We start from the raw sequence: 72,089 nt of genomic DNA, 5'->3' as shown, positions 1-72,089 counted from the left end.
TTTCTGACCTCTGACCTCACTGGAAGGTCCGCCACACTTTTTTTTACACCTCTCGGGCGTATCCGAGAGTGTGGCGTTGTAGGGGAGGTGTCCCCGCACGCGTGCGTATGTCAGAAGTGTCGGCAGTGTCCGCCGGCGCCGGTCCAGTGTCCACTGTTGTCTGAAAACGGCACTTTTCTGACCTCTGACCTCACTGGACGGTCCGCCACACTTTTTTTTACACCTCTCGGGCTTATCCGAGAGTGTGGCGTTGTAGGGGAGGTGGCCCCGCACGCGTGCGTATGTCAGAAGTGTCGGCAGTGTCCGCCGGCGCCGGTCCAGTGTCCACTGTTGTCTGAAAACGGCACTTTTCTGACCTTTGACCTCACTGGACGGTCCGCCACACTTTTTTTTACACCTCTCGGGCTTATCCGAGAGTGTGGCGTTATAGGGGAGGTGTCCCCGCACGCGTGCGTATGTCAGAAGTGTCGGCAGTGTCCGCCGGCGCCGGTCCAGTGTCCACTGTTGTCTGAAAACGGCACTTTTCTGACCTCTGACCTCACTGGACGGTCCGCCACACTTTTTTTTACACCTCTCGGGCTTATCCGAGAGTCTGGCGTTGTAGGGGAGGTGTCCCCGCACGCGTGCGTATGTCAGAAGTGTCGGCAGTGTCCGCCGGCGCCTGTCCAGTGTCCACTGTTGTCTGAAAACTGCACTTTTCTGACCTCTGACCTCACTGGACGGTCCGCCACACTTTTCTTTACACCTCTCGGGCTTATCCGAGAGTGTGGCGTTGTAAGGGAGGTGTCCCCGCACGCGTGCGTATGTCAGAAGTGTCGGCAGTGTCCACCGGTGCCTGTCCAGTGTCCACTGTTGTCTGAAAACGGCACTTTTCTGACCTCTGACCTCACTGGAAGGTCCGCCACACTTTTTTTTACACCTCTCGGGCTTATCCGAGAGTGTGGCGTTGTAGGGGAGGTGTCCCCGCACGCGTGCGTATGTCAGAAGTGTCGGCAGTGTCCGCCGGCGCCTGTCCAGTGTCCACTGTTGTCTGAAAACGGCACTTTTCTGACCTCTGACCTCACTGGAAGGTCCGCCACACTTTTTTTTACACCTCTCGGGCGTATCCGAGAGTGTGGCGTTGTAGGGGAGGTGTCCCCGCACGCGTGCGTATGTCAGAAGTGTCGGCAGTGTCCGCCGGCGCCGGTCCAGTGTCCACTGTTGTCTGAAAACGGCACTTTTCTGACCTCTGACCTCACTGGACGGTCCGCCACACTTTTTTTTACACCTCTCGGGCTTATCCGAGAGTGTGGCGTTGTAGGGGAGGTGGCCCCGCACGCGTGCGTATGTCAGAAGTGTCGGCAGTGTCCGCCGGCGCCGGTCCAGTGTCCACTGTTGTCTGAAAACGGCACTTTTCTGACCTTTGACCTCACTGGACGGTCCGCCACACTTTTTTTTACACCTCTCGGGCTTATCCGAGAGTGTGGCGTTATAGGGGAGGTGTCCCCGCACGCGTGCGTATGTCAGAAGTGTCGGCAGTGTCCGCCGGCGCCTCTCCAGTGTCCACTGTTGTCTGAAAACGGCACTTTTCTGACCTCTGACCTCACTGGACGGTCCGCCACACTTTTTTTTACACCTCTCGGGCTTATCCGAGAGTCTGGCGTTGTAGGGGAGGTGTCCCCGCACGCGTGCGTATGTCAGAAGTGTCGGCAGTGTCCGCCGGCGCCTGTCCAGTGTCCACTGTTGTCTGAAAACTGCACTTTTCTGACCTCTGACCTCACTGGACGGTCCGCCACACTTTTATTTACACCTCTCGGGCTTATCCGAGAGTGTGGCGTTGTAGGGGAGGTGTCCCCGCACGCGTGCGTATGTCAGAAGTGTCGGCAGTGTCCACCGGTGCCTGTCCAGTGTCCACTGTTGTCTGAAAACGGCACTTTTCTGACCTCTGACCTCACTGGAAGGTCCGCCACACTTTTTTTTACACCTCTCGGGCTTATCCGAGAGTGTGGCGTTGTAGGGGAGGTGTCCCCGCACGCGTGCGTATGTCAAAAGTGTCGGCAGTGTCCGCCGGCGCCTGTCCAGTGTCCACTGTTGTCTGAAAACGGCACTTTTCTGACCTCTGACCTCACTGGAAGGTCCGCCACACTTTTTTTTACACCTCTCGGGCGTATCCGAGAGTGTGGCGTTGTAGGGGAGGTGTCCCCGCACGCGTGCGTATGTCAGAAGTGTCGGCAGTGTCCGCCGGCGCCGGTCCAGTGTCCACTGTTGTCTGAAAACGGCACTTTTCTGACCTCTGACCTCACTGGACGGTCCGCCACACTTTTTTTTACACCTCTCGGGCTTATCCGAGAGTGTGGCGTTGTAGGGGAGGTGGCCCCGCACGCGTGCGTATGTCAGAAGTGTCGGCAGTGTCCGCCGGCGCCGGTCCAGTGTCCACTGTTGTCTGAAAACGGCACTTTTCTGACCTTTGACCTCACTGGACGGTCCGCCACACTTTTTTTTACACCTCTCGGGCTTATCCGAGAGTGTGGCGTTATAGGGGAGGTGTCCCCGCACGCGTGCGTATGTCAGAAGTGTCGGCAGTGTCCGCCGGCGCCTCTCCAGTGTCCACTGTTGTCTGAAAACGGCACTTTTCTGACCTCTGACCTCACTGGACGGTCCGCCACACTTTTTTTTACACCTCTCGGGCTTATCCGAGAGTCTGGCGTTGTAGGGGAGGTGTCCCCGCACGCGTGCGTATGTCAGAAGTGTCGGCAGTGTCCGCCGGCGCCTGTCCAGTGTCCACTGTTGTCTGAAAACTGCACTTTTCTGACCTCTGACCTCACTGGACGGTCCGCCACACTTTTCTTTACACCTCTCGGGCTTATCCGAGAGTGTGGCGTTGTAGGGGAGGTGTCCCCGCACGCGTGCGTATGTCAGAAGTGTCGGCAGTGTCCACCGGTGCCTGTCCAGTGTCCACTGTTGTCTGAAAACGGCACTTTTCTGACCTCTGACCTCACTGGACGGTCCGCCACACTTTTTTTTACTTCAGAAGTGTCGGCAGTGTCCGCCGGCGCCTGTCCAGTGTCCACTTTTGTCTGAAAACGGCACTTTTCTGACCTCTGACCTCACTGGACGGTCCGCCACACTTTTTTTTACACCTCTCGGGCTTATCCGAGAGTTTGGCGTTGTAGGGGAGGTGTCCCCGCACGCGTGCGTATATCAGAAGTGTCGGCAGTGTCCGCCGGCGCCTGTCCAGTGTCCACTGTTGTCTGAAAACGGCACTTTTCTGACCTCTGACCTCACTGGAAGGTCCGCCACACTTTTTCTTACACCTCTCGGGCGTATCCGAGAGTGTGGCGTTGTAGGGGAGGTGTCCCCGCACGCGTGCGTATGTCAGAAGTGTCGGCAGTGTCCGCCGGCGCCGGTCCAGTGTCCACTGTTGTCTGAAAACGGCACTTTTCTGACCTCTGACCTCACTGGACGGTCCGCCACACTTTTTTTTACACCTCTCGGGCTTATCCGAGAGTGTGGCGTTGTAGGGGAGGTGGCCCCGCACGCGTGCGTATGTCAGAAGTGTCGGCAGTGTCCGCCGGCGCCGGTCCAGTGTCCACTGTTGTCTGAAAACGGCACTTTTCTGACCTTTGACCTCACTGGACGGTCCGCCACACTTTTTTTTACACCTCTCGGGCTTATCCGAGAGTGTGGCGTTATAGGGGAGGTGTCCCCGCACGCGTGCGTATGTCAGAAGTGTCGGCAGTGTCCGCCGGCGCCTCTCCAGTGTCCACTGTTGTCTGAAAACGGCACTTTTCAGACCTCTGACCTCACTGGACGGTCCGCCACACTTTTTTTTACACCTCTCGGGCTTATCCGAGAGTCTGGCGTTGTAGGGGAGGTGTCCCCGCACGCGTGCGTATGTCAGAAGTGTCGGCAGTGTCCGCCGGCGCCTGTCCAGTGTCCACTGTTGTCTGAAAACTGCACTTTTCTGACCTCTGACCTCACTGGACGGTCCGCCACACTTTTATTTACACCTCTCGGGCTTATCCGAGAGTGTGGCGTTGTAGGGGAGGTGTCCCCGCACGCGTGCGTATGTCAGAAGTGTCGGCAGTGTCCACCGGTGCCTGTCCAGTGTCCACTGTTGTCTGAAAACGGCACTTTTCTGACCTCTGACCTCACTGGAAGGTCCGCCACACTTTTTTTTACACCTCTCGGGCTTATCCGAGAGTGTGGCGTTGTAGGGGAGGTGTCCCCGCACGCGTGCGTATGTCAGAAGTGTCGGCAGTGTCCGCCGGCGCCTGTCCAGTGTCCACTGTTGTCTGAAAACGGCACTTTTCTGACCTCTGACCTCACTGGAAGGTCCGCCACACTTTTTTTTACACCTCTCGGGCGTATCCGAGAGTGTGGCGTTGTAGGGGAGGTGTCCCCGCACGCGTGCGTATGTCAGAAGTGTCGGCAGTGTCCGCCGGCGCCGGTCCAGTGTCCACTGTTGTCTGAAAACGGCACTTTTCTGACCTCTGACCTCACTGGACGGTCCGCCACACTTTTTTTTACACCTCTCGGGCTTATCCGAGAGTGTGGCGTTGTAGGGGAGGTGGCCCCGCACGCGTGCGTATGTCAGAAGTGTCGGCAGTGTCCGCCGGCGCCGGTCCAGTGTCCACTGTTGTCTGAAAACGGCACTTTTCTGACCTTTGACCTCACTGGACGGTCCGCCACACTTTTTTTTACACCTCTCGGGCTTATCCGAGAGTGTGGCGTTATAGGGGAGGTGTCCCCGCACGCGTGCGTATGTCAGAAGTGTCGGCAGTGTCCGCCGGCGCCTCTCCAGTGTCCACTGTTGTCTGAAAACGGCACTTTTCTGACCTCTGACCTCACTGGACGGTCCGCCACACTTTTTTTTACACCTCTCGGGCTTATCCGAGAGTCTGGCGTTGTAGGGGAGGTGTCCCCGCACGCGTGCGTATGTCAGAAGTGTCGGCAGTGTCCGCCGGCGCCTGTCCAGTGTCCACTGTTGTCTGAAAACTGCACTTTTCTGACCTCTGACCTCACTGGACGGTCCGCCACACTTTTCTTTACACCTCTCGGGCTTATCCGAGAGTGTGGCGTTGTAGGGGAGGTGTCCCCGCACGCGTGCGTATGTCAGAAGTGTCGGCAGTGTCCACCGGTGCCTGTCCAGTGTCCACTGTTGTCTGAAAACGGCACTTTTCTGACCTCTGACCTCACTGGACGGTCCGCCACACTTTTTTTTACTTCAGAAGTGTCGGCAGTGTCCGCCGGCGCCTGTCCAGTGTCCACTTTTGTCTGAAAACGGCACTTTTCTGACCTCTGACCTCACTGGACGGTCCGCCACACTTTTTTTTACACCTCTCGGGCTTATCCGAGAGTGTGGCGTTGTAGGGGAGGTGTCCCCGCACGCGTGCGTATATCAGAAGTGTCGGCAGTGTCCGCCGGCGACTGTCCAGTGTCCACTGTTGTCTGAAAACGGCACTTTTCTGACCTCTGACCTCACAGGACGGTCCGCCACACTTTTTTTTACACCTCTCGGGCTTATCCGAGAGTGTGGCGTTGTAGGGGAGGTGTCCCCGCACGCGTGCGTATGTCAGAAGTGTCGGCAGTGTCCGCCGGCGCCTCTCCAGTGTCCACTGTTGTCTGAAAACGGCACTTTTCTGACCTCTGACCTCACTGGACGGTCCGCCACACTTTTTTTTACAACTCTCGGGCTTATCCGAGAGTGTGGCGTTGTAGGGGAGGTGTCCCCGCACGCGTGCGTATGTCAGAAGTGTCGGCAGTGTCCACCGGTGCCTGTCCAGTCTGAAAACGGCACTTTTCTGACCTCTGACCTCACTGGAGGTGTCTGAAAACGGCACTTTTCTGACCTCTGACCTCACTGGAAGGTCCGCCACACTTTTTTTTACACCTCTCGGGCTTATCCGAGAGTGTGGCGTTGTAGGGGAGGTGTCCCCGCACGCGTGCGTATGTCAGAAGTGTCGGCAGTGTCCGCCGGCGCCGGTCCAGTGTCCACTGTTGTCTGAAAACGGCACTTTTCTGACCTCTGACCTCACTGGACGGTCCGCCACACTTTTCTTTACACCTCTCGGGCTTATCCGAGAGTGTGGCGTTGTAGGGGAGGTGTCCCCGCACGCGTGCGTATGTCAGAAGTGTCGGCAGTGTCCGCCGGCGCCTGTCCAGTGTCCACTGTTGTCTGAAAACGGCACTTTTCTGACCTCTGACCTCACAGGACGGTCCGCCACACTTTATTTTACACCTCTCGGGCTTATCCGAGAGTGTGGCGTTGTAGGGGAGGTGTCCCCGCACGCGTGCGTATGTCAGAAGTGTCGGCAGTGTCCGCCGGCGCCTCTCCAGTGTCCACCGTTGTCTGAAAACGGCACTTTTCTGACCTCTGACCTCACTGGAAGGTCCGCCACACTTTTTTTTACACCTCTCGGGCTTATCCGAGAGTGTGGCGTTGTAGGGGAGGTGTCCCCGCACGCGTGCGTATGTCAGAAGTGTCGGCAGTGTCCGCCGACGCCTGTCCAGTGTCCACTGTTGTCTGAAAACGGCACTTTTCTGACCTCTGACCTCACTGGAAGGTCCGCCACACTTTTTTTTACACCTCTCGGGCTTATCCGAGAGTGTGGCGTTGTAGGGGAGGTGTCCCCGCACGCGTGCGTATGTCAGAAGTGTCGGCAGTGTCCGCCGGCGCCGGTCCAGTGTCCACTGTTGTCTGAAAACGGCACTTTTCTGACCTCTGACCTCACTGGACGGTCCGCCACACTTTTTTTTACACCTCTCGGGCTTATCCGAGAGTGTGGCGTTATAGGGGAGGTGTCCCCGCACGCGTGCGTATGTCAGAAGTGTCGGCAGTGTCCACCGGTGCCTGTCCAGTGTCCACTGTTGTCTGAAAACGGCACTTTTCTGACCTCTGACCTCACTGGAAGGTCCGCCACACTTTTTTTTACACCTCTCGGGCTTATCCGAGAGTGTGGCGTTGTAGAGGAGGTGTCCCCGCACGCGTGCGTATGTCAGAAGTGTCGGCAGTGTCCGCCGGCGCCGGTCCAGTGTCCACTGTTGTCTGAAAACGGCACTTTTCTGACCTCTGACCTCACTGGACGGTCCGCCACACTTTTTTTTACACCTCTCGGGCTTATCCGAGAGTGTGGCGTTGTAGGGGATGTGTCCCCGCACGCGTGCGTATGTCAGAAGTGTCGGCAGTGTCCACCGGTGCCTGTCCAGTGTCCACCGTTGTCTGAAAACGGCACTTTTCTGACCTCTGACCTCACTGGAAGGTCCGCCACACTTTTTTGTACACCTCTCGGGCTTATCCGAGAGTGTGGCATTGTAGGGGAGGTGTCCCCGCACGCGTGCGTATGTCAGAAGTGTCGGCAGTGTCCGCCGGCGCCGGTCCAGTGTCCACTGTTGTCTGAAAACGGCACTTTTCTGACCTCTGACCTCACTGGACGGTCCGCCACACTTTTTTTTACACCTCTCGGGCTTATCCGAGAGTCTGGCGTTGTAGGGGAGGTGTCCCCGCACTCGTGCGTATGTCAGAAGTGTGGTGCAGTGTCCGCCGGCGCCTGGAATGAGGCTGCCGCTGTGTTTGATGCTGTCTGCTAATTTGTCCACCAGAGGGTGCTGAACAGCCTCTATATTGTTTTGAGCTTAGCAAACTGAAATCGTGTTTGAAAAGTCCACTTTCTGATGTCATTGGTAGGCAGGTGTCTGAAATGCCCACAGCCATCTTCTGAGACACAAAGACAGACACTTTGCCATTTTTTAATGAGCATTATTGGGGACCAATTTAATGAACATGAGGTTGAAAATGGGTGAAGTGCCCCTATAAGTCAGCTCTGCAGTCTTCACAGTAAAATCCTCAGTGTTAATTTAGCCGAGTATACAAATGCTTCAAATAGACCCACATGGGTGATTTTTACTGTGTTCTCTAATGCTGCATTCACACCAGCATGAAGCTGAACAATGAGTTGTCTTATATTTTCAATGTTATCTCTATGCAAATTGGCGTTTTAATTTTTTTCATGAGCGTTTAAACGCCTAAATGGAAAAGCGCCCTTTTTTTCTCCCTAGGCCCGAGCTTTGAAGCTTTTTTTTTTTAAAGCTTTGAAACTGTAGGCGTTTTAATGCTCAATTCTAGCCAATCAGAGCACAGCATGATCTGAGTAGGCAATGAGATGAAGCGATTGATAGATCACATAGATTAGAATATAGGCCTATGCATAAGATAGATAGATAGATAGATAGATAGATAGATAGATAGATAGATAGATAGATAGATAGATAGATAGATAGATAGATAGATAGATAGATAGATCGATCGTTTATTATAATAATATAATATATATATATATATATATATATATCGATTATATATCAGATATATATAAGCCTATTATTACGGGGCCAGAGCTCAGCTCTGGACCTGTTTTATTATTGTACGTATTCTTCTGTTTCCGCCACTTTTCGCAGTTCTGGGTGAACTGTGCTGTCGCTTTTTACGAAACTCGGCCATATGGTAGATGGTCATGAAAAACTATCAAGAAATAAATCTCACAATCTTTCGTCAAAAGGTGGCGCTATAGCACTCAATTGAAAATGCCAACTTTGAACAGGTACAACTCATGCCCTGTTTGACCTACAGCCATAAAACTTCAATACACACATGCGTCTACTCATGATGAACAACTTTAACCCTCTGACTTTTGACCTCTGACCTTTAGATCTCCCACCATTTTGAATTATATGAAAAACCTATCTCCTCCTGGGATTTTTGAGTAATCTGCACGAAACGTTTTACACATGAACTTTGGACCTATGCCGACAAACAAGCAGCGAGATTTTTCCATAAGTGAAAAAATGAAGCTTTAATGAGCCAATGAATATTGCAGTTTTATGACAATTATTCATCTGCCCCTAACACATACATGCAGACTCACATTTCTTTGAAACTTTGCGTTAATGTTGAGGGTCATTCCAAATATTACTGAAACCAATCTTACTCCAATTGGTCAAAGGGGGGCGCTATAGCGATTTTTTGAAAGTGCAAACTTTAAACATGCAAAAGTCATGCCTCGTTTGGCCGACAGCCATTAAACCTGCTTACACATGTGCCTTGACTCATGAGGAACACATGTATCACGTTGACCAGTAAGCTCCCCCCTTAGATTGTCCGCAATTTTGAGCAGTTTGAAAAACACTTAAACCCAGGATTGTTCAGCTATTTGCGTGAAACTGTATCATCTGTGTGATCTCCTTTTTCACAGGTTCTTGTCTGTTGGTCCAATGGCTTCTCCCTTAAACGTGTGCCTCACAACCTGAAGGTTGGCAGTTCAAGCCTCACTTAATGCGGACTTCATTAAAGTTGCATTGCACACAACATGATTGTGTCAATTAATACATGTGCAATTGTTAAACATAACCTGAAATACTTATTTGAGAGGGTATGTTTTTGCAATGTATGACATACTTCATTCTGAAAATAGCCGATCTACAATCTCAAAACTTTTCAGATAGCAACGTGTTTCTGAGTTTGTAGATCGGCTGCTTTCACTGGTTCACTTTTATCTTCAACAGACAACCTCAGCCTGGACAAAGCTATAGCACTATAGGTAATGTTGCAGCCCGTCAATCCGAAGGTTGAGGGTTAGATTCCTGTTAATGGCAATAGGTTGACACGTCCAATCAATCCATTCTGCTTCCATCCTTCTCTCTCTTCAATCTATTGTTTCCATGTCTCTCTCTCTTCAATCTATTCCGTTTCCATGTCTCTCTCTCCGCCCTTAGACTGTCTGACCTCCGTTTTCACTGTATCAGGTCTATTGGTCCAATGGCTTCCCGCTTAAGTGAATGTTTCACAACATCAAGGTTGCCGGTTCAAGCCTCACTTGGTGGAGACTTCATTTAAAGTGCATTGCAAACTACAAGACTGTATTAATGAATACATATGCAATTGATAAAGATAACATGAAATGCTTATCTGAGAAGGTCTGTTTTTGCAATGTATGACATACTTCATTCTGAAAATAGCCGATCTACAATCTCAAAACTTTTCAGATAGCAACGTGTTTCTGAGCTTGTAGATCGGCTGCTTTCACTGGTTCAGTTTTATCTTCAACAGACAACCTCAGCCTGGTCAAAGCTATAGCACTATAGGTAGTGTTGCAGCCTGTCAATCCAAAGGTTGAGTGTTCGATTCCTGTTAATGGCAATAGGTTGACACGTCCAATCAATCCATTCTGCTTCCATCTTTCTCTCTCTTCAATCTATTGTTTCCATGTCTCTCTCTCTTCAATCTATTCCGTTTCCATGTCTCTCTCTCCGCCCTTAGATTGTCCGCAATTTTGAGCAGTTTGAAAAACACTTAAACCCAGGATTTTTCAGTTATTTGCGTGAAATGGTATCATCTGTCTGACCTCCGTTTTCACTGGATTAGGTCTGTTGGTCCAATGGCTTCCCGCTTAAGTGAATGTTTCATAACATCAAGGTTGCCAGTTCAAGCCTCACTTGGTGGAGACTTCATTTAAAGTGCATTGCAAACAACAAGACTGTATTAATGAATACATATGCAATTGATAAAGATAACATTAAATGCTTATCTGAGAAGGTATGTTTTTGCAATGTATGACATACTTCATTCTGAAAATAGCCGATCTACAATCTCAAAACTTTTCAGATAGCAACGTGTTTCTGAGCTTGTAGATCGGCTGCTTTCACTGGTTCAGTTTTATCTTCAACAGACAACCTCAGCCTGGTCAAAGCTATAGCACTATAGGTAGTGTTGCAGCCTGGCAATCCGAAGGTTGAGGGTTCGATTCCTGTTAATGGCAATAGGTTGACACGTCCAATCAATCCATTCTGCTTCCATCTTTCTCTCTCTTCAATCTATTGTTTCCATGTCTCTCTCTCTCAATTAATGCATGTGCAACTGTTAAAGGTAACATGAAATGCTTCTTGGAGAGAGTATGTTTTTGCAATGTATGACAAACTTCATTGTGAAAATAGCCGATCTACAATCTCACAACTTTTCAGATAGCAACGTTTTGTGAGCTTGTAGATCGGCTACTTTCACTAGTTTTCGTTCCGAGGAGACACAAAAATGCCTTTATTGGTAAATGGTTTGTGAACCAGTGATCTAGAGTAGTTCGGGACACAGAGGCTTGGTTCATAATGGACGGAAATACTTATAAATATCAACAGACACTACCAGTAATTGTGTCAATTAATACGCAATTGATAAAGATAACCTGAAATGCTTATTTGAGAGGGTATGAAGTATGTATGACATACTTCATTCTGAAAATAGCCGATCTACAATCTCAAAACCTTTCAGATAGCAACGTTCTTTCTGAGCTTGTAGATCGGCTGCTTTCACTGGTTCACTTTTATCTTCAACAGACAACCTCATCCTGGACAAAGCTATAGCACTATAGGTAGTGTTGCAGCCTGTCAATTTGAAGGTTGATGGTTCGATTCCTGTTAATGGCAATAGGTTGAGATGTCCAATCAATCCATTCTGCTTCCATCTCTCTCTCGCTTCAATCTATTATGTTTCCGTGTCACTCTCTCTCTCTTCAATCTATTCCGTTTCCGTGTCTCTCTCTCTCTCTTCAATCTATTCCGTTTCCGTGTCTCTCTCTCTCTCTTCAATCTATTCCGTTTCCGTGTCTCTCTCTCTCTCTTCAATCTATTCCGTTTCCGTGTCTCTCTCTCTCTCTCTTCAATCTATTCCGTTTCCGTGTCTCTCTCTCTCTCTTCAATCTATTCCGTTTCCGTGTCTCTCTCTCTCTCTTCAATCTATTCCGTTTCCGTGTCTCTCTCTCTTTCTTCAATCTATTCCGTTTCCGTGTCTCTCTCTCTCTCTTCAATCTATTCCGTTTCCGTGTCTCTCTCTCTCTCTTCAATCTATTCCGTTTCCGTGTCTCTCTCTCTCTCTTCAATCTATTCCGTTTCCGTGTCTCTCTCTGTCTCTTCAATCTATTCCGTTTCCGTGTCTCTCTCTCTCTCTTCAATCTATTCCGTTTCCGTGTCTCTCTCTCTCTCTTCAATCTATTCCGTTTCCGTGTCTCTCTCTCTCTCTCTCTCTCTCTCTCTCTCTCTCTCTCTCTCTCTCTCTCTCTCTCTGAGCGCATGCGTGAGCGTGGGTGAGCGTGTGGAGTGAGTGGTAAAAGAGTCTAAGTGAGTTTTCTATCTTTGTTTGTTCCTTTTTTTAATTGTTTTTTTTATGTGATTTTTTTTACTGGCTGGTGTTTTTCACGGGTGTTTAAGAGTAGCGGGGCTCACAACCAGCAGGGCATTATGCCCGTGGTTAGTGGTCATGAAGAGTTTGAGAAGCTGACACGCCGACATGCTATCAAAGTCATGGTCAATGTCGGCGTGTCGGTGGAGGAGGTTAGTCTAGCTGTTGGAGAGGTTGTAGGATGTGAGAGTGTGAAATCTGCCTCCCGCATGAATGGCGGTGTTGTTATATTCGTGGACGATGTAGCTAAAGTGGGAGAAGTTGTTGAGAATGGGATTGTTGTCCGCGATACATTCACACCTGTTCTTCCACTGGTGAATCCAGCTAAAAATATCGTAATTTCAAACGCTCCTCCTTTCATTAAAAATGAAGATCTGGCCAAAGAATTGTCACGCTATGGGAAGTTGGTGACCCCAGTTCAAATGGTTTTACTGGGTTGTAAATCGCCACAGTTAAAACATGTTGTGAGTCACAGAAGGCAGGCTTATATGATCTTGAAAGAAAACAATGATCTGAATTTGACATTTAGTTTCAAAGTCGGTGGTTTTAACTACACAGTGTTTGCAACCTCTGATAATCTGAAATGCTTTAATTGTGGAGTTGAAGGGCATTTAATTCGCTCTTGTCCTACTCCTAAAAGAGCCGGCTCTGGTGCGCCACCGCCGGCTGCTGAGAGCAGTGGAGAGGCTGTCGCTGGCACGTCTGGCACGGAGAGCGCACATGACGCTCCGCAGGCTGAGCCAGTTTTACAGAAAGCACCGCAGTTTGGGCCAGACTTGCGGAACGCACCGCAGTCTGAGGCAAACGTACAAAACGCACCGCAGCCTGAGTCAGATTCACAGAATACAGCGCAGGCTGATTCTTTCTCGCCCGGTGCGCAGACAGCAGAGACAGTACCTGAAACGGAGACAGTAGTGCAGGAGGAGCAGAGTGTGCAAAGTGTTCACGCTGAGAATGGAAATAAAAGTGTTAAAGAAAATAATGCAAAAGCACAGACCAGTGAGAAATCGCAGAAAAAAGACAAAAAAACAAATAAAAGTGGAGAAAAAGAAAAAAGCAAGCAGTGTCATGTTGACAATGTGGTTAAAGGGACAGCTGCAGCAGGAACAGAAGCTGCCCAAAACATGGTTTTTGGCCCCCCTGCTTCTTCAGTTTCCGAAAAAATGGAAATTTTTGAGGATTTAAGTTTATCAAATAAGGCCAATAAAAGGAAACTAAATGATAAGGAACAGAGTGGAGGCAAGGTTAAGAGCAAGAAAGCACTGGATAATTTGTCAGATGACTTGTCAGAGTTTGAAGATGATTGTGAGTGGACACCTTCACAAGAGGCTGAAATGGTGTTCTATCCTCTTGAGAGTATTAGGAAATTTCTGTCAGACACTAAAGGGCATAGGGGAGTGAAAATTGAGGATTTCTACCCTGATCTGAAAGGTTTTGTCAGGTCTGTAACACTGCTTATAAAGGAGGAAGGGTCTTTTACTGGCCCAGAAGTCCATAGGCTTAAGAAGATGGTGACAAAAGTTAGAGCCACTTTTATAGATGATTATGAATAAGACAGGTGTGTTTCTCCACACATTGGGTATGTGTGTGGTTCTTGTACTGTCAATTTTTCTCTTTTTGATGGGGGACTTTAAAGTAGGTTCTTTAAACATTAATGGTGCAAGAAGTGACGTGAAAAGGGCTTCTCTCTTTAAGCTGATAGAGTTAAAAAACGTTGATGTTGTTATTCAGGAAACACATAGTGACAGTGAAAATGAAAATGATTGGAAAAAAGAATGGCCTGGAGAGGTTATTTTGAGTCACAATTTGTCTAATAGGGGTGGTGTTGGAGTGCTTTTTTTCAAAGGGCTTTAGTCCCCATTCTTTTGAGGTGGAAGAAGTAATGTGTGGTTATATTCTAAAAGTGAAAGTTCGATATGAAAAGGTGACCATGATTTTTGTTAATGTTTATGCTCCAGTTTTGGCCATTGAAAGAATGACATTTTTGGACAATTTGAGTAATGTTATTCAGAATTGCACCGATGATTTTTTGTTTTTGGCCGGGGACTTTAATTGCACTGAATTGGCAATTGACAGAAACCACTTAGAGCCTCATCCTGCTTCGTCTGTTAGACTTAAGCGTCTAATGGAAACCCATGAATTGAAAGATGTGTGGAGAGGTTTTCATAGGAATGAAAGGCAATATACATGGAGTCATGCTAAGGACAATGTTTTGTCTTTGGCTAGGCTCGATCGTTTTTATTGTTTTGAACAACATTTTGGTATCTTTAAAGACTGTAGAATTTTTCCTGTTGGTTTCTCTGATCATTGTTTTGTTCAGTGTTCTTGTTACATCCAGGATGTTAAGGTACACAGTGCTTATTGGCACTTTAATACTGGTCTCTTACAGGATAACTCTTTTAAACAGGCTTTAGAATTTCTATGGGCCTTACATAGGGAGAATAAATTAATCTATTCTTCTGTGCAGCAATGGTGGGACAATGGTAAGGCCCAGATAAAGCAATTTTGTCAGCAGTATACGCGCAATGTCACCAAGCACATTACCAGGTCTCTTCAGGACTTAGAGATTGAAGTGGTAGAACTACAGAATGTTGTGGATTCTACTGGTAATCGAGAGCATGTTGAAGCTCTGAAATCTAAAAAATCTGCGTTAGCTAACCTGTTGGGCTTCACAGCACAGGGAGCTCTGGTTTGTTCCAGGTTCATGAATGCATCTCATATGGATGCCCCCTCACAGTTTTTCTTTGGACTGGAGCGAAAAAATGGTCAAAAAAAGATCATTCACTCCTTAAGGTCTGAAAATGGATGTATGATCACAGGAACCTCTGAGATTCGAAGATTTGCCACCTCCTTCTACAAAGAGCTGTTTAGAGAGGAGTATGTGGAGGATGAAGAGCTGGCTGAATCTTTTTTCGATGGACTTCCTCAGGTGGGCGATCATGATAATGCTGTGTTGAACAGAGAACTATCGCTGAATGAACTGTATACTGCCCTCATGAGCCTTGGAAATGGCAAAGCACCAGGCATTGATGGACTACCTGTTGACTTTTATAAGTCTTTCTGGCCAGTGATTGGTGAAGATTTGCTGGAGGTGTTTCGGGACAGTTTGGGCAAAGGACAGTTGCCGCTGAGTTGTAGGAGAGCAGTTATAACCCTGCTGCCAAAAAAGGGGGATCTACAAGAACTAAAAAACTGGAGACCGGTCTCTTTGCTGTGTGGGGACTATAAAATCCTTTCCAAGGCTTTAGCCTCTAGACTAAGAGAGGTGATGAGCGAGGTCATTCATGTTGATCAGACTTACTGTGTGCCCGGCAGGTTAATAAGTGACAATATCACTTTAATTAGGCATGTTTTGGACATCTCTAGCTCATTTGGCTTGGATACTGGTCTTATTTCCATAGACCAGCTTAAAGCGTTTGACAGAGTTGAACTAAAGTACCTGTGGCAGACCCTAGGTGCTTTTGGTTTCAATTCTGGATTTATCGCCAAGATCAAGGTTTTGTATGGTGACATTGCGAGTATACTAAAAGTTAATGGTGGTTTGGCTGCGCCTTTTGATGTAAAACGGGGGGTACGGCAAGGTTGCTCACTTTCAGGGATGCTGTATTCTCTCGCCATAGAACCAATGCTTCACAAACTGAGGAAAGAACTTTCAGGTGTTTTTTTCCCTGGTTGTCCTTCACCAGTTAAAATGTCTGCATATGCTGACGATGTAATTGTCACTTTAAACAAACAGAGTGACATTGACTGTTTAGAGAGGAATATAAATCTTTTCAATAAGCTTTCCTCAGCAAAAGTTAACTGGAATAAAAGTGAGGCTGTAATGGTGGGAGGTAAACTGAAAGACAAACTAAGACTACCAGAAGGGCTAACATGGAAAAGAGGAGGCATCAAATATTTGGGTGTTTTTTTGGGTGAGGACTCCATGCTAAATAAGAACTGGGAGAATGTTTTAGAAAAAATAGAAGGTAGGCTCAAAAGGTGGAAATGGCTTTTGCCAAGCATGTCATACAGAGGTAGGACACTTATAATCAATAATCTGGTGTCCTCCTCTTTGTGGCATAGGTTAAGTTGTGTGGACCCCCCTCCAAAATTGCTTTCAAGAATTCAGGCTTTATTAGTAGATTTTTTTTGGGATAAACTGCACTGGATTCCACAGGCTGTTCTTTTCCTGCCAAAGGAAGAGGGAGGACAAGGACTAATACATTTGCCTAGTAGAGGTGCTGCTTTCCGCCTGCAGTTTGTTCAGAGACTGTTGTATGGACCTGAGGACTTGGTATGGAGACCACTTGCTCATGTTATTCTTCAACGTTTCAATGGACTGGGATTGAATGACTCACTTTTTCTAATGGATTTTAAAACTATGATCTTTAAGAGCTTGCCACTTTTCTACCGTGGAATCTTCACCATATGGAGATTGCTGGTGAAGGAGAGGCTGGGAGAAGATAACTCTCTGTTCTGGCTGTTACAGGAACCTGTGGTGCATGGAGAACGTTTAGGCACCCCCTGCTGGGCAGGTTCAGCAGTTGCGGAAGTGTTTCGGAGGGCTGGGATCTTAACCTTGGGATCTGTGGTGAGTATCGCTGGACCTAAGTTGAATAAAGCAGCTGCTTTAGCATCTGAGCTGGGAGTGAGGTCTGTGAGGAACATTAATAAAATGCTCGAACACTGGAAACACTGTCTAACCGGTCATGAAAGCCTAATGCTGGAAGGATATGACAAGGGTCTGTTCAGGCCTCACAGAGATGATTCCTTTCCATGTCTTGGTATCTGCCCAGACTTTGGTAACTGTGCTGGGGTTTTCATTGATGACAAAAGCTTTATTTTTTTAGATTTGTCTGAGGCAAAAGGTAAAGCACTCTATGAAATGATGGTCAAATGTTTAAATAAGGAAAAATTGCACAATAGGGTTGATACACCTTGGAGGGGTCTTCTGCACTTGGGGGAAGATGTCAAACCTGAGTGGAGGGAGTGTTTACAAGCCACCATTAACTAAAAAAGTAGCTGACTTACAGTGGAGAGTTTTACATGGGATAGTTGCTGTCAATGCTTTTATTTCTGTTTTGAATCAGGATGTAACTGATTTATGTCCTTTTTGTCCTTTCAGAGAGACTGTGTTCCACTGTTTTTTGGAGTGTAAACGCCTGGTGCCTTTGTTCATGCTGCTGGAGAGGTTGTTTTGTAGGGTGGGAGAGGTGTTTTCCAAGCATATGTTCATTCTGGGTTTCAAGTATAGATTGATTACAAAATAGAAATCTCAGCTTTCGAATTTTATTCTAGGACAGGCAAAGATGGCCATCTACGTTAGTAGAAAGAGGAAGGTTGATGACTCAGTGGACGTCGATGTAGAGTTGCTGTTTAATAGGATGGTGAAAGCGAGAATAATTATTGACTTTAAGTTTTATAAAGCAATGAAGGAGCTTGACCAATTCAGTATGATTTGGACCTATGATGAGGTGTTGTGTTCTGTAATAGAGGATCAACTTTTTTTCTCATTGGAAATGATGTAATGTTTTGTTTTGTTTTTTTTATTTTTCGAGAACTTTTGTGTTCCTTTTTTTGTAAGATGGCTGTTAAGTTAAGTCTTTGTTAAATAAAGTTTTGGTTAAAAATCAAAATCTTCAATCTATTCCGTTTCCGTCTCTCTCTCTCTCTCTCTCTCTCTCTCTTCTCTCTCTCTCTCTCTCTCTCTCTCTCTCTCTCTCTCTCTCTCTCTCTCTCTCTCCTCTCTCTCTCTCTCTCTCTCTCTCTCTCTCTCTCTCTCTCTCTCTCTCTCTCTCTCTCTCTCTCTCTCTCTCTCTCTCTCTCTCTCTCTCTCTCTCTCTCTCTCTCTCATTCACCAGGTCAGGTCTGTTGTTCCAATGGCTTCTCGCTTAAGTGTGTGCCTTAAAACCTCAAGGTTGCCAGTTCAAGCCTCACTTGATGCAGACTTCATTTAAGTTGCATTGCACACAACATGATTGTTGCGAAAGCGGAAGGAGGCCTCCGACCAAGTGGAGCTTACTATATCACCGTGCTTGGGTTGTGTGTGTGTGTGTCTGTCCCTTATTTATGGTCTTTCCGTGTGTGTTCACGCTCTCATTGGCTCGCGCCCCCATGTGACTCGAAACTCCGTGCTGAAATGCCAGCAGTGCACTGCCTGTATACAGCGTGTGTTCACGCTCTCATTGGCTCGCGCCCCCATGTGACTCGAAACTCCGTGCTGAAATGCCAGCAGCTGCACTGCCTGTATACAGCGTGTGTTCACGCTCTCATTGGCTCGCGCCCCCATGTGACTCGAAACTCCGTGCTGAAATGCCAGCAGCTGCACTGCCTGTATACAGCCGGCAGAGTGCGGCAGAGTGCACTACTACAGTGTGGTTGAAATATAGCAGCCTCAGTCAATCTGCGTTCGCTTCCAGCGTTCGCGCGTCTTACTTGTGTCAATTAATGCAAGTGCAATTGTTAAAGATAACCTGAAATGCTTATTTGAGAGTATGTCTTTTCAATGTATGACATACTTAATTCTGAAAATAGCCGATCTACAATCTCAAAACTTTTCAGATAGCAACGTGTTTCTGAGCTTGTAGATCGGCTGCTTTCACTGGTTCAATTTTATCTTCAACAGACAACCTCAGCCTAGACAAAGCTATAGCACTATGGGTAGTGTTGCAGCCTGTCAATCCGAAGGTTGAGGGATCGATTCCTGTTAATGGCAATAGGTTGAGACGTCCAATCAATCCATTTGGCTTCCATCTTTCTCTCTCTTCAATCTATTATGTTTCCATGTCTCTCTCTCTTCAATCTATTCCTTTTCCATGTCTCTCTCTCCTTCCTTAGATTGTCCGCAATTTTGAGCAGTTTGAAAAACACTTAAACCCAGGATTTTTCAGTTATTTGCGTGAAATGGTATCATCTGTTTGACCTCCGTTTTCACTGGATCAGGTCTGTTGGTCCAGTGGCTTCCCGCTTAAGTGAATGTTTCACAACATCAAGGTTGCCGGTTCAAGCCTCACTTGGTGGAGACTTCATTTAAAGTGCATTGCAAACAACAAGACTGTATTAATAGTAGGGGGTACAAAGCACAAAAAATGGCCAAATCGTTACGCGGCGGATAAAAGCATGAAATTTGATACAGATGTCCCTTGGGTCATCCTAAAACATCCTAGAAGGGGTGCCCAAATAAATCTTAAACAGGAAGTGACTTATGGACAAAATTCAAAATGGCCACCTAAACTGTTGACCGTTGACTCAAAAGACACCAAAAGAATCTCCAAAAAGCATAAAATTTGGCACATATGTCCCTTGGGTCATCCTAAGACATCCTAGAAGGGGTGCCCAAAGGAATCTGAAACAGGAAGTGAGTTATTGACTAAATTGAAAATGGCCGCCTAGTGTTGTCGATTGACTCAAAAGACAACTAAAGAATCTCATAAAAACATACAATTTGGCACACATGTCTTTTTGGTCATCCTAAGACATCCTAGAAGGGGTGCCCAAAGAAATCTTAAGCAGGAACTGAGTTATTGACAAAATTGAAAATGGCCGCCTACAGTGTTATCTATTGACTCAAAAGACAACTAAAGAATCTCATAAAAGCATAACATTTGGCATACATGTCCCTTGGGTCATCCCAAGACATCCCAGAAGGGGTGCCCAAAAAAATCTTAAACAGGAAGTGAGTCATTGACAAAATTGAAAATGACCGCCTACAGTGTTGTCGATTGACTCAAAAGACAACTAAAGAATCTCATAATGGCATACATGTCCCTTGGGTCATCCTAAGACATCCTAGAAGGGGTGCCTGAAATTATCTGAAACAGGAAGTGAGTTATTGACTAAATTGAAAATGGCTGTGTACAGTCTTGACAGATGATGCAAAAGACACTCATAAAAAATAATCTCATAAAAGCATGAAATTTGGTACAAATGTCCCTTGGGTGATCTGAATGCATCCTAAGGGGTGCCAAAAAAAGTTTGAATAGTCTCTCAATGGAAAACACTCCTCCCACACGGGCTGCACTGCTACAATATTCAAATCGAGCAGCCAATCTAGCATTTGGTCCAGAAGCCTGAAAGCTATGCAATCTCTACCATCTCCTGACAAATAAATTAAAGTCGCTGATTCGTGGACACCTTTATGGACACTCTTGCCAGAGGCTGCTTAAGTTTGTAGAGAACTCAAGTGTGGCTGCAAAGCTGAGCCCTTCTGTTCGAGAAAGTGTAGATGCCGGGATGCTGGGTTACCTTGCAGAGCATTATGCCAATGTGCTGGTAATTGCGAAATGGCACACATGAATACATGTAGTTACTAAACACTAATCACAAAAAAACAGTAATGATCAAGAAGAAAATACATGAGAAGATAGAGTGTAAAACAAGCAAGAAGATGTAGAGTGCAAAATAAATAAGATGCAGAGCGTAAAATAAGAATATGCAGAGTAAGATAAGATGCAGAGTAAAATAAATGAGAATATGCAGAGAGTTAGATAAATAAAGAAGATTCAAAGAGTACAATAAAAAAAATATGCAGAAAGTAAAATAAATAAGTGATGTAGAAATGAAAACAGAAGGTAGACTACAAAATACGGCAAGTTATGCACTGCATAACCTGTCGTATTGAGTCTGCATAATATGCAGACTGCCATGGTCAACTGTTTAAACAGCCATTTAGAATTTCTTCAACATGGTCCCTTCCTAAAAAGATTAATAAACAAGCAAACAAATAAATAACCCCTTCTAGGATATATTAAGAAGCACTCAATGTACGTACCAAATTATACACTTTTATGACGTCCCCTTATGTTTTCTTTTGTGTCAACTGCTTTTAGGCGGTCACTTCCTGTTTAAAACTTTTTTGGGCACCCCTTGTAGGATGCGTTCAGATCACCCAAGGGACATTTGTACCACATTTCATGCTTTTATGAGATTCTGTAGGTATCTTGCATCATCTTTCAACACTGTAGGCGGCCATTTTCAATTTAGTCAATAACTCACTTCCTGTTTCAGATTATTTTTGGCACCCCTTCTAGGATGTGTTAGGATGACCCAAGGGACATATGTGCCAAATTGTATACTTTTTGGAGATTCTATAGGCTTTTTGAGTCAATCGCCAACACTGTAGGCGGCCATTTTCAATTTAGTCAATAACTCACTTCCTGTTGAAGACTTTTTTGGGCACCCCTTCTAGGATGTCTTAGGATGACCCAAGGGACATGTGTGACACATTTTATACTTTTTGGAGATTCTTTAGTTGTCTTTTGAGTCAATCGACAACACTAGGCGACAATTTTCAATTTGGTCAATAACTCACTTCCTGTTTCAGATTTTGTTGGGCTCCCCTTCTAGGATGTCTTAGGATGACCCAAAGGACATGTGTGCCACATTTTATGCTTTTTGGAGATTATTTTGGTGTCTTTTGAGTCAACGGTCAACAGTTTAGGTGGCCATTTTGGATTTTGTCCATAACTCACTTCCTGTTTAAGATTTTTTTTGGGCACCCCTTCTAGGATGTTTTAGGATGACCCAAGGGACATCTGTATCAAATTTCATGCTTTTATCCGCCGCGTAACGATTTTTCACTTAGTACCCCCTACTATAATGAATACATATGCAATTGATAAAGATAACATGAAATGCTTATCTGAGAAGTTATGTTTTTGCAATGTATGACATACTTCATTCTGAAAATAGCCGATCTACAATCTCAAAACTTTTCAGATAGCAACGTGTTTCTGAGCTTGTAGATCGGCTGCTTTCACTGGTTCACTTTTATCTTCAACAGACAACCTTAGCCTGGACAAAGCTATAGCACTATAGGTAGTGTTGCAGCCTGTCAATCCGAAGGTTGAGGGTTCGATTCCTGTTAATGGCAATAGGTTGAGATGTCCAATCAATCCATTCTGCTTCCATCTCTCTCTTCAATCTATTATGTTTCCATGTCTCTCTCTTCAATCTATTCTGTTTCCATGTCTCTCTCTCTCTCTCTTCAATCTATTCCGTTTCCATGTCTCCCTCTTCAATCTATTCCGTTTCCATGTCTCTCTCTCTCTCTCTCTCTCTCTCTTGAGGGGCGGCCATAGCTGAGTGGTTAGTGAGCCAGCCTAGGGAGCCAGAGGCCCTATGAGTTCGATTCCTGTTAATGGCAATAGGCTGAGATATCCGTTCTGCTTCCATCTCTCTCTCTCTTCAGTCTATTATGTTTCCATGTCTGTCTCTCTCTCTCTCTTCAATCTATTCCGTTTCCATGTCTCTCTCTCTCTCTTCAATCTATTCCGTTTCCATGTCTCTCTCTCTCTCTTCAATCTATTCCGTTTCCATGTCTCTCTCTCTCTCTTCAATCTATTCCGTTTCCATGTCTCTCTCGCTCTCTCTCTCTTCAATCTATTCCGTTTCCATATCTCTCTCTCTCTTCAATCTATTCCGTTTCCAAGTCTCTCTCTCTCTTTCTCTTCAATCTATTCCGTTTCTCTCTCTCTATTTCTCTTCAATCTATTCCGTTTCTCTCTCTCTCTTTCTCTTCAATCTATTCCGTTTCTCTCTCTCTCTTTCTCTTCAATCTATTCCGTTTCTCTCTCTCTCTTTCTCTTCAATCTATTCCGTTTCTCTCTCTTTCTCTTCAATCTATTCCGTTTCTCTCTCTTTCTCTTTATCTTCAATCTATTCCGTTTATCTCTCTCTCTTCAATCTATTCCGTCTCTCTCTCTCTCTCTTCAATCTATTCCTCTCTCTCTCTCTCTCTCTCTCTCTCTCTCTCTCTCTCTCTCTCTCTCTCTCTCTCTCTCTCTCTCTCTCTCTCTCTCATAATTATGTTCTTTTAGAAAGTGAGCAACAGTCCACCTGGCCTATTCCCATGGATTGGATCTACCCACCTCACCTGCTGTCATTCCCTCTCAATCCATAATCACACCTGCCCTCACTCACTCCTCATTAGTCTCTCTCTCTCTCTCTCTCTCTCTCTCTCTCTCTCTCTCTCTCTCTCTCTCTCTCTCTCTCTCTCTCTCTCTCTCTCTCTCTCTCTCTCTCTCTGGCCTTAAGCAGCTGCAAGCAGCTTATCGCTGCTTGCAGCTATATTTATAATTATTGTTGTTGTTGTTGTTGTTGTTGTTGTTGTTGTGAACATTAAACATTGTGAGCTTAGAGCTGCTATTCTCAAATTACCAAAATGTATATAGGGTTGATGAAGTGGTTTTGTATCAAAATCCACATAGTAACTAGTAACTAAAGTTCTCAAATAATTGTAATGGAGTATAAGTACAATATTTGCGTCTGGGATGTAGCGGAGTAGAAGTAAAAGTATTGAAAATTGGAAATACAGTAAAGTAAAAAATACCTCAAGTACTTAAGTACAGTTCTTGAGTATATGTACTTAGATACTTTAGCTCTGTCACTGTCCCCCTAACCATTGAATGCCGATCGTGGACTAAACACACACCCAAAACAAAATATTAAAGTTTTTAATCTAGCAGATGTACTAGACCTACATCTATAGAGACAGACAACAGAAGTTTAAACACAGCTCCAGTCCGGTGGTCGCGATGCGGTCGTGAGGAGATATGCCGGGCCATTTCCCCACTGGTCACTTGTAGATCTGCTATTTTCAAGCTGGTGCAGGCAGCAGGTTCCCTGGTGCTTTTTCCACACAGCATTCGCAAATTTATATGAATGTTTTTAATTAGCAGCTGTGCATGTTAAAGTATTGAAGATTGTTAAACTTGGGCAATTATATACTTTCATTAATTAAAGGTAAGTGATATTTTTGGGTTAAAACAAAAAGTATTTTGTTAAAAGGTTAAAGCACTATATTCTGATAGTAATCATTGCTATAGAGTGTTTGTTCAGTAACAGGAGTCTCCCTGTCTCTCCAGCTCTTTAATAAACAGAAAATACATTTTCTGGTAGGTGTCAAAATCTCAGCCAATCAGGAGAAAGTACCAATTTTTAAGCTTCATTTTTATAGTGTTCCTGTTCAAATTTTGCCTGCTCATTTCTTAGTGTCATCACTTCCAATTTCACTTGTTTAATCTGTATCCTGATTGAGTTCTCTATCCTGATTGGATAACATTGGAAATGAAACTGAAACTGAAACGAAAATGCATTTTCTGTTTTATAAAGAGCTGGAGAGACATGGAGACTCCTTATATGGACAGGACACTCTATAGTAACGAGCACTATCAGAACATAGACCCATTTTGCAATTATTTGAATAATTGCAAATCACTTACCCTACCTTTAATGAATAACCTTTATCACACGCCGAGTGTGTGAACTATCTGTCTGTCTACGGGCTCCGGCCTTGGAGGGAGCGGGACTCCCGCAGTCACCTCTGCCCCAAGACAGCAGCTGCTGAGCGGCGAGACGAGAGGCGAACGTCTGCTTGATTTTGAAACATGATTTTTTCTTTTAACTTGTTAATTTGTGTATACGAAATATAGATTCCCTGTCGAATCTCATAATTACACCAACATTGTTCTTGTGAAGTAGTTAGTTTGTGCCTTTTGCCAGACCCAGAGGGTCGGCCTACATGAGGCTCTGCCCCCTTTCGTCCATACATGGGCGAAAAAGACCGGCTGTATAAAAGGGACCCTTTCTTCTCCATACATGGGCATAAAAGGGACACAGGCTGACACGTAATACGAAGTACGTCATACGAAGTCCTTATAAAGTACTAGGAATTTATTCTGGGTCTGGCAGAACCAGGTCTCCTGGTCTTGTTTATTGAAATTTGGTTATTTCTAACACAGGGAACCACCGAGATGTGCTCGCCGTGATCGGGCTCCTATGACGGGCTCCACGGAGAGCAGCATGGGGGGGTAGCGACCAGACGGCTCGTTGAGTAATTTAGCAGCTTGTTTATAAACATTCTGTAGATTTTTTATCCATAAATAGGTTATGTAGTAACTAAATATAGACTTATTTCTCATCTACAGCTGCTATTTTTCATTTTTGACTTCATAATGCGCATCTGCTCAAACAGCCCGTTTTTGTCTCGCCTCGAAAAAGCACACTTGAGGAGACTTGAGTGACAGCTCCTTGGACACGCCCAGTTTGATAAAAAAAACGCCAATTCAAATGGATTTCTGCGTTTTTTTTCACAAAGGCGTCCTTTGGTGTGAACGCAGCATTAGAGTCTCAAGTATAGGGCCACACATTTGCCCTATTCAAAGGCATAAACACATTACAAAAGAACCAGACCGGTGTCCATTGGGCACTGGCCTACTCTGGGATGATGCAAGTTGGGAATTTTTTTGTTGGGAATGCATGCCCCTACCCAGTTATGCGGTGCCCATTGTACCCATTGTCAGAGTACCCGTTGTACCCGTCTGTCTGTCTGTCTGTGTCCATACATGCAGATCCACAGGCGATCGCCTGTGTGCCTTTTATGCCCATATACTTTATGAAGATCCCTGATGTCATCAGTATATGCCCATATATGGGTCGGATAGGTAGGATCTCCATATATGCCTATATATGGGCATATTGGTCAGATTCTGGACAACCGCATATCCGACCGACTTGGCGACCATACTCCCTTCCTTGGTTCCTCTGCGGCGCATGCGCCAAGTTTGAAGTCGTCGGTTCTCAAGGTACATGAACTACAGACACACGCATTCAGTGATTTTGTGCATTTATAGTTGGATATCATAACATATCGGGATAATTTAAAAATAGAAAAAGAAAAAAAATTGTTAATTCAAACATCAGTATAACATTCATGTTGACGTCATGTCGTCCTCGTCAACATGCAACGTGACAGTAAAGCCTATCACAGTTCGTTTGGGGCTCATAACGGGCTTCATGGCTTTGTACAGTAAAGGCGACCACCAAAACAAAACAAAAAAGCTGGGTTTGGGAAGGAAATGTAATCATGTGGATCCAGGGTTTCACATGGGAATGATGTTGCTCCATAGTAGATCTCAGCCTTATGTGGCTATCCTTTGATGTCAGTTATCTATGACATATGACAAATTTGGGGCAAGGTTTCAGCCCGATCAAAGCTCCATTGACTTCCATTATACATTCAAGTTAAATATTTCATAAAGTACAACATTTGCCAGCAGAGGCTCAGGAGATAGAGAGGCCGCTTAGGGAACGGAAGGTTCCCAGTTTGATCTGGGGCTCCCCCTGTGTTACTGTCCAGGTGTCCTTGAGCAAGACACTGAACCCCTAACTCACTTACTGCTAAGCAGGTTGGTGCCTTGCATGGCTTCTTCCACATTCGGTGTGTAAATGTAATGCACATGGTAAAGTGCTTTGGATAAAGCCGCTATATAAATGCACCATTTTTATAATATATATTTTTTCATACATTAATGCCATTATTCTCTTAGTTGTATGATTGTCACACAAGAGTAGCACAAATACCAGATCTACTGTACAAGATCTATTTTCGCTAATTACAGTTGAACTCAACTTTTTTGTGTCACTTTTTGCTGGCTCTGGTCGCAACGAATCGCTCCTCGCCATAGCCAATGCATGGAACCACGCCCCTCTCTCAGAATACGGAAGTAGTGATGGTGTGAATTCAGTGTAAGTAGCTCAGAAGCGTTACTGAATCACAACGCGTTGTTAGCTTGTAGATTCCTCTGCCTCGGGACTTTCTCATAGGCTGCATGGAAGCTTTCAGACGATGTCTGCTCAATATCCATGTGAGCAGAGAATCAGACTCAGATTGGAAGCTCCAATACAATAAAACCATAAAACATGATAAAACAACTTAAAAACACTCAATAAAAGTAAACACAGGGTAAGAATATCAGTCAAAGAAAGTACAAGAGCTATTGCACATTCACTTTTCACTGTCATTTAACAGTCTGATAGCCTGTGGGAAAAACTGTTCCTCAGCCTGTTAGTGCGCGCTGAGAGGATCTTGTATCCCTTCACCCTTTTGGACTTGAGCGGGGAAATCGTTTTTTATGGGGGTGGGTGGGGTCTTTTATGATCCTCAGGGATTTACTGAGGCAGCGCTGGGTGTAGAGGTCGTCCAGACTGGGCAGCTCACACCCGGTGATGTTCTCGGCAGTGCGAACGACCCTCCTCAGCACCTTGCAGTCTCTGTCCGTACAGCTGCCGTATACCAGGATGTGAAGCTGCTTGTCAGGAGGCCCTCTATTGTGCTTCTGTAGAAGTCCCTGATGGTGTTGGGTCTCAGGCCGAATTTCTTCAAACGCCTGAGTCCGTACAGGCTCTGTTGGACCGGAGCCGTCACTTCCAATGCTTGTCTTCCAGTTGGTTGATATTGCCTTTGAGGCACCAGGCGCCAGGTGTGTCTCCATGATTTGGTGATCTCTGTGCACCGTCAAAGGAAGTTCAGTCTCCTGTCACTGCAGTTTGAGATCAGTGGTGTGGATATCCAGCCTACTGTTGACTGTTGGTTTGTGGGTGGTTGTATTCTTTTTTTGGGCTACAGGTGAACCCTGTGGATGTCTTCAATGTAAGCAGGGTCCTCTATTAGGTCTTTCTTTAGCATGTGCTTGTCTGCAATTACATCAAGTCTTATTTCACTGTTTGTAGAGTATTTGCCATATCTGCTCTTTCTGGATCATGTTGGATACAGATAGTATCCAGTGGCCTTTTTATCTTTCAGCTTGTGATATTCAAGTTAGCATACTTTGTTGTGCAGTTACAAGTGATCGCTCTATTGCTGTCTCGGATAGATTCACTTCTCACATGGCCCGTCTCATGTCATATCTGTCACCCAAATGGTAAATTGAGATGTCTGTGAGCAGTTTATAACTTTTTTTCATGATGATTCTATACAGACATGATTCACTGTAGGTCGCACTACCAAGGATATGGCAGAGTCAACAGAGAGTTCGATGTAATCCAGGGCTGCTGGGTGGTTTCATTTTTTTAAAATTGTTTTCATATTCTGAGGCTGGGGTTGGTGGTGGGCCGTGTGTCACACCGTTGTCTCCCCAGTTTACAACATGAACTTCCCTAGGAATAATCCGATGTAGATTGCTGATACGACAATTAGGAAGGAGGGCAGCGAGAAAGTGCTGCCTTCTCGTTCGTGATGGGTGATGGAGCTTGATTTCACGTGGTCCAAGTAGGCCACGTTTCTTATTCCAAGACCATCGTCCTTAAGTTGCTGATTCTCCTCAGCCGGTGTGGGGTTCGAGGTCACATGGTCCAAGTAGCCCACGCCTCTCATTGTGAGACCATCATCCTTCAGTTGCCGATTCTCCTCAGCCAGTTTGCTAATCTCAGCCTGCAGCCTCTTGCACTCCTCCAGCAGTTTCTTCACCTCTGCGCCATCCAGTGAGGCACTGAAAGGTTTGGCTGGTTTATTCACCTCTGTGTCATCCAGTGATCCACAGAAAGGTTTGGCTAGTTTATTCACCTCTGTGTCATCCAGTGAGGCACTGAAAGGTTTGGCTAGTTTCTTCACCTCAGTGTCATCCAGTGAGGCGCTGAAAGGTCTGGCTAGTTTCTTCACCTCTGTGTCATCCAGTGAGGCACTGAAAGGTTTGGCTAGTTGCTTCACCTCTGTGTCATCCAGTGAGGCACTGAAAGGTTTGGCTAGTTTCTTCACCTCTGTATCATCCAGGGATGCACCGACAGGTTTGGCAAATTTCTTCACCTCTGTGTCATCTAGGGAGGCACTGATAGGTTTGGCTGCCGTCATGGCCGCAGAGGGCATGTCACCGCTAGTGCAGTTCATCACAAGGGCTGCTTGTTTGGTCACATCCACGTGATTCTCATGCTTCACTCTGTCACTTTCGGAAGGCAGCTCAAAGACATAGCTCAGCTTGGTCTCTGTGAGATCACAAGGCATGTCACCGTTAGTGGAGTTCATCACGGGAACTGCTTTGGTTGCGTCCACATCATTCCCGTGCTTCACTGTGTCGTTTTCAGAAGGCAGCTCAAAGACACATCTCAGCTTGGTCTCCATGACATCGTCGGGGTTTGCATCTTTCCACAGCGATGAATCTGTGTCGGAAACGCCTGGCGGGACAACAATGCTCTGCACCAACAACTTATCTCTATTGCCTTTCTCGTTGGGGATGCCATCGAAGGGCTGTCGCATTATAGAGAGGGTGACAGTGTCTCTGGCCTCGATGACGCCGCTGTTTGGTCGCACGCAGTACCAGTGCGGCGCTGTCGTCTTGACTTTGAAACATAGTCTACTTTCAGAGGGGTTGTTCAGTGTAAGGCGGGTGGTGACTATGTTTGTAACGGGACCTTTAAATCTGAGGATGGAGGCAGGGTCAATAATTAGGATCTGTTCCAACTTGGACATAGCTGTTGGAGGGACGGTTTGCACGTGATAGCAATATGAATGTGTCACACGTAGACTTAGTAATGGAAATGATGTTAATGTATCTACTGCCACTACTGACTGAGTGAGAAACTGACACGGTGAGTAAATATTATAAACATAGTGATGTACCATGACATCACCATGTAGCATGACATCACCAGCCATGCCCACATATGGTGTCTTGGCTTGGATGGCCATTAATCTAGCAGTTGACATAATGTTTACATGACACACGCTGATCTTGTGTAATGTAATTTTGTGTAATGTAAGCTACTGCCGTCACACATCAGTTCTTGTTGACTATTGTACTACTAAGAGCACTTCTGTTTAAGTAACTGGTATTTGTAAAGGAGGAAGTCATTCCAGTCTAGGAGTATGGCAAATTACCACCATAAATAAGACCTTTATTGATCCCGCTAGGGAAATTCAGAAAAAACAGATCACAGGGCAAGGAACACCGAAATTGTGTGGGCAATGTGTGACTCATTACCTACTGAATTAGTGACTGGTTTGAGACACAACCAGCTTTCTGGATATCGAATAATAAACATAATTATATACATAACAAACATAACCTTAAAGGTTATCAGGCTGTTTCAGAGACCACTAGAACTTCTCGAACTCCTCTGTCCCCAGCTCCTCCACAGTTTAAAATCTATTCCTCATGTGTGTCCATGGTTGATTCCTGGTTCAGAGAATGTTAACATTTCAGTTAAATTTTTTGAATGCTTGCACCTAAGCTCTAGTTGAAGTTCAATACATCAGGGAATACACTTGGTATGGTCACAGGTCACATGTACTGTGTCAGGCACGTGCAGAGAGGAGGGCTGAGGGGGTTTGAGCACCTGCACTGTTGCCCCTGATGTCCAAAGTGTCCTCTGTCAAACACTGCACGCACGCACACGCACACACACACACACACACACACGCACACGCACACGCACACGCACACGCACACACACACACACACACACACACACACACACACACACACAGCCTCACACAAGGCCTCCCCTCATCCATAAATGATTGCTTTTACATTTCACTTTTTGTGCAGATAAAACACATGAAGTTGTGGGCTTTTGTTAGAGTTGGGGACTGCCGATCTGACCAATACTGTATGTCTGAGTCATAGTGTTGGGGGCTTTGTTAGAGTACCAGTTGTACCCATCTGTCTGTGTCCCTTTTGTGTCCATATATGGAGATGTATTCTGTCTGACTACCTGTCCCTTTTATGCCCATATATGGAGATCCCATATATGGGCATTTTGGTTGGATCAGTGGTTCTGGAAAACTACTCGATGGCGGGCACCATGCTCCCTCAAGCATAGAGGGATAATATAACTAGAGGGCGGATTGCCCCGCTCCCAGCTATTCATTTCTATTAAAGTGCTCAGTGGCGTTTTGAAGCACCCGGAAGTAAGAATAGGAACCAATATGGAACCAATATGAACCAATGGAATGGATCCATGGGTCGTGACGCGTCGTGAGCATGCGCACAAAACGGGAGACGCACGCGCAGTAGCATTTAAGTGCATTCTCAGATTTGACCACCAGGCTTGGCCGCTTCACTGTTCTACCATAGTTCTGGGGGCTTGCCCTCAAGTCCTTGCCGCTGCGCACGTCGAGTTTGAAGTTGGCTTGTCCCATATATGCACATGACCATGTATGGACATAGCGGTCAGAACTGTGGCTCTGGGCAATTGGATCTCTGTATCTGTCAGTCCTTGACCCCAATACACTCCTTATTTGGGCATAGCTACATTGGGAACTCCTTGATTATGGTTGAGTCAGAGTGACATCAGAGGTTTGCCCGAGAAAAATTGACTCTTATAAATCCTTTAACATGTAAGGTGCCTAGCTTTTTTTTATCACGTGATTTCGGGTGTACTCTTCTTCGTGGTGCTTGGCTCATTCACAGCGCCCATAAATCGTGAATACATTCGTCAAGAGGTCAGATTAAACCTTGACCTGACCTTTAACAGGTGAGATTGACCTGATATTAAAAAAATCACACCCAGTGTGAAGTGAGCGGTGCTATTTATGTGTTATTAATTTCATCATGCATCTCGGTAGCCAATCACAGCACGTCCTGCGAAGTGACGTGCTTACATTTTTTACATTATTATTAATTTCATCATGCGTCTCGCTAGCCAATCACAGCACGTCTGCGAAGTTTGAAGTTAATTTCATCATGCGTCTCGCTAGCCAATCACGGCACGTCCTGCAGAGCTTAGCCTACTCTTGACTGTTGGTCATTTTAGGACAAGCAGATCAAAAGTGTGACATGCAAGGGGTGCACGAGTTGTGCAAGATGTGTGTAGATGTGCAAGCAATGTATTGTCAATGGGGAAGGGATGGTGCCATGTTTCTGTTTTTGTCTTGAAGGTCAACTGAGGTCAATTTACATCTGTTGGCCACCCCTGACAGGAAATGTGTGTTGCCTCTAGTTCTAGTTCTAGTGTGTTTCAATGAGTTCATGGCTAAGTTGTGTGTTCCAGGCAAGCATGTTTTGTAAATGTCCAAATTCAAGCTTTTTAAGTCCATATTGTGTGTCAATATATACAACATTATTGTGTTACATCTTTCATTGAAACAGTACATCTTATAATGTAGTATAGTCACTATGTTGTCACTTTCTGTAATCTATTATTACATTTGGCTTAATTCCCACAAATCTGACCCACAATGATACCGATGACCCCAAATTTTGGTTGTTTTTCATTAGTTGTTGTTCTTTCAAGGAAGAACAAGTGCTGCTCATAAATCAACATGTTTGTGCCAAGGTGAAACAAAAAACAAAATCGGAGGTAAATTAAGGGTAATATTTGATAATTCAAGATTATTCAATCCATATATGTGTGCACTGCATATTATGGGTGTATGAATATCTAGATGCAATTTTTTGGTTTTGTACTTTTATCTGTGCGTATGTTTGTGTGTGCAGTCTTAATTAGCAAAATGTCATGTCATGCCAGTGTGTGGTATGCGCTTAAAAATTGAGGTGTGAGGGTGTGTTATGCGATTGTGTGTAGCTGCCTCTACACACAGGCAGACAGGTAACAGACCCTTGTGTTGATTGTGCATAACCTGATTGCCTGGGGGAATTAGCTTTTCTGGCACTTACTGCTCTTGGTCTTGTTCAAAGACCTGATAATTGCCTGTCGGAAGGCGGAAAACCACCCAATTGAGACGAGATATGAAGTTATTAGTCCGAGACACACAGTAACATATCCTGCACCACACGCCTTCGCCTCCTTGCTCCTCTCCCCACTCCCGCCCCCCTAGCTTCTCTTTCTTTCTCTCTGGGCTGTAAATATCGAACAAATTAAAATTATTGAGAAGAACTTGTTGTAACTTGTGACTATATTGGATTCATTGATTGGAACATGTTATGTTGTTATGTTTTCCATTTCCTGAAAAGTAACAGTTCTGGACATGGCGTCCACCCGACAGCGACAATATGCTGTTTGTTGGTTATTTGTGACTGCATGCATTTTTTTTAGAACAGATGGCCTCTGTTGAAATGGACATTGTTAGCTCCATGTCCTGCCCTGTGAAGCTAGCCAGGACCTGGTGTACTTCAGACAAAAACTGTGCTATTGAATACAAATGAATACAGATAGTCATGATAGTATTGCTACATGATTTAACATGACTGTAGTAGCGCTCAACAAAGGCTCCATCAGAGTATCACAACTTTCCTATTCTATGCTGGATTTGAACCCGGATCTCCTGAGCAAGTGCTGACATTTTTAACCTTGAGTTAATGAGTTAATAGAGCCTGCCTTGCTCACCTTCAGGTCCAAATTAAATAAAAAATACAACCACCTCAATTGTATAAGTAATATTAACATACTTTACCATACAGATTGGACAAACAATAAGTGCACAGGGAAAAAATTAACTTGTTTTATTTGTTTTATTGTTGTTTATCTTACCATTTGTTTTGAATTGACTGTTGCTTTACTGTATTTTCTCTTGTTATTGTAAAGCACTTTGTAACAATGTTATATACATAATAATAATAATATATATATTTTTTGTGACTTTTCTGCCTTTATTGATTGTATACAGTAGATAGACAGGAAATGGGGAGAGAGAGATGGGGAGTGACACGCAGCAAAGGTCGTCTGAATCGGGACTCGAACCCGCAGCACGCTGTCACATTGGAGCCTAGGTGCCCGGACCGCTAAGCCAATTATTATTATTATTATTACATTTATATATAAACTAGTATATGCACATAAGTACATAACAAGAGATAAACGTGGGATAAATCCGTGGAGGAGGACTCATAATGGCTTTTTTATCATTTTATAGGGAATCACTTCTCAGTACATGTTGATGCTGGAGGACTATTATTTACAGTCTGGATCTGTCAATACTACACTTTAATAAGGTAAGCACTCTGAGTGACAGAAGGTTTACTCATCTTTCAGTACATCATGCACATGAAATTCCATATATTTAGTATTTAGCATAGTTGTAATAACTAACCTAATTCAATGTCTCATGAAAAGGCATACAATAATGTTCAAGATCTACTACTACTACTAATAATAATAATAATAACAACAACAATACTAAGTATGATTATTATTATTATTGTTATTAATAATTATTATCATTAAAATATTATTATTATTATGATTACATTTATTATTACACAGAGTTCACACCAACTGTAAAAAAAAAAATACAATGGTGAACGATATAGTTATAGTTCTCGTTTTTTTCTTTACTCTCAGCAACTAGGCCTACTGTACATTTATCATTGCAGGAAAAGCTGTTCCTACCCTCATCATGGGTAACCTGTTTACATGTTTCAAGTGCTGGGGTAAGTCAGATCAAATGTGAGTACTGGGAGTCCGAGTTGTTTTGTTTTACTGTTTTGCTACTGTAGATATATATATATATATATATATATATATATATATATATATATATATATATATATATATATATATATATATATATATATATAGATATATATAGATATAGATATATAGATATTCTGAACTGGGTAGTTTAACCTGACGGCTCCACAGTTGTGCAAGCCGACAGGGATGAACAGTGGTAAGACGAATGCTGTCTTTAAGTCCAGATGGTGTTTCCCCAGACATGTTAAAGGTATTCTGCCCTGCCAAGGTAAAGTGCAGTAACTACGAAAAAAAAATCACTGAAAAATGGGTTTAAAAGTGATTCAACTGGTCAGCCAAATGAGATATCGGCATATAAGTGATATTACACTAATTTTGCATCTGTTCTTGAGGTAATTGTTTATCCCCCAAAATCACAAAGGCTAATTTGACCTTTGGGATACACAAATAAGTCGGTGTGTCCAAAAACCTTGGCAGGGCAGTATAGTTCACCCCCAAAATGACTTTTTTTCTATCGATTACACACCCCATGTAGACTTGAATTCATGATTTCTTTTTAGTTTTTGTCGCATTCCTAAGCCAATGATTTGATGACCGGCGGCGGCTCCGGTAGGAGACTCAAAGTGTCAATTTTGAGTCTGAGACATTAGCATCTTTCCGCTGGTCATCAATAATTGGCTCAGGAATGCGACAAAAACTAAAACATCTCCATGAATTCAAGGCTTCATGGGGTGTGTAATTGATAGAAAATAAGTACTTTTTTTGTGAACTATCCCTTTAAGGCCCTGACACACCAAGCCAACATTGCACAAAAAGTTGAGCATCTGTGGCCAACTATTTCCTGTAGTTTTTTTGTTGTATGCCACACCATTGGGACGCCCTTGAAAAGAGATTTCAAAGGGTTTATCCGAATAGACATTTTAACCCACTAACAGGTTGGAGGTCGTTGATGAGGGAGAGCTCTCTGGTTGGTTGGTCAGCCTGAGCAAATCAGAGCACAAGAAGAACTACAGTAGTTCACTGAGAACTTTCTCAGTATTAACTGAGAGCTCCTTTTGAGCTGGCAGCGTTAGAATGACATGCCTGTGTCGTATAAACCTCACCCAAATTGGTACACCATATCTCTGTAGTCATGTGATCAAGTTGTATCTGTCAGATTTTTTGGATTCCATTCCGATTGACTACGATTGGCTTTATTTTCTCAGTGAGGTCTAACAGAGCCATGTACTGTATTTAGAGTGCTTTTTACGGAAGCCATATCGATGCCTTATGACGCTAACCCAGGCGAAGTCAGGGATCGAACCAGGAACCTTCCAATTCCCAAACGGCTGCCCTACTTCTTGAACCACTGCCAGATTGTAGGCTACATGTTTGGTGATGTGTTGTATATTCTCACTTTTGTAGCTGCCGTTAGATTTAAGTTAAGTTATGAGTGATCTGCTGACCAACAGATTGACAAATTTAGCAGTTCATTTGTTAATTAGCGGTACATTACTTCTACCATTCTGTGGTCAGTTCAGGCAGAATTGTTTGTAAATATTCATACAGTTTAATCCCTGAAACCCGAAATAGTCAAATCAGTGTTAAATTAACTAAGGTTTAGCTTCTGTCTGTCAGGAAGAAAACATCGTCTATCACATGTGAGAGTGATGTTGGTTGGTGGACAACAGAGAGATAAGTGCAGAGTTGGAAATAATATACTGCAGGAGATGGTGTTTACAGAACCTACATTCAAGGTGAGTAATATATTAATTTGATGTCATAATTAATTACCTCAAAGTAATCGGTGAAAAGATCAAATATGTTCTTTTTAAAATTATTTTAAATCTAATCTGCTCTGAGGAAGGCTGCGGGCGAAACGTGTTAGCGTTCACTTCTCGCAATAAAATGAGAAACATCTGAGCCACTGTCTTGCAGTATTTATTTTTGGAGTGCCGCTTTTTCCACTTAGGTGGTTTTGTTTTGAGTTGTATACATAGCTGAGCACCCACTGCCTAAACTAAGAAGGCATCCAGAGGAAGCGCACCGGTTTTTCTTTCTCATGTTCTTTTTTTATTTATAAGAAATTAGAGTAGCCAACTTTTTAGTTCTGGATTGAGTGTATACTGTAGGTTCTGGAGTTCCAGCTAATTATTTTACTAGCCTGGTTAGTTAATTTGTGCTCTTGCCCTTACATACTGTAGTTTGTCCATTATGTATTTCTGATTAGGGGCCAGGCTCATACATGCTCCGGTCCATCTTCTAACTGATACTTCAAGAAGTCTGCCTTCCCATCCATCCATGAATATAAACAAAACTTGGCACACAGGTCGATTCCTATGCCAGAATTACTCAACTGCCATTGTGGGCTAATAGGTCTAATGGTGGGGCAACAGCAATCGTCCAAAGTGTCAAACAATGAAAATTCATAACAAAACAGTTGTACATGTTATCACTTTGCAATGTTCACCAAAATGTAGGCCCAATGGAGCAGAAACATTCATTATGCTTTGAGTCCATTGCTCTCTTTCTCAGAAACTGTTAAACTAATTAAACCTTTCTCCTCCAATATTTCTTGGGTGAACTGGACATATGGTATCTTCAGACTGTCCTCCACAGAAGTTATATAGCCTGATTCTTGAAATATCAAAATAGAGCCCTCAGGGCATCAAAATAAAGCTGAGGTGTTTTGGATTTTTTAAATTAAATGAAAAAGGTTTTCATATCATGGCACAGTAGATGCAGGGTGGTGAATTACAGCATTTTGAATGGTCATGTAACTCATTGCAGTCAATGCAAATAGAGTGCATTTAAACATCAGTTTTCTCACTTCTGGAGCAATCCCCCTTTGTACAAATACATTAGAGAACATCTTTATGTTATATCAGATGAAATAAAAAAAAATGATACCATTTTGTCTTGTTAACAGAAACATTTACACTAGTTTTTAAGGATGTAACGATATCAAAAACTCACTATACGATAATATCACAATAATTATTTAAAAAGGCATAGAAAAATATATTTTTGAATTGGCATGTCATTATAGGCTACATTATAGAAGGTTTATTATAGGACTATTATGTTTAGGCCTACAAGCACAAATATAAAATGTTCAGTAATATCACACACTGATCCTTTGTCTGCCTGCTGATCTCTGCTGTGTCCAAAGCCATTCATTTGATTAAAAAGATCTGGGCTATTTAATTGTTCTGCAATGAAGTAACAAAAATCACCTGAAGGGGGTTATTTCTCAATAATGACCTGATCCCCATTGATTATCCTTCTTATTACACAGCTACTTACCGGTAATAAAGAAATTAATACATTGACCCAAAAGTAACAACAAAGAGGATTTTATTGCTTACGTAATACAAGTATTCCATTAATTTATGCCGGGTGCGTCACCTCGTAAAACAACGGGAAGTGTTGATAAAACAGAATCCATATTCGGTTACTGCATTGTCTAATTGTCGGTTCAAATGTTTTCAAAAACATTCTTGTAAGCAATGTTTAGCTTTAGACCTAAATTACATTGTGTGTTTGTTCACATAGCTGCCATGTTGGATATGTCACAAAATTAGGCGACATAGATTGAGACTTTTATTAGACAGTGGTCTGTTTCTTGAGTTCAGCGGTCATTATTAAACAAGAAATGACAGAGTCATACATATCAGCTTGCAGGAAGCTGAACCCCTTGAAAAGTTCTGGCAACCCATGACTCTTACTAAACAAATATATATATTAAACTTGAGAATACAATTAAGGTGGCTTTCACATGTAAAGCTCACAAGTGGATGTATTCATGCACAGTTGGGCACACGTCATACTGATAATATTCGTGCAGTTTAAACAGAGCCAAGATGACATAAACATGTATTCATCGTTCAAACTTTCATTCATCCTTCCCGTTCCCGTTTACAGTTCAGTCTGGGTTTAGATCTCGCCCACTGAATCCAATCATTCCACTCACACATACATGAACACAAACAGCTGTTTCCGTGTCCGCTCTAGACCGGATATGCAAATTGGAGGTGGAATCGCAATCCTCCATTAGAGAGCTATGGCCATTTGAATGTGGCTTGTTTTTTGAAAAACACTTTGAAAACAATAGAAATCTGAGAAAAATGTGCCCCGCCCCATGGACCTACCTGCGGATTATACCAGTGTCAGTTGCCTTATGTGGACTATGCGGTCGACACGCACTGACACTTTGCACCTTAATCCTATGAACAACGCACTGTTTTTTTGTTCTCGCACCTTAACTAATGTCCATAGCATATACTGTATATTATCTGCTGCTATGCTCATTGCTCATGCACCTTTATGTCTTACCTCAGGTAGCCTACTTGCCGCCCAACAAACTAATTTCAACCACAGTTTTACACCTGTAAACCTGTGATGTGACAATAACGTTGATACTTTAAAATGAAGACAACTAGTAATATGTAATATATTAACATTTTAAAGTAACTTGACAAACACTGATGACTAATATACAGTAAACCTCATATTCCATATTACAGGAGTTTAAACCTCAGACTAAACTGACAGAATATGACAGACAAGAGAGACAAGTTGCTGACAGAAATGTGAGTGTGATGAAGTGTCCCGACTGGTCGACTAGACCTCCATCACAGAAGATCAAAGACGTCCTTCTACAGTGTGTACATATGTGTGAACCCCATGCTGTCCTGTTGACTATTCCTGTCACGTCCAATTTCTATGAAGCTGACAGGAGATCAGTGGAGGAACACATGGAGCTGCTGGGGGACAGAGTCTGGAGACACACACTGGTTCTTTTCACACAGGGATACAGTCCGGATGAGAAAAGTGTTAAGGAGTACATAGAGTCTGAAGGAGAACCTCTGAGGTGGCTCCTGGACAAATGTGGCAAAGGGTGTGGCATTGTATGTTCTAGACATTCAATTCAAAAACACTTCAGAAGTAACAAAACTGATAAAGAAAATAGAAAAGATGGTGACGACAGAGGACACTTCAGAATAGAAGAATGCGAGAACAGAGGAGGAGGAGTTGATTGAGTCAGAAGAACCAGCCCTGTCAGCTGGCAGGAGAGGTAAGACCACAGAAGGCATTCCTTAAAGTAGTGAGTATCATACATATATATATATATATATATATATATATATGAATACGCACAAGACGTGTAACCTTCTCCTTCAGGCGGCTTCTGAGTCCAATTTTGATCCGGTTCTGCAGCGAAAATCCATACTCAGCTGGCACACTTGAGACTGGAACGACACAGCACACAGGCCACCTTTGCCACCTTCACCGAGTCCGGATAAATGTCGTGGAATTCTCGGATCAAAACTTCACATGCCGTTAGCAATCTCAATCCCCCGTAGCCCCGGAGAGCTGTTATCATTGGAACAGCGTCGAATTTTGCGCCATTGATTAGTCCTGAGTCGCCTGTGAAATAATCTGTAATGCGCTCCACAGCTGGTGCAGCATACCAGGACCACCAGCGGACCACCACCACATGCCATTCGACCGGTGTTTTGATGACGTAACGTCGCTCCAAACACAGCAGATCTTCAAGCTCACAACACGTCAGGTGCGAAATGTGTTGTGAGCTTGTAGATCTGCTATTTTCGGCACGTGACAAGTCTACTCTACTACACTAAATCCGGCATAATAGTAAATGGCTGTGTTTTATTTTTTACCGGTCTGGTAAAATATATTTATATATATAATGTAATATATATAAAGTATATAATGACAGACTTCAAGGTGATCGTTGTTGCAGTGACCTTTTTAAATGTACAATTTATTTATCATACATACACTCTGAAATGCTGTTAACATTTAACAAATAACACATTACAATTGTGAATGTCTTGCTGGCTGTTCCAGGGAGAGATGGAACACTGTCTGGAATGGGAAGTATAAACCGCTGGCTAGATGACATTGAACAGGTCTCTGTTTGGCTGCGGAGATCAACAGCGCCCTCTACAGGATAGGGCACCTTGAGTGAAGCTCCCACCCAGGCAGATGCTGATGTGATGAGAGTGAGAGATGAAGATATTTCATAGATGAAACTTTAGTTAGAAATCAGTCTCACACACGTTTAAATTCTTAATTGTAAAAATCGAACCCAACACACGTCTCATAACAACACATTAATGTCACAGTAATTCTGACCATTCCACAATGCAACATATTTTTATTTTTAAAACAATCTGTATGTAGGCTATAGATGTATGTAGGACATTTTAAATGAGTTGAGTGATTTGCCAATAATTATTTGAAAATAATGAAATTTCCCTTGAACTGAGCTGTTGTGCTCTGTAGCAAAATCAAATAATAATATAGCTGCAAGCAGCAATAAGCGGGTTCGAGGGAAAAGGCAGAGGCAGGAAGAGGCAGGCAGAGAGAAAGAGAGTGAGAGAGAGAGAGAGAGAGAGAGAGAGAGAGAGAGAGAGAGAGAGAGAGAGAGAGAGAGAGAGAGAGAGAGAAAGAGAGAGAGAGAGAGGGAGAGAGAGAGAGAGGCAGAGAGAGAGAGAGAGAGAGAGAGAGAGAGAGAGAGAGAGAGAGAGAAAGAGAGGCATTGACAGAGAGAGCGCGAGAGAGAGAGAGAGAGAGAAGAAGTGAACATGCATTAATTAACAAAGTCATGATTTTTGTTCAGTAAATTATATTTGGACTGGTTAAATTGGGGTTTGAAACAGGGACCTACAGACTTGCGGGTAGACAGTGTAAAGGATAAGGATAATTCCTTTAACAGGTCTGTTCATGAAAGTCCTTACGGTCTTGTTTCCAATGAGGGCCTTCACGTTCATCAAATGTCAATGTATATTGTGTCTTGTGTCTGGGTAGCTCAGTTGGAAGAGCTCTTGACTCTGAATCGCAAGGTCATGCGATCGAATCCTGGCAAAGGCAACACTGCATAATGAGTAATCTGGTTCCCTGGTGTATAGAGCATTGTTACAGGTATAGACTCATTTGTTTGTTGATGTTGCTACCCTTTAAATGGCCATGGCCAATAGCGTGGCATTGGGCGCTTAAAGTTAAATATTTGAAAAACTAAACATTATTTCAAAGAAAAAGCCACCAGGCCACTAATGAGTTGTGAGTGAAGACAGGTGTGATTGGTGATGAGTGAGAGCAGGTGAGAGGGGTGGATCCAATCCATGGGAATAGGGGGACGGTTGCTGACTAGATGACTCTTTTCTATACCCACCCTCACTAACCTTAACCTCAGTAAAACAACGACCTAACCTCAAGAAACACTATTTGTAAAACTAAGAATTCCAAATGATGATCACTTCAACACATTGTTGGGGGCAGGGATCGAACCAGTGACCTATGGATTCACAGGCTGCCTCTCTTCTCATTGAGCTAGAGATATGGCCTCCCTGATGGTGTCTGTTGATATCTATAGTTTTTTCCGTCCGTTATGAACCAAGCCTCTGTTTCGCTAACTACTCTAGATCACTGGTTCACAAAACATTTACCAATAAAGTTTTTTTTTTGTCTCCTCGGAATGGAAACTAGTGAAAATAGTCGATCTACAAGCTCACAACGCGTTGCTATCTGAAAAGTTGTAAGATTGTAGATCGGCTATTTTCACAAGAAAGTATGTCATACATAAAAAACAACTACTCTCAAAAAAGCATTTCATGTAAAAATTGCACATGTCTGAATTGACAGGGTCATGTTTTGTACAATGCAATTTAAATGTAAACTGTAACGAGTGGAGTTTGAACCGGGGACCTTCGGCACATGAGGCTCACACTCTACTGATCGAGCTTTGGTCAGTGAAAAAGGAGAATCCAACAAAACAAAACAAAAGGGGGAATGAAGTACGGCATACATTGAAAATAACTACTCTCAAATAAGCTTATCATGTTACATTTGCACATTTATTCATTGATACAGTCATGTTTTGTGCAATGCAATTGAAATGAAGTCTGTATGAGGCAGGACTCGAACCGGCGACCCTGTGGTTTCAAGGCAGATGATTAAGCAATCAAGCCATTGGACCAACAGACCTGAACTGGTGAAAAAGGAGCTCACACATTTGACACAGTTTCACGCAAATTGCTCAGAAATCCTGGGTTTATTTTATTTTTCAAACTGCTCAATATGGCGTAAAATCTAAGGGCGGAGTTTACTGGTCAAAGTGATAGATGTGTTCCTCATGAGTCAAGGCACATGTGTAAGCAAGTTTCACGGCTGTCGGCCAAACGAGGCATGACTTTTGCCTGTTTAAAGTTTGCATTTTCAAAAAAGCGCCCCCCTTTGACCAATTGGAGTAAGATTGGTTTCAGTGATACTTGGAATGACCCTCTACATTATTGCAAAGTTTCAAACAAATGTGAGTCTGCATGTACGTGTTAGGGGCAGACAAATAATTTTCATAAAACTGCAATATTCATTGGCTTATAAAAGCTTAACGTTTTCACTTATAGAAAATCTGCATGCTCACGTTTGTCGGCAGAGGTCCAAAGTTCATGTGTAAAACGTTTCGTGCAGATTGCTCAAAGACCCCAGGATGCTATAGATTTTTACTGTTTTTCATATAATTCAAAATGGTGGGAAATCTAAAGGTCAGAGGTCAAAAGTCAGAGTGTGAAAGTTGTTAGACATGAGGAGATGCATGTGTGTATTGAAGTTTCATGGCTGTAGGTCAAACAGGGCATGAGTTGTACTTGTTCAAAGTTGGCATTTTTCAATTGATTGCTACAGCGCCACCCTTTGGCCAATGGTTGTGAGTTTCGGGTCTTCGCCGTTTGGCATAGCCCTCTACCATATTGCAGAGTTTCGTAAAAAGCGTATGCACGGTTGGGCCAGAACTGCAAAAACGGCGGAAGAAACGGGGCAGTTTCAAAGAGGTTTCGAGCCTGATAGGCCTCGAACCCTCAATAAGCAGATTTAAATCACACATTACCTTGCAGAAACCATAACTGATTCTTGATAGGAATCAGCTTGATAGGAAATTGCCATGTTCTAGTCTACTCAAACAGGGAAAAGAGAGAATAAAAACAATGAAGGAAGAAAGATCAATTAATGTCTTAAAATAGCTAATCTACACTCACTTATTTTTTTGCCAGGTCTGCTTAATGTAAGCGACTTTGGGCTTGTTTTTCTGTAAAAGTTGCTTGCAAATATTCATAGCTGCGGGTTGCTTTTGTTTGGGCTTGTTTCTGAAGTGTAGTTGCTTATTTGGGCTTGCTTTCAAGATGCTTTTTGAAAATAGGGCTCAAGTGGTAAAAGAGCAGATTACTAAAAAGGGGAGAGGCATGCATGAGGAAACATAACAGATCTTCAAGCTAATAACGCGTTGAGCAATAATGTACATCACACAAGTACATTAAGGGTGCGGAAAAGCAGCTATTGTTATAGCCAGAATACAGAGCAAGGGATTCTTTTGTTCAAAAGGGTTTCCTTTTGTGCAAAGTGTGGAGTCATTGTCCCCGCCAGGCTGAAAGGTATGGCGAGAGAGTGTGTTTTGCACCCTGTCCGTCCGTCCGTCCGTCCGTCCGTCCGTCCGTCCGTCCGTCCGTCCGTCCGTCCGTCCGACCGTTGGCTTGATCACAGCCACACTGTGCACACACACTGTGTGTGTGTGTGTGTGTGTGTGTGTGTGTGTGTGTGTGTGTGTGTGTGTGTGTGTGTGTGTGTGTGTGTGTGTGTGTGTGTGTGTGTGTGTGTGTGTGTGTGTGTGTGTGTGTGTGTGTGTGTGTGTGTGTGTGAGAGAGGCTCTTGGTGATCCTACCTAAATTATGTCATACATAAAACACTGCAGGTGGAACACCATGGAGTGGTGCAGGTCTACCAGGATCTGTGGAGTAGTGATGGTCACATTTTCCGCATCTACCTCACCGACAGCCGCAGCCCAGGGCATGAAGTGAGTATGGCACCAATATGGAGACAGAAAGATTACATGTGTGCTTCAACTTTAGCATTGGATTAAACATCAGTATATGTGTACAATGATCACATGCCATAAAAAGATTGTACGCTGTACACATGCATATTATCCCATACATTTTCTCCATAGAGAATAGTATTATTTGCTACTGTTATTGTATAATGTCGTAACAATCCAATGCAGACTCACCACGAGGGTCCTGGTTATAAACCTATGCTATGTTACTGTAGAAGCCACAGGCCTGCAATCATGTTTATTTGGTGATACCTCACTACCCACAATCCTAAAAATGTGGCAGCAACGTCTCTGATTGGTGGAGTATGTGAAATGTTACCACCCCTGCCAGTATGCTACTATCTGCTAGTCAGATCCCATAGCAAAACAATAACTAAGTCAATTACAATATTTTACAATTACAATATTTTACAAAAATATTAAAGGAGTAGCTCACCCAAAACACAACTTATTTTCTATCAATTACACACCCCACGAAACCCTGAATTCATGGAGATTTTGTTGCATTCCTAAGCCAATAATTAAATGACAAAGTTTACGGTAGGAGACTTGCAGAGTCTCATGGGGTGTGTAATTGATAGAAAATAAGTACTTTTTTGTGTGAACTACTCATTTAACAATATAAAATCTATAATAGACCAGTGGTTATTAAACCTTTTTGGCTTTAGCACCCCCTTTCCCTGATTTCTGAATCCAAGTACCCCGTTTATCCGCCTGCTTATGTAATGATATATAAATGAATGATAATCCACCTTTTGAAGAATATAACATTACGGAGAAATGGAGTGAAATTGTTTGAATTAGTGCCTCCTGAGCAGATTGGCTGCTCTCACTGTTCGGTTACCTGCTGCGCTGAAGCCGTGAGCAACTGGGCAGCCAGCAGCCAGATGTAGGCAAATATACAAAGGAATAGTTTCCCATCATCTACCCCAACCCCCAAGGGCTTTAGCCAACGCAAATGTTATTTTGTTTTTCATAACAGATGATAATGGATAATGCCCAAAGTTTCCATTTGCACAACCAAGCTAAGCTTGTTCTAGGTCCCCACATGAATTCAAATGAAACCTTCATAGGAAACAACATTTATAGGTTCATGGAATTTCATATGGACTTTTGTGTGTGGCAGGAAATACAGAGGGAGTTGGAATCGGAGGAGGGGCATTTCAGGAAAGTTAACAAGAATCCCAGATGTGCACTGGTAGCGGGGAAGTATCATCTCACGAGTGAGCCAAGAGGGGAAATTGACCCTGAGGTGTGTTTGTCTCTATGTTAATTCAGCTTATCATTATGCACGTCAACGCCTCGTTTTGTTTGTAAAGGTGGAGATAGCTATTGACATAGCTATTATAGCTATTATAGTTATTGTATTTATTGAGAATGTGTGATAAAAGTTCATTATTAATATTATGTGTCTGTGCAGAACTTGCCATTCACCCTAGAACCAACTAAGATCAAAGGCTACTTTGAAGCATGCTTTAAGCAGCCACCTCCCTTCAAATTTTATCTTAAAAAGAGTGGTGCTGAAGATAATGCATGGACCACGACCATTCGAAAAGCTACCTATGTATACAGTTGTCTACTTGAATGTCATGTCATAATGTTAACTTTCAGTGTATTTCTGAATGATGATGCATATCGTTTTTGTCGTGTCAGGTGACTTGTGTATCACAGAGAAAAAAACAGGCAAAAAGAAAAGAAGGGGTAAGTATGATGAATTTTGTTTGTGTGATATCAGGATTTTTTACATTTATATAACCAAACGGTCATTTCCATTTCTCTTACAGGGAGAAAGTCGAGATGTTCCACCCTTGAGCCAGGTGATTTGATTTACATTTTACACCCTTACTCATGTGATACATTCATTTGGGATAACTGGAACCTTTAAAAAAGAACAATTCATGGCCTTTTAAAGTTTACAAAATGTCACGTTGTTTAGGAGTTGCTACTTGTTTCCATGCCATGTGTTGTGATGGCACTTGGGCTAAAGAAGACGAGCTAAAAATATCAGAGATCTAATTTCCAAAAGCAGGTGTCATTGGTATGGCAGCTCATTCACAAAAATGTTTTGCTCCCCACACAAGTACACTGAGTTATTATTGACACACACATACAATAATGCAGGTAGCAGAGCAAAAGGCAGTGAAATTATTGTAGGCCAAGCCTGTCCAGCAATGTGGATAACAATAAAGAATAGAATACACAAATAGTACCAATAACAATAGCCATACCGTGCAATATAGTATTTGTGTGTGTGCCTGTGCGTGTGCGTGTGCGTGTGCGTGTGCGTGTGCGTGTGCGTGTGCGTGTGAGCGTGCGTGCGCGTGCGTGCGTGCGTGCGTGCGTGTGAGAGAGAGATCACTGATCAACTCTTTCGGGATGTCATGCCATTGTCACTTTGACTTAACTTGAGTTTACGGCCCGCTCAAATTTCATCTCACGTCAGGTATCCAGGACATGTACGCAAATATTTAACATCTAATGCGGTGCAGCATAGTCTAACAATCGGACAGGCATCTGAACACATGCATCCACTCCAAAATGTATATCTAACAGACTAATACATAATCCCTGTGAAAATAATGATACAAAATAATTTTGTAAAGTACATGAACACGCCTAAATATTTTCAAGTGACATAATAACAAGCAATTACAAGCAAAAATTGCCGATGGCATAGAGGTTAAGGCGCATAAAATAGTACAAAATCCAGATCTATCAGCTACAGCTATAGATCAACACATTCAAATTAACCAAGTTTTCAGGTAAGAAGGCCAAACCCCGAAGGATGCTTTGTTGTTTGTTGTGCCTCCAACATGGGTATGGGGTAGGGGTTTATGGGGAGGCTTTCATGTAGGAACTGCTTGGTATAGAATGTGGGGGTTATGGGGTGGTAGGGGGCGTGTGAAGGGGTGAGGGGTATGGAGTGTGGGGGGAAGCTCCTACCTGAAAGCCCCCCCTCCCTCACCCAGCTATCATGGGGCAAGACGTATTACCTGGGTGATAGCCCTTGTTTGTCTCAGTCATCAGTTCCATTTCCATTAAGACCTGAGGCTGATTCTACAAATGCCTGCTAAATCAGTAGTTCTAAAACTTTTTCAAGACAAGGACCCCCAAAATTATATGTATTTATGTATTAATGTATTATTATATGTATTTGACCCCCTCGTCTGAAAATGTTTTGTGCCAGGGACCCCCAGAAGAGATGGCTTAACGCAAACTGGATTTGTAATGATGGGTAATTATCAGCTCTATTTGTCACTGGCGTCATTTCTCATATTTGACTGTAATTGTTCTGTCTCCTGTACTATGTTTACTTGTCTTGTACTGTATTGATATCATATCAATCAACAGACATATCAATGATGTCTGTTTTTGTATGGATAGTTATATCACCACTTTTTAACAGTCTGCTCAGGGACTACAGGCAGATGAAAATGTGCTTTTGGCTAACTCTGGCTCATTTACAGGGATGTGAAAACTGACATGTTGATTAATGTGCACTGTCCCTGGTAAATAAATAAAGAGAAGATTTGAATTTTAAAGATTCAAAATTATCAAAAAACATTCAAACACTTTCAAGATTTTTCAAAAATGCAGTGTGACACGCTGTGAGCATGTAGATCTGCTATTTTTGAGAACCACTGTTCTAAACCAATTCTGTTCTGAAAACAATCTAAAATGACACGGATGCTTTCCCGGTTTTAATGGCTTAACAAGTTCAGTCTATCTATACTTTTATAAGGGCATAAGTCATGTAACATAATAATCTGTGAAGAAGAACCTCCCTAATTCAACGTGTCAGAGAGGTTGTGTGTCTTGCAGATACTCTCCGTGGGGAAGGAATTGTCACAGAAGAAACCTATAACACAATCAGGGAAGCAAAGACCAGTCAAGATCAAATGCGAATACTGTTTGACGTTATACCTCCAAAAGGAACTACAGCAATGTCAGCATTCTATGATGCTCTGAAAAAGTATGATTCGATTATTTTCGAAGACCTGGAGACCACATATACCACTCAGCAACTCTATTCTTACATAAAGTAACTACAAATAAATAACGTAATTTACATGAACTGAATATAAGTTGTAAGATATAGAAGATATAATCAGTACATCCATAATGTTGTGTGTGGATGTATGAGAAAACAAATATCCATCATATGATTTGAGATGTTTGTAAGTTTATTTACATAAAGCTAAAAGTGAAGTATATTTGTTTCTGTTGTTTAAATTATGGAACAGTGCTAATATAAATATTTAACTAATTTCTTCCTTTCTTTTTCCAAAGAATGGTTTACAATTTTTTATTACAAACTTATTCACAAATATTTTTTTTATTTCTGGAGGGTAGCTTGAAGGGGGTGTAAGTGATATGTTTTTGTTAAATAAAGAAATGATCAGACTAATTGGAATTCAAACAATATAAAATTGAAGCTGAACAACTTTCCTGATTGGATGAAATTCTCAGGTGACCCACCTGAGAATGTATTTTCTGTTTATTAATGAGCTGGAGGGATCAGTTACTGAACAAACACTATAGCAATGATTACTATCAGCATAGTGCTTTAACTTATTAACAAGTTGCCTGAGTTTTTCAGAAAAATGTCAAGCCACTGCCAGCGAATCCGAGCGATTTGACTAACCTTTGAAAATCATGGAATAATTTCTGTGATCGCCGTCCTCACGGCGATCGATCGCCTCACATGCCCCCCTAGATTCATTCACCTATTCATTCATAGGCTACCCAAATGGCTACTGCATAACAGGTTTACCGGTGTTGGTGAGCGTCCTCATACACAGTATTAAAGCAACACAGCATTATGGCTTCAGTTCTGCTCTGGTGGTATCCTGTCTACATGCAACAATAATGCAATGATCTTGTAGATCGGCTATTTTCCCATGACACCGTCATACGACGAATTATAAAACAGGCCTTAACCCTCTAAGACCCAGTGATCCCTTTTGGAAACAATTATATTTTATAAAGAAAGATGTTTAAATCTTTTTTTTTTCTGTTATTTTTTCACCTCTAAATGCTCATTGGGTCCTATTGTTTAGTCTTACAATGCCATTGGCCAGGATATTTGCATATAAATACCCCCCACAGAGCCAGGAATCATCACAACTTGAAAAATCTCTGTTGTAACAGATCTCTTTTTTATCTGGAAGATATTCCTCACAAAAACGTAAGTAATATGCCTGTAATATTTTTTTTGTTGAACATTACAATGTCTAGAACATGTACATATGTTATTATTGTGAAATATATGTCCCAAATTAGAAATTAAAGCATGATTCATACTTGTGTCTTTTTGGAATCGTTGGGCCCTCTTGGTTGCAAAAAATACAAGGGCAGGCCTAATGTTCACCTGCTACTGTTCAGCCTTATATATAGTTTTCACAATAGATTTAAACAGTTATATGTGTATTTCCCCCACTTTGCATTACTATATATATATATATATATATATATATATATATATATATAATATATATATATATATATATATATATATATATATATGAGAGAGAGAAACAGTGAGAGAGAGTAGGCTATATGTGCATTTTTACTTTAATTTCTAATTTCCAATGATATTTGTAACCATTGTTTTAACAGTCAGAACCATACAAGCTGGTTCCTTTGTTCACAAAAACTGAATTGTTTGCTTTGAGCAGTAAGCCTCAGAAAATGTCCACCCAAACTTTCTCTCTCCCCCTAAACAATACATATTCAACCATAGTTTAACCAATATATTCCCTTGTTATTTCTCAGTATGTTTAATTTGCTTTCGATACTACAAGGACAGTGGGACCACTTTGGTACTTGTTGGGGGTTGTGGGGGTTGTTCATTATTCATTCAAGGTGTGGTGGGTACTTAGGGCAATGGAATGATGCCCACTTAGCGGCAATCATCATCACACAATAGGTTTGCCAGACAGTATTGTATGACTTGTGAAATGTTGTTTGTAAGCACTACTAAATGTACTAATGGTCTTTATTTCATTTCAGAATGCCACAACAACAGAAAGGGCCTCGCTTCTCAGCAAGGGATGTTCTGGATATCGTGATGAACGGAGAGAGTGATGTTGACATAGACATCAATGATATTTTGTTGTTCTTTTAATAAAATTGATTTAAAAATATGGCTTATTGGTGTTATTATTCATAATGTATACTGTTCTGAGGCCAAATATTATTAATAATTGATCTGAGGCCAAATAATAAACCATATAAATGAATCCTTAAGTTGTTTTAGTGAAGTAATTACACATTTGCCATGTTATCCTTAAAAATGGCCTATAGGAAATTTTGCTACCTGATGGACCCAACGTTTCCATATGGAAACATTTGCATAAAAACTTACCAAAACATAAAAAATAAAAAAACATTATATTTTCCTCTCCTAAGTACTCCTACAAGACCATCTGAAAGGTTTTTTTTTTTTTTTTGCAAGTAGAAATATATCCGGGTCTTACAGGGTTAAAGGAGTAGTTCACCAAAAAAATTACTTATTTTGACATTACACACCCCATGAAGCCTTGAATTCATGGATTGTTGTTTTTTGTCGCATTCCTAAGCCAATAATTTGATGAGTGGTGGTCTCTCCGGTAGGAGACACAAATGCAGGTCATTTGTGTCTTCTTCCGCCTCCATGATGACTGCCTCTACCGGTCATCAAATTATTGACTTATGAATGCGACAAAAACAAAAACAAATCCATGAATTCAGGCTTCATGGGGTGTGTAATCAACAGAAAATAAGTATTTTTTTGGGTGAACTACTGTTTTATAATTTGTCGTACGACGGTGTCATGGGAGGAGGAGATGAAGGTGTTGGAGTGTGTTTACAGGTAGTGAGGGGGGTTCAGTGGTGATCAGAGGTGTGGAACAGAACTGAAACTTAAAGAAGATTCTGAATGTCAAAGTGTGTTACATCCCATGCACACTACACTGTAATTATTACAGTACAATGTATTTTTTTTACCTTATTATGTTAAATCCTCAGTGTTCACTTTACCCCATGAGTGTACAAATGTAACTAAACATTGTACAATGTTACATTGTACAAATGGATACATTAACTCTTGAGGATTTCCAGTGTGTGCAAAGAAGATCGAAGTATTAGAAAGAGTCACACATACACACACGTAAGGGGCAGATATTGTGCAGATATGTGAATAGAACAAAATATACATAATAATAAAACAATATCCGCAGTTCAGAAAATATAAAAAATGTGAATATAGCATAATGTCTCAGTATGACCGGTGGTTAGTTATATACAAAGTAGAGTATGATCGAGTATCGATAATAAATCATACCAACATTAAATATTATAGAAATAAAGTGGAGGTGTTGAATATGTAAATTGAATTTAAGTAAATTAATTAATACAATGAATGAACAAGTGATCAGATAATGTATGAAGTGTTGATGTGATCAATATGTCAATAAGATTAGTGTTGCTGCTTATGAAATTCACTTGTTTATTACATACTAGGAGACCATTATATGTGACATTTGTACCAATGAATTGTCCCTACTCTAGACATTTAGCATGAAGTTAAATAAATACCATGAAAAATCACTTAAAGCTACAATACAGGACTTTTTCTAATGAATCAAATATTTTAACCAACATGTAGAGAGTATGTTAATATACAGTATAACTTTTACAGTGGTTGGAGGTGGTCTCTCTACTCTTCTATTGAGACATTTAGACCCTGGTGTCTGGTAGGATACCTACTGGTTGACAATGTCAATAAAGTTATTTGAAGAAGACAGAGCACTGATTAGGACACTAGATGTGTCTCTATTGTATTTCAAACATTGTTGCAATTCTCTCTCTCTATCGGGAGAGAGACAATGGCATAACACTTATGGAATGTAGCTTTATGAACTGTGTTTATGCTTTCTGCTGCTAGCATAAAAGGCCTCTCCATCTTAATGTCTTAATAATATCCAAACATCTGTAGGGAATGTTATTGCTTTCACATTTTGTATGATGTAGGTAGGTCAAAAACAACTTTTCGCCTTGCACTCCCAGTCCTGGATGACAATGATAAGTGCACAAGTTCTGAGCTACAGGGTAGCGAGGGGAGCAGATGGGGCTACGGGAGGGGTGGTAGCTGGGTTCAATGACGATCATAAGCACGGAACAGGGCTGAAACCTTACACAGTTAATCCTGAGTGTTCATTTAAAGGATCTACACCATGAATTAAAAAAAAGATTTGATATTTAATATCATAGGTGTATGTCCCTCAAACCTTTTTCAAAAGGTTTGAGCCTAAATCATCACTCAGATATACTCATCCCAAGTCAATTGTCTCTGGCTTATACAGCACTTTCAGCTGCAATACCAAAACGTACTCTTGGGCAGGGGGGGGGCTACTGAGCAATTCTGTCTGGCCAGCATCAATGCAATGGCAATGCAAGTGATGTCACTTGCATTGCCATTCTGAAAACACGCCCATTCTGAAAATCTCTGAAATGAGAATGAATGACTGAATGTTAAAAAAAAATATTTTTTGGGGTACAAGAGACACTGGGGAGCCCAAAAAAAAAAAAAAAAAAATGAAATTCATGGTGTAGACCCTTCATTTAACTTTTAGAGTGTACAAATATAACCAAATGGACCTACAGTATACGGGTCCATTTGGTTACATTTTGTACACTGTCATGAAGGCCTAGACTAGGGTATTGTCTCTTCTCATGCTAATGTTTAGTTTGATGTACATTTTAGTTTTGTGTATTAAAAAAGTCAAGGCAAGTCAAACTTTGATTGTATAGCTGCACATTTCATACGCAGGATACTGACAGGAAATACATACAACACAACAAGTGTGAGATGGCATGGGATCATTATGCAATCCCACACAGTTCATACAAACACAGTTAATGGCGTTCTTCATAGAATGTACAGGTGGTATTTGTGAAATGTTCGACTTTTTATACGGCTGCTACAGCTGCTGCACTGCTGTTCCACCCTTGAGAGGAAATGTTTGGAAAATCCCATGTTACTAAAGCAGGATATTTACTGTATAGGAGGTGTATGTATTTTAAGTAATCTAAACCTAGAAACTATGAAAAATGATGGACATATATGAAGCTTATTTGGTGTGTGTGTGTGTGTGTGTGTGTGTGTGTGTGTGTGTGTGTGTGTGTGTGTGTGTGTGTGTGTGTGTGTGTGTGTGTGTGTGTGTGTGTGTGTGTGTGTGTGTGTGTGTGTGTTTTGTGATCTCCTGGGTTATTTGTAGGAAGAAACGTTTTGTTCAATGTTTCTTTTACTGTTTCAAACAGAATTCTCAAATTATGTACACCACTTGCATATGTAACTTCTCTGTGATTGTTATTTATCTTAATGTTTTCTTTGAAGTACAGTAAAAAAAAGGATTATGAATAATATCTACATGTATGTTATTCTTTCATTCATTTAAATGTTCTTTCATTCAGTACCTTAAAGTTGTACAATGCAGATTCACAAATAACCATTTTTAGCAACCTCTGCTGGTCACTACCGTCACTGCATACAATTTCCGTAGTCCTCGATTACCCAGAATTCCATTTGTTTTCACCGGAAGCCGGAAGCGTTTCAAAAAGCGTTCTTTTAATTGTTTTATACTATCTGCGGATCGTTTCTCTTAGCCAGTGGAGCATTAGTTACCATGAGCTGTGCTTTTTTTTCTGTTCTTTTTCGATCTTCCAATCCTACATTCTCTTAAAATCAGCGTGAGGTTCCTTTTTGTTATTAGCGCGGTAGTTCCTGGCCAAACAGGAAACCGTTGCGGTAGTTCCTGGCCAAACAGGAAACCAGTGCATTTCCGCCTCCGTTTTCCGGCCAGATGACGTCATTTTCCCGGGAAAGTCCCCCCCTACACCGTTCAATAGAAAATATATAAATAAAAGGCTTCCGGGGGTGAAATTCATGGAGTGGGTGTTGTGAAACTTTTGCCACTCACAAAAGATATACAATTTAACTTTAGTTTTGTTGAAAACGTTACCTAGTATTACTTTAAAGGGAGTTCTGCATGTAAAGTTTGTGTTATATTTCAGGCAACATGCAAAGTCACATTATCACCTGAACAAAGCACTAATAGTCTGGCGCCTAAGCGCAATATTTTGATGTAATTATGCGCTTTACGATAAAAGCATGACATTTGGTACACTGTTAGAACATGCCCTAAGAACCAGTTTTGGCTTTAGGGCCATCGTAGATTTGTCCCGTAACCATGGCAGCCATTTTCCAACATAGACCTGCAGAGTCACCCAGCAATTTCAAAACCCTACAATGAGGATGGAATATGGAAAACAAACAGATCCGTGCACATGACGATACTGTGTACTGATTTGCATGATGTTAGGATAAAATCTCTCTCTCCGCCCAAGCCGCCACTTTTTCTGAACAGGAAATAGAAACTTGTATCTGATGCTGTGTGACTACAGTTCATCTACAAAACAACTAGACTAAATCAAAATCTACAGACAAGGATTGTTGACAGACAGAAGTCATTAACAGGTAGAACTGTATATGACTCTACATTATACTAGTATATGATGCTGATAAAATCTGTAGAAATGTCTTCATTAAATACAAATATAAAGTATATTGAAAGCCGTTTGTGAAGACATAATCTACAGTATATCAACTGTTTCACTGGGATGGGCTTGGCAGTGCTCCCTACTGAACAATATAGACTGTGATCAGTTTGCTGATCCGGTCTGAGTCTAGAGAATAGAAACGGTGCAGCATGTAGGCTACTGTGTGTGTGTGTGTGTGTGTGTGTGTGTGTGTGTGTGTGTGTGTGTGTGTGTGTGTGTGTGTGTGTGTGTGTGTGTGTGTGTGTGTGTGTGTGTGTGTGTATTTCAGACATTGAAGTGTTCTCATAATTGTGTTTATGCCTTCTGCTGCTAGCGTAAAAGGCCTCTCCATCTTATAGCCAAAGAAATAGCCAAAGAAATCTAAAATGACGCTTTCCCGGTATTAATGGGTTCATATTATGAATACTATAAGTAGTGTCGTTTCCACACCCCAGGCATAGGGTATTTTATTAGTGGTATACGGCTGTTATAATAATAATAATATAATAATAAGCTGACATCCACGTTGGTATTTTTAAAACTTTTTCAGCTTGAGCAACATGGAAGGAGATGACAGTGAGTATCAATTATACAATTATATCTGTTAAAATATCATGGAAGGTTCCAGTTTTAATCACTGTTCTAAATGTAACCTCTTTGACATTATTGTATACCTCTATCAAAGTTAAGAATGAGATGGTTGTGGTGTAATAATCATTTATGAACTAATAGCTCACATATATGTAGTCTCTGTACTCTGTACTCTGTACTATATACTGTATGGTGTAGTGGGGATCTTTTCACAGGAAGGCCCTATTTTAAGATTGCACACACAAGCATGCACACATCATCTTCTCCAAAAGTAAGGCGGCTGCAGCTGTACAGTACAAAGCGTACATGTGTGTGCGTGTGCGTGTGCGTGTGCGTGTGCGTGTGCGTGTGCGTGTGCGTGTGCGTGCGTGTGCGTAGGTAGTTGGACTTTGGAAGCAAGCTAGCCTCAATAGTTTAGTTTTCCACTAAGGTATTCTATGAAAGTCTTGGAACGTTACTGTGATTCAATGCATAGTTGTGTACGGCAAGGTTGTACAGAATGCCTCTGGAACAATACAATAAATAAAAGTTTAGAGTCTAAACAGACACGTACATGATGAGTCATTAGATAATGAAGGGCATGGGAATGCAGTGTAACTCGTTTGATGATGTATGACAGGCAGCAGAGAGAGAGATAGAGAGTTTGTGACATTTGTATTGTTGAGCTGTATCATTCTTTTCTCCATTTTGAAATGTAAGACAGCACAGCAACACCAGTCAGCAGACAATAGCCATTCAAGAGAGGAACGACTAGGTAATAACATATTATGTGTCATAGTAGATTATGTTTTTATATTTATATATATTTATAATATTTCCATTGTTGACCTGTATTATTATTTTCTCGCTCTTAGAATACAAGACATTCCAGAAGCACCGCCTCATGCCGCTGTAATCAGGTCCAGTCAGCACCTTCTGTCACAGAGCCAAGGTAAATACTAACATTACTAAGTCATTATTTTTTTGGTACAAAATCATTATTTTGAGAAGGTTTTTCATAATGACTTAGAGGATCTTTTTTCACATTGGTGAAATGGTTCTTCCATATTGGTCTATAAAGTGTAGTGTAGGTGAACATGGTGAAATTAACATAATTTAAAGGTTTAGCTATGGAGGAATGGATAGAACAATTTTTGTCTCTCGGAAAAATCCACCTCAAAATAACCACATTTGACTGATGAGCTTGAAAACAAACTGAAGTGAACACCGTCAAGTATACAACATGGCCGTCAAATGATTTGATGACTGATGGTGACAGGAAGAAGGTGTAGTTTTAACCACTTAAAACCTATATATTATCGTTAACCAGAGTCCAATAAGCTTCTCTCCTTTTTTCCCTCTACACCAAATAATTTCTCCCCAAAAAGCCAACCTCACAACATGATGCATTGTAAGCTAAGGTTGTACATGATACATCTGCTATTTTTGCTGAATGTTTGCCCCACAAAAGGGACACTAGGGTTCATGTGGTTAAATCTTCAAACAGCATCAAGGGTGTGGGTCAATTAGCCTAAACGTCAAATTTATATCTCTGTATCGGAAACATCAGAGGATGACAGGCTGAGCTACACAAAGATGTCAACTTGAAGAAAACAATATGTGAGCGACGTTGCATAAGTGTTGCAACCAGATTTTGTGAGAAAAATGATCAACCAGCTAGGAAAACAAGTCAAAAAGAAGTGACTAGGCCACATACTGTAAGCACTTTAAACCTATACTGTACATTGGTTTTTGAACATAGCCGATATAAAAGCTCACAACGCATCAGCTTGTAGATCTGCTATTTTTATTTTATTTTATCTTGAAATAAAATGTAGAATATTTGGAAGATTTTTGAAACATTCTAACAACACAAATCTGGTACGGGGCTCCCTGGCACAAAAGGTTTTCAGATCGGGGTTATATGGACAAATGGTCCATGACATAAAGATATTTGAGAACCACTGGTTTAAATAATAATAGAAAAATGGGAAGCAATCCCAAATAAGCAACTTTAGAAACAAGCAAAAAAAAACGCAACCACCAATATTTTACAAGCGACTTTACAGAAAAAAAGCCATTAAAAGCCATATTGGTCGCTAATTCTATGGGTAATAGTATTAGCGACCATCACAACCCGTGTTGCCAGGTCTGCTTATGATAGGCCGTATAATATGCAGACCTGGCAACACTGGTTGTAACCACTTTGTTTATTCAGGCAGTCGGCACCAAAAGTAGGCTTATTTTTTTTGTTGTTGAAAGTATTCTTATAATAAAATTGTCATTAAAATAAAATGTTTAATTAGGTGGAGCATTTTAATTGCCATTTGTATCTGTTTTATGAAAGCAACCACTCACTCCAGTACATTTCACAATATATCATGGCCTGGAGTGAGTTATTACTTAAATATACAACTACAGTATATAAAGGAGGGGTGGGAAACATAGCTTTAGGAGAACGCTGGTCTCACCATAAGGTTTCTGTAGGAAGAGTTGAAGGTCCAGGACAACAATGGTCTCTCCACATGTGTTCAGTTCAGTCAGATAACTCACGAATAATTTGAATCAATATTTATTTGAATGTGAATACAAGTGTGATATAATAATTTATCTTGGCGTTCAGGCTCTGCAACATAATTTTCTCCCTGCTCAACATAATCATACAGCCATCATTAACCATTAAGAGCAGGGAGATAGATATACATAACATAACATCCCCCATGGGGAACAGAACCAAAAGCAGAGCCCACTGGTGGTGCTGGGGTGGTGGTGGGAGAAACAGTTGCATACCAACAGACCAGGGGACAAATGACAGCAGAATGAACAGAGACTTGAGGTGAGCTTAAATAACCCGCTGATTGGTCAGCTGATGTCACGTCAGCTATGACGTATGGTCTGAGTAATAGTATTGTAGTAAGTGCCGTATGCGCCTGCATAACCGCAGTGTGTAACCTCTCGAGTGTATACTGCCTGAACTAACTCGCAGGCTACGTATAATTTCAGTCAGATAACTCACGAATAATTTGAATCAATATTTATTTGAATGTGAATACAAGTGTGATATAATAATTTATCTTGGCGTTCAGGCTCTGCAACATAATTTTCTCCCTGCTCAACATAATCATACAGCCATCATTAACCATTAAGAGCAGGGAGATAGATATACATAACATAACATCCCCCAACACGCGGAACCAAGAACGCCCTACGGTGAACGCTCACCGATTCATCCAAGCAGATATCCCACTAGACTCCTTCAGGAGACAGTGACAAATATGCAGCTAGCAATTCTGGATCATGCTAAGATATTCTAACATTATGTGATCTTGAATGTGAAGCCATGGCTATGCTTGCCGTGAGCCTTATCTATGTTAACTTGAATGTGAAGCCATGGCTACGCTTGCCGTAAGCCTTATTCTATATGATAGGAAAAACTATGTGTGGGGTGAATTCTCAAACCCATACCAACTGACCCAACCGATATCCCATCTTTTCCCCCAAAACAGCACCGAGACAAGCGTCTGGGATCGGCTAGGACATACTAACTTTATGTGAACTAAAAGGCCTTAGCTGCCATGCACAGGCAGCACTTAACCATTCCTCTAATAGCCACATAGAGGAATATACTACATAAACTTAACATGCCTAAGTGTTAAGAGTTGATGCCCCCAACCGCATCCTACTGATGCCCCCAACCGCATCAACTCTTATGCAAGCCAACTGCATCACCGTGATGCTATACCCAACCGCATCAACCTGATGCACGCATCAACCATGATGCAATGAGAACGATAGACCTTGCTACCATTCACCATCCTAATAATACCATTATAAACTATCTACAGAACTATTAACATGAATCCTATGATAACTACCAATGAATTCCACCCAGCGACCACCAGATATGCATAATAACAACAGTTTTATTACTACTTAGATGCAGCAATTTTTACAACACACTTGCACTCATTAGATTCTGAGCTAAAATGATCTCTCCCCGGTTTAAGCGCACATATCGTTCGTAAGCAGCTGAAGACCACCGGCCGAGTGATTTTAAGGTGGCGACTGGCACTTTCATGGCTGCAGTAGTGGCCGCTCCGATGCGAAGGGAGTGAGGAGAGTAGAGTTCTGGAGACAGCCCGCAGCACTGGCACAGTGTTTTTAGCTTTTCAGCAAACCAGGATCTCGTCATAGGTTTGCCACCGGGGATGAGAAACAGGGGATCATGAGGATGATGCCGGACATAGAAGAAAAAGGGCAAAAAACTGAATTAGTCTTAGCTATGATAACAGGTACTCCTTTTTTAAATTTATCAGATTTGGAGTGTTTCAGAAATAGAGTAAATAAATTATCTTCAAAAGTTAAATCAGAAATTGAGAGATCATGCTGAGGATCAAAAGAGAGAGACCGAGTAGTGAATTCCCCACACCTTAAGAAACCATAAAAGGCGGTGAGAATGATAGCTTCCAACATTTTATCCTCATAATAAGAAAAGCACCCTTGCCTAAGTCTTCCCACCAACTGGTGCACCAAATTAATTGTAAGAGGCAATCCCTTGAGGTTGATCTTTTTTGAGCCCGTTGAGCAGCAGGCGAACGGAAGGATGACTTAGAAGACTGCATGATGAAGGGTCCAGGCATCGCAAATGAAATTGAACGCCAGCTAACATAGCTTTAATGGAAGATGGCTGAAGCTTACGGGATTCTGAGGAATGCACTATGAAAGCGCACACTAAGGGAATGTTTACTGGGATAGGGTTAATAGAAAAACTTAAACAAAAGGAGGAAAAGAAAAACCAAGCTGAATCATAAGCTTTTAATGTATTTTTTGACAGACCTTTCCTCATAAGCTTAGCAGCTGAGCTCAAAAGACCTTTTAAATAATCATTAGATCCTAATTGAGAATCGCTTGGCAAAACGGAGGGCATGGCAGGCTGGTTGGCTCGGCGTTGGGGCACATCGCTCTGAACTCCTGAAATTGAAATCGGGACAGAGCATCAGCTATCGAATTTTTATAGCCCGGAATAAAAGATGCACGTAAAATGAAGTTATCATTAATGCACGTCCATGATACCCTTCTGATTAGACTGTTAATGATTGGAATGGACGAACGACCTTTACTAATTATAGTGACTGTTGCCTCATTGTCGCAAAACACTGTTATTTGTTTCCTTTTCCATCCCTTCCCCCAAATTAAGCAAGCCATGACGATTGGGTAAAGTTCAAACAGCGCAATAGATTTCAGATTTTCTGCCATTGAGGTTAACTCAATTGGCCAAGGCTTTGCAAACCACTGATTATTGTAAAACCCTCCAAACCCGACAGACGGGGCGGCATCTGTAAAGAATTCTAGAGAATTATATAAAAAAAAGAGACACCATTCCACTGGTCCAGTAGCGCAGACCAAAATCGAATGTCGGATTTGCAGCCTTCATCTAATGCGATTAAATCCTGTAAATTAGGCACAGATTTCGCCATATCTAAAAGACGCGATACAAATGAGCGGCCCTGAGGAATAACTCGCATCGCGAAATTAAGATGGCCTAACAGCGAGAGAAGTTGTCGTTTAGACAGCGAAGTTAAATCTAAACACTGTTTAAGAAATCCTCTGATGCGAATTAATTTATCTTCTGGCAGAGAAGCTTGCATTAAGACACTGTCTAGCATGATTCCGAGAAATTCTAATCTAGTTAGGGGGCCTACTGTTTTCTCCTCTGACAAAGGAACTCCCACAGCTGGAGGTGAATAGCAAAAGTCCACAACCAGAAAATCATCAAGAAGATGAAGAACAAACGGTAGTTTGAATGTGTTGGATAAAATCCAACATAGCGCTTCTGACAGAGAATCGAATATACGAGGACTACTGCGACACCCGAAAGTTAACTTTACTGCGAAATACAATTTTCCACGCCATTTTACCCCGAAAAGGTGCCACTGCGAAGGATGAAGTGGCATCACTTTAAAAGCATCCGTTATGTCTGCTTTGCCCAACCAAGCTCCTGCGCCTGCAGCTTTGATCATCAGGATAGCATTATCAACAGAAGCATAAAATAGGGAAAACGGATATAGAGGAATTAAATCGTTAATGCTAGAAACTGGGCCATTATGTGGAGCGGAGAGGTCAACAATCATACGCTTTTTCCCAGAGTATTTTCGTGTTGCTACCCCTATAGGGCTTACTCTAAAAAGAGAAAAAGGTGATTTACTAAAAGGCCCAATCATATGACCTTTGGTAGTTTCTTTTACAAGAAGCTCATCTACTACCATGGGCTCTAGAAGCGCAGACTGAAGATTTTTGCAGACATGAGTTATTTTAGGGAGCCAACACAACCCAGCCATGAACCCTTGAACTAATCCAGTTATTAAATAGTTCACAAAAGAACGATTCGGATGGTTCTTGAGGGCCTTGGACAAAGCAGGAACGTTCACAGGCGTAGATGGATGCTTCTTTATTATTTCGCTGATTTTGTGGGGCGGACTCTCCGCGGGCAGACTGATCTCGGGTGGCTGTCCCCGCACCAACTGCAGATGTGCATAAATTTACAATTGATGAATGAACATACACCATCATTGAAATTAAGACATGTAGGAACTTGATTTCCTGGTGAATACCGCACCTGTTTCTTTGGTTGCCATGAGTTGGACTGGGACGGGGGATTTATATTTGCCTGAGGCTGCTGAGGCAACCCGTGCTTAGCCACGGTTTTGGGGCATAAATTGGAAGTATGGTTAAAAGAACCACAGACTGCGCAGCATAGACATTTTTGCCCAGAGAAATGTCTACTAATGATAGACAGATCGACCACTGACCAGTCCAAGCGCTGATTAAATTTGACGATGTGCATGGCAGCTTTAGAAGAAAAGGCTTTATGGTATTCGAAAAATAAGGACCCGCCATTAGATACAGCCAGATCGGCTATAATGGCCATGTACGTGTCCAGTTCCTCTCTACGCTGAGGGTATACCTCACAGATGCAGTCTCTATAGACCCCAAACGCTGAAATAAATTCTGCTAATGTCAGTGTTTTTGTTAGCCTCGGATCCGAATCTTTTAGCACAAAAGTAACATCGCCACAGTCCACCAGTCTCCTATCAGTAGCATCTGAGTTTATCAGAATCTTGACCAGATTAACGTCATGCCCTGTCGAAAAAGCGAACAATTAGAAGAAGCGCTTTTAATAAATATAGCTAAAACATCTCAGAGATTTTTTACCTGCAATAATATGCTTCCTGAGACTCTCAGAGATGGCCGCAGCAGGAGAGAGGAAAGAAGCGCCTGTGGCAGGGCCTGGAACTGCTGTACCCCAGGTTCTCTGATGCGCCACGTTGACCACAGGGGATGGCGTGATACTAGCGGCTGCTGCCGTATCTGCAGATGCTGCTGGGGAAAACACTGTGGTTGTCCCTGGAGAAAACCCCGTAGAAGCCGTAGATGAACCGGAAACCCCTGGACTGTTGCTGCTACTCTCTAGCGCGTTGATCCTGATATTCACCTGGTCAAGTGCAGTTTTCATGCTTAGCAATGTAGACATGATGATATCATCGGTAGTTTTACTGGGCGGTTGAGTACTTTTACTCTTCTTGGTAGAAGCAGCGGGACCAGCGGGGCGACCTGCCGTGCGTTTTTTAGCTGGACCTTTTCCTTTACCGGCATACTCGGTGGAGGGTGTTGTTGCCGCACCAACTTGAACATGATCGCCCGCCCGGCTTGCATGCACCTCTTCTGAGTTGACCAAGAACTGCAGCAGTTCCTCGTGGCTTAGACCTGGAGTCACGGGAACGCTACGGGCATAGAGGCTTTGCAAAATACGCTCAACAGGCCAGTCAGATAATTATCGAGTGCCACGAATGCTACGTCTTTTCTGCAACAGACCTACTTCAGTAGGGGGGATTTCATCCTCCTCGTCTGGATCATCAGGACCATTATCAGGATTGGACAGTAGGCCTATGTCGTCGTCCGACTCGGAGTGAGCAGAGGACATGACGACAATAAGGCTAGAGACAAGAGCTAGAGCAGCCAACAGTTGCATACCAACAGACCAGGGGACAAATGACAGCAGAATGAACAGAGACTTGAGGTGAGCTTAAATAACCCGCTGATTGGTCAGCTGATGTCACGTCAGCTATGACGTATGGTCTGAGTAATAGTATTGTAGTAAGCGCCGTATGCGCCTGCATAACCGCAGTGTGTAACCTCTCGAGTGTATACTGCCTGAACTAACTCGCAGGCTACGTATAATTTATCATTTAGCTCTATTATTACAATGATGTCTATTGAAGACGTATTGAAGCGGTTTGGTGGTATTGGCTGCTTGGAATTTGTTTGTTTGTTTGTTTGTTTGGTTGTTTGTTTGGTTGGTTGGTTTGTTGGTTGGTTGTTGGTTTTCTTTCTAATCGTTTATGACTATTGAGGAGCTTCTGTGTTGGAGCCAACATGGTTCTTTTTTGGTTATTTTTGTTTATATTTTTGGGTATTAATATGCGACCCCACAAGGGGACAGTTGACATTGGTTGGTGATGGTTCACATCACACAACCAGGTACCTATTAAACAGACACAGGTATGTAGCCTCACAAAGGGGATGTGATAAGCAAATTGACCCTGTGTTTACAAAACAAAACAATACATTTTAACCATCATGTTCCTCTATACCAGCAGTCATCAGTCACTGGAGTAGTGTGGTGGTGTTCACCTGGAGACACACACTGCCTTCTCACTGTATTCTGGTGTTTTCACTGTTTGTTTTGGTAGCGCAAAAACCTCCCTGTTTACCAAATCCATCACAGCGAGAGGGCAACGTGTTTCTACAGGTAAACATCACCACACTACTACAGTGGCTGATGTTCTACTTGCATAGAGGGAAGTGGCAGTTCTGCAAAAGGGTTCTCATTTGGCCATTATTTTCTAATGCTGTTGTGTCATGCAATGTTTGTTTATGTGGGTAGGAAACCAGTTTGACAACCTCTATGTCTCCCTGTCCAGCTCAAGACTTTATATAACCAGGAAACCTTTTATCAAGTATCAACTATCTACTGTATGTGAATACATGCACACATACAGACGCTTCTCTCTCTCTCTCTCTCTCTCTCTCTGACTGTACATTATACTAGTATAAATGATACTGATTAAATCTTTTAAAACGTCTTCATTATAGATACAAATGTAGTCTATTGGAAGCAGTTTGTGAAGACAAGTAATATATATAAGGTGTTTCACTGGGATGGGTGTGGCAGTGTGTGATACTGAATAATATAGACTGGGATCAGTTTGCTCTGCAGGGAGCTGATCCACTCTGGGTCTGTAGAACGGATAAGGAAACAGTGATGCATGTACTGTATGTGTGTGTGCAAATTACAGGATACAGTAGGCGGGCTCTAGACCGGATCAGAGCACTGAACAGTAAATAGAAACTAGTCTTTCCACAACACTGCAGAAAGCCTGGTGACATGAGGTTAGAACAACAAGGCAGACATCGAGGCCTTGAGGCCTGTGAGGCACAACCCAGTGAGCTGCTGTCTGAGTTACATACTGATGGGTGGCACGCGCAAGAGAGTGTGTGTGTGTGTGTGTGTGTGTGTGTGTGTGTGTGTGTGTGTGTGTGTGTGTGTGTGTGTGTGTGTGTGTGTGTGTGTGTGTGTGTGTGTGTGTGTGTGTGTGTGTGCGCGTGTGCGTGCGTGTGTGTGTGAGATGAGTGCATTGTTGTCTTTACTCTGAAATCGAGGTTGCAGGTTTTACCATCTAAACTTAACCTCTCCATCTGGTTTCCAGGTGTAGCAGGGCCGTATGCATTAATATATTGCACCCCAGGAAATATTAGTATTCTTATTATTATTATTATATGTAAACCAACCACCTGAACATATATTGCTCCTTACACAAGTTCGTTGTACGAGAATTATAAAAGGCAGAAACGGTGTTTAGACAAAGTACAAAAAGCTTTATTGTAATTCACAGGGATCATCAATAATAAAAGTGGCAAAACTATTAATAGCTCAAAACAATGGAGCAATGCACTAAATAATAAAACCTATGTGCCGATAGGGCCAATGCTGGGGGGTAAGGGGGAGGAGGAGCAGGCCGACCGACCCAGAGGAAGGGCACCCCAATATGGCACAGCAAACAAGTTCATGCTAAAAGCACAGCAACCCAACTGGGCGGCCGCCACCTGCTCCAACACACCAAGGGGTCCCCAGCAACAGGCCTGCAAGACAGGAAATAGGCCTTTAGGCAGTGTCGGACAAATAGATTAACTCAACATTTGGCTTGGGTTAGGTGATATATCTATAATGTATATATATATATATTATATCTTATATATATATATATATATATGATAATAGGATGCCGTCAGTCGGCCTAGTCTCACCAAAATAAGCAGTAATCACAAAAACACTAAATAAACAATAATAAGCAAATAAACAATAATAAGCAATAACAATAATAAACAATAATGAGCAAATAACAAAATAAGCAATAATGCGAAATAATAAACAATAAACAAAATAAACCAGAAGGCTGGCGGTGAGCCTGAGTGTGTGATGTCCTGAGCAAATCACAAATTGGCTTTCTACCAAAATATCGCACAACAGACCACATTTACACTCTAAACACCCTAATTGACAACCAATTAAACAAAAACAAAAGCAAATTATTCTCCTGCTTTGTCGACTTCAAAAAAGCATTCGATTCAATTTGGCATGAGGGTCTGATGTACAAACTGTTGGAGAGTGGCATTGGGGGGAAAACCTATGACATCATAAAATCAATGTACACTAACAACAAATGTGCAGTTAAAATAGGCAAAAAGCACACAGACTTTTTCCCCCAAAGCCGAGGAGTTAGACAGGGATGCAGCCTGAGTCCAACACTCTTCAACATATATATCAACGAATTAGCAAAAACGTTAGAACAGTCCACAGCTCCAGGCATCCCCTTGGCAAACACAGAAATCAAATGCTTACTTTTTGCAGATGACCTGCTGCTGCTGTCTCCAACCAAGGAAGGACTACAGCAGCAACTTGATCTCCTACACAAATTCTCCCAGACATGGGCCCTGACAGTGAACCTAACTAAGACTAAAATCATGATATTTCAAAAAAGATCCAGCCGCCAAAACCATCAATTTTTCCTAAATACAATCCCACTAGAACAAACAAAAAACTATACCTACCTTGGCCTAAACATCAGCAGCACAGGGAACTACAACCAAGCTGTAAAGGACCTGAGAGACAAGGCAAGAAGGGCATTCTATGCTATCAAAAGAAACATCAAAATAGACATCCCAATTAAAACCTGGCTTAAAATACTGGACTCTGTGATAGAACCAATTTCCCTCTATGGTTGTGAGATCTGGGGACCACTAGCAAACCATGACCTTGAAAAATGGGATAAACACCAAACCGAGACCCTACACACAGAATTCTGCAAATCCATTCTCCGTACCCAGCGAAAAACACCAAATAATGCATGCAGGGCAGAATTAGGACGATACCCACTAATTATCAAAATAAAAAAGAGAGCACTTAAGTTCTACAACCACCTAAAAGAAAGTGACCCAGATGCACTCCATAACAAGGCACTCACACACAGCGAAACCCTAGAGAGATGCCCCCTCAGCCAGCTGGCCCTGGAACTCCGGGCACAAACACAAACAGAGCCACGAGATAGAAAACCCATTGGACTAAACCAAATTATAAAACAGCAAAAGGAAAACTACCTGACACACTGGAAAGAAGCAACACAAAAGCAGAGTAAACTAGAATGCTATCTGGCCCTAAACAGAGAATACGCAGTGGCAGAATACCTGAGCACCGTGACTGACCCAAAACAAAGAAAAATCTTAACTAGGTACAGACTCAGTGAGCACAGTCTTGCGATCGAGAAAGGTCGTCACAGGCAGACCTGTATCCCGAGAGAAGACAGACTATGCACCCACTGCACACAAAATGAAGTGGAAACCGAGCTACACTTCCTAACCGTCTGTCCATTGTACCAAGACATCAGAGACACATACTTCCCACAGATTACAACCACACACGGAGATTTTGAAAACATGACCAATGACAAAAAACTCCCATACCTGCTGGGCGAAGTACAACAATGTGCAAACACAGCAGCAAGATTCGTGAGTTGCTGTGATAGGAAAAGGATATCAAACGGAACACAACCACCCTAAAGACTAATCATTGTGTATATTCCGGCACTATACCTGCACCCAGTGATCTTGGTACATAGAAATTGACCTATCGAAGATTCTGACTTTCAAATGTACTTATTTTTTGTTTTGATTGTATTGCTGTATTGTTGTATTATGCTTTCTGCTTTGGCAATGTAAACGTATGTTTTCTCATGCCAATAAAGCCCTTTGAATTGAAATTGAATTGTGTGGACCAATGAGTCAGAAAATAATACTTTAACCCATATAAGGGCCTGAGCTCGGCTGAGCCACACTGTCCCACGGCCGTTTAGGAACGGGGGGGGGAGGGGAACCTCTGAGAGTGGAGCGTCAGTGTGGAAGAGTTCGTGATATGTGGGCAATTCAAAAGCAGCAAAGCAGCAGCAGGTATCACGGTGCCTGAAACGATAAACTGCCGTGTCATTCTACCACTTTATAATACTAATATTCATTAAGACAGGAGCAGAGAGACAGACAGCAACGTACCGCTATGCAGCAAAGGCGGAAGCCACGATGGCCCGCTTGCAGCGGCGGTAGAATAAACTGTAGTAATAATAAAGGCCATGATTACTATAGTGCCTGCCTGACATCGAATTAACTTGTTATACTGCGGAGAAGGAGGACCACCAACATACCAGTTGTGCAGCGTGAAGCAACACGCACGCCCGGCGCAAAACACCAACCAGCTGGGTAGACACACCGGGGCTACAAAGACACAAAAGGTCATGGTCAAGTTCAAGACCGTGCCCTACGCAGCATAACACAATAGCATAAACAGCAAGACGGAGAGACATACCTGCGCTGATGCGCGATGCAGACACAGACGAGCTCAACCTGAGCTGAAGGTGGACTAGTATGGAGACTAGCTAACTGGGTTTGGAGGTGCGTTGCTTTAATACTGTTGCCCATCAGCCCACTAATGAGTGGGCGGAGGATGGGAACGTGGGCAGCGTGGGAACCCACGCCCATCCTGCCCACGCCCATCCTGCTACACAGGCAACCATGCTCATCACTGTATACACCATGGTCATAAACCAATAGCTGAAACCATGTCCCATATCTTAAATGGGTGCCATTTATACAGGGGACTCTACATAAGTAAGCAGGACAGAATAGTGGATTTGATATCAAAAGATATCTCTTCTATTTTCAGGTCCTCAATCATGCTGTATAAGCATTCTACTGTGAAGCCAAGCATGTTTAGCCTGTGTAATGATGATTCTGTGTTCTCTAACATTTCAGCTAACATCCCTGATGTCATTGTTGTCTCCGCCAGGCCGAAAGGCCGCCTGTCCGTCCGTCCGTCCGTCCGTCCGTCCGTCCGTCCGTCCGTCCGTCCGTCCGTCCGTCCGTCTGTCCGTCATTCTGTCTGTGGACAGCTAATCTCCCGCACCGTTGGCTTGATCGCAGCGAAACTGTGCAGACACACTCCCTGGATGCCACAGTAGAACCTCTGCCCCAAATTTTTCACATGGGCCTTTTATAGCGCCACCAGGAGGCCGATTTGTGCAAAAAAAAAATTCACAGTACTCCTACAGATTTTTCCGAACATCACACAAATCGGTACACAGTATCTCTATAGACACTAAACGAAACAGGTCTTTCAGATTTTTCATATTTCATCCTGATTGGCTAAAAATGGCTTCCAAAGTTTGCAGGAGTGCTCCCCTTTGAACAAAATGCCTGAAATCATGAACACAGCATGCAATCTCCGTGAAATTCTGCACGCATATTTCCACTATGCTGAGGAAGAAATGCCACTTGAATATTTTCAGCCTCATGATGGCGCTATAACAGGCCGATTCGTGTTTTTACCTATAACTACACTGATCTGTGTAAAACGTTGTATGCACACTCTTTAGAGGCCAAGGAAAAACCTTTGCCCTGCATTTTTCACATCTGCCTTTTATAACGCCACCATGAGGCCGACTTAAGTAAAACACATTTTTCGATATTAAAGCTAAAGATATTAAACGCAAATCGGTACACATGATCTCTATAGTCATGTGATAAAGACGTTTGATTTTCCATATTCCATCCTGATTGGCTAAGATTGACACCTAAAGTTTGCAGGAGTGGCCCGTTTTGAACAAAATGCCGCAAATCATGAACGCAGCGCCCCATTGCGGTGAACCTTTGCACGCACATTTGCCCTACGTTGAGAAACAAATGCCAGCCTTTTAACATTGCCCTATTATAGCGCCACTAGGAGGCCGATTTTTGCAACACTTTTCTTTTTTATATTACTTTATATTATTTTGTCCAAACATCATGCAAATCGGTACACATTATCTCTATAGTCAAGTGATCAAGATGGTTCTGTCCAATTTTTTATATTCCATCCTGATTGGCGAATTGCGAACATTGCTGGCCCACAATAACCTACCTGACCTGGCGGAGACCTGTGCTCCGAGAAGCACTTTTTCTAGTTGTTAATGAAAACCATAGGGAGGTGTTCATTCTCGAGTTCGGCTGTACTTTTGACTACAGCTTAGAGGAAGCCTTCCTAACCAAAGTGCTACAATATCATCAGCTAGAGCAGAACTTTGAGCAGAAATGTTGGTAGCCTAGGGCAGAGTCCTGCACGGGTCCAATTTTGAGAACCCGCGCCCGCCCCGCCCGTCAATACTCAGATCCGTAGACCGACCCGTCACCCGTGATAATTTCAAAATACGAACCAGACCCGCCCCGCCCGTCAAATAAACGACCCGTTGTCCGCCCGTTTACCCGTGTAAAATGTAAATCCTATTGAAAAAGTGTGTTGAAAAAGATAGCAGCCTTCAACAACAGTGCTACATTCAGTGGTCAGGTTTGTACAGAAAGCAAGTGAAGACGGAGGAGCGAGCTTAAGCCACGCGCGAACGCGCATCTACGCAGCAAACATGTGTCGTTGTTTACGTCATCAGATACTTTTAATTTGAAGGTTTAACAGGATGTTCAATGTGTTTTTGTGAGTTAAGATAACTGTCCAGCATGCTCCATGCAGTTGTGCTGTTAAGTTACACAAGTTACGTTGTTTGGGCGGAAACAGTGCTCTCTGATTTTCACAATAAAATGATAGCCGCCCGCGATTAGTTCAGTACCGCCCGTCCCCGTCCCCGTGATCTTATCAAAGTAACATTTTCACCCGTTTTCACCCGTCAAACGCGGGTACCCGTCGGGTATCCGCGGGTACCCGGCCCGTTGCAGGACTCTGGCCTAGGGCACGTGCACGTGCACAAGTTGGTTGTGAGGGGCCTTCAAATGGCCGGCCTCTCCAAAAGGAGGGCTAAACAATTAGCAAGGTACTGCTCAATATCAGCTATTATAGGAAGCCGCTCAATTTGGAAGAGGCGTTGTTTCCTTTACCCATGATTGTTGTCTGCTGTGTTTGACAAGTATGCCAACATTATTGTATGTAACAATGATCTGCCTTATATGCACTTTGTAACTGGCTGTTTTCCCATATATCTGACTGCACTGGCAGTGTTTATGTCCTTTGTACGAGGCATTCTTGTACTTCTGTTTATGTGGGCATAAATACACATTTCAAATGTTTGTGTGTGCGTGCGTGCGTGCGTGCGTGCGTGCGTGCGTGCGTGCGTGCGTGCGTGCGTGCGTGCGTGCGTGCGTGCGTGCGTGCGTGCGTGCATAGGTAGTTGAACTTTTGAAGCAAGATAGCTTCAATAGTTTAGTTTTCCACTAAGGTGAACATGTATTCTATGAAAGTCTTGAAACGTTATTGTGATTCAATGCATAGTTTTACAGCAGGGTTGTACAGTATGCCTCTGGAACAATACAATAAATAAAAGTTGAGAGTCCAAACAGATACGTACATGATGAGTCATTAGATAATGAAGGGCATGGGAACGCAGTGTAACTAGTTTGATGATGTATCCTGACAGGCAGCAGAGAGAGAGAGAGAGAGAGAGAGAGAGAGAGAGAGAGAGAGAGAGAGAGAGAGAGAGAGAGAGAGAGAGAGAGAGAGAGAGAGAGAGAGAGAGAGAGAGAGAGAGAGAGAAGAGAGAGAGAGAGAGTGTTTGTATTGTTGAGCTGTATCATTCTTTTCTCTCTCTTAAAATGTAAGACAGCACAGAAACAACACAGTCAGCAGACATTAGCCATTCAATAGAGGGAAAGAACGACTAGGTCAGGGGTCAGCAAGTAAGTTTGGCCTCGGGACAATTTCTTTCTAAGTCATTAGATGATGGGCTCAATCAAAGGCTAATTTAAGATCTGAAACTTTGACAGACTGTCTTATACAATAATATGAATAGCTATTTATTGCTATAAAAGTTACTAAAGAAAGATTTTTGCTTTTAACTGCATACTGACTGATAGAACTGTGTGTGTAATACTAATCAAATGTCACAGGTACCGATATAAATACTTGATGTAATCATTTTGTGAAGGACACTGAATGAGGATGTTTAGCTAATTAACCCATTCAATCCAGGAAGAAATCTGTGTTCTTTTATTTCTATGGCTATTCAAAAATAACAGATCTAAAAGCTCATAGTGCGGCACAGAGAGCAGCGCTATGAGCTTGTAGATCTGCTATTTTGA

The 72,089-nt window shown here is 42.6% G+C and overlaps 3 protein-coding genes across 3 annotated transcripts in view; 2 read left to right on the top strand and 1 right to left on the bottom strand.

Annotated features, from left to right (window-relative positions):
• Positions 1-28,103: 28,103 nt before the first annotated feature.
• LOC308104414 (vesicle-associated membrane protein-associated protein A-like) lies at positions 28,104-29,426 on the bottom strand (the record flags this gene model as incomplete). Its single annotated transcript, XM_080454821.1, has 1 exon — positions 28,104-29,426. One exon carries the CDS (start codon positions 29,424-29,426, stop codon positions 28,104-28,106), a length of 1,323 nt encoding a protein of 440 aa, XP_080310947.1.
• A 10,841-nt stretch (positions 29,427-40,267) lies between these two features.
• On the top strand, positions 40,268-46,045 carry LOC308104413 (uncharacterized protein; the record flags this gene model as incomplete). The annotated part of the gene is made up of 5 exons (XM_080454820.1): positions 40,268-40,338; positions 44,079-44,180; positions 45,346-45,471; positions 45,640-45,783; positions 46,004-46,045. Exons 1-5 carry the CDS (start codon positions 40,333-40,335, stop codon positions 46,043-46,045), a joined length of 420 nt encoding a protein of 139 aa, XP_080310946.1. The 5' UTR covers positions 40,268-40,332.
• Positions 46,046-56,248: 10,203 nt separating this feature from the next.
• The window catches only part of LOC308104536 (GTPase IMAP family member 8-like), a 30,457-nt gene continuing 14,616 nt past the window's right edge, over positions 56,249-72,089 (top strand). The window contains exon 1 of the mRNA XM_080454976.1: positions 56,249-56,322. The gene's annotated coding sequence lies outside the window, so the exon portion shown is untranslated. The remainder of the gene's footprint in view (positions 56,323-72,089) is intronic.

The sequence above is a fragment of the Gymnoscopelus braueri genome (genome assembly GCF_963280865.1).
Source record: "Gymnoscopelus braueri genome assembly, chromosome: 17".
Classification (NCBI taxonomy): domain Eukaryota; kingdom Metazoa; phylum Chordata; class Actinopteri; order Myctophiformes; family Myctophidae; genus Gymnoscopelus; species Gymnoscopelus braueri.
Note: the sequence above shows the minus strand (reverse complement) of the source record. Positions and strands in the feature narration are given on the sequence as shown.